This window comes from Arachis hypogaea, chromosome 14, assembly GCF_003086295.3.
Source record: "Arachis hypogaea cultivar Tifrunner chromosome 14, arahy.Tifrunner.gnm2.J5K5, whole genome shotgun sequence".
Taxonomy (NCBI): domain Eukaryota; kingdom Viridiplantae; phylum Streptophyta; class Magnoliopsida; order Fabales; family Fabaceae; genus Arachis; species Arachis hypogaea.
The window spans coordinates 1,619,695-1,691,783 of NC_092049.1; the positions used below are offsets into that span (position 1 = coordinate 1,619,695).

Sequence of the window (72,089 nt, forward strand, 5' to 3'; positions counted from 1 at the left end):
TTTATTTTATTATTTATGTGGTGAACCATTGTTCTTTCTAGAAGTATTGGACATCAATTAGGTAGTTAAAGATCACTTTATAATAGGAGATAAAGTACTTTTATTATTATTAGAATATTTACCCATTTTAGTTCTCAAAGAATTTTAGATCAAACACTTTAGTCTTCAACTAAAAGTAATTACTCGATTAGTCCCTAATAATTAATTCTGTCAGTCACTTAGGTTCTTAGTTCCATCAACTCTAACGGAAGATAAAATGGTCCCTGAGAACTCTAATAGGGAACAAAATAATCCCTGACAACTCCAACGGGGGACAAAATGATCCCTGACCTCTTTGTTCGAAAATGACACTGTTCTTCCCCAATTTTCGTCATATTTCACATAACTCTAACATTCATACTTGAAGGTTGTAGAAGGCTTAGAGAAGGGGGTTGAATTTATGCCTTTCTTTATGTTACTGAAATAACCTCTTTTTTATATTCTTGCAATCTGATTCTATTTGAACTCAGCAGCGGAAATTTATGAGACAATTTTGTTTTGTCTCATGAATATCAGAAAATATAACAGAGCCGAGAAGAGAAAAGCTAACACCACCATGTATCCTGGTTCGGTTGCCTTGTGCTATGCAACCTACGTCCAGTCTCCACCACAACAGTGGTGGAATTTCCACTATAGTTAAAGTATTACATACACAAATTCCACAAGATTGGCACAATCATTTCACACTCAAGTTCTAACCTAGCTTGACATTGGCTATGCCAATACCTAACTCTTCACTCTTAGTGCTCACCCAACTAAGAAAGGGGTACCTCACTGGTACAAGATACAAGACACAGACTTACCTAAAGAAATCTGAAAATAACTCTAGGCTTTTCTCTCAAGTGTATCTCTCAGCCTCTTTTCACTCTTTGGCTTTTACTTGAGCTCTCTCAATATGTCTTTTCACTCAAGAAATTACAGAAAGATAAATATTGAAAAGTAAATTACAATCTGTAAAACATGAAAGAGATTGACTTCATCAACAGCCTCTTTGCTATGTGATAAACCAGATTTGCATGTCTCTGATTCAGTTCTTCATTTTTGACGGAATGCTTCTTTGAAAGAAAGCATTGTCTAAGTAGAGGAACTTCTTCAGAGAGCTTCTTCACAGAACAAAACCTCAATACTCTGGGTTATCTCTCCTTGCTTCTGAATAAACAGAAAATCTTCTTTTATCTCCTTGCATGTTGCTGGGTTCTTCTTCCTAGGTCAACTTCTTGAGCACTGTGCTTCACCAACCCACAAACTCACTTTTTCTCATTGATCCTCATAGTAGAAACTTTATTTCTGACCTTCTCTTGTTGACCGAAAGCCATAAAATAACAACCACAAAAGTCTTCCAATAGTAAAAACGGATCTGAGCCATTGATAAACTACTTGGTCCCCAAGACTTACTCGTGACCGTAGTAGATACACAACAGATTTGGGCAGAAATCAACTTTCCCTTGTAACCCATTTTCGGAATGGCAGAGAGTTGAGAAGAAGAGAAGAACGCAGTATTCATGCAATAGGAAATGATTTACCTTTAACATTTGCCTAAGCTTGATTTGGTTTGAACTTGCTATTTGACTTCAACCTTTCTTGCCTACCCTTCTCTTTCTTTCTTCTTCTGTGAATAACTTAGGAATTAAGCACTTTCTCTTACTTCTGTGATTTGACTGAGACACAGAAAAATTGAACGTTGCTTTGAAAGCAAGATGGAGGGATTTACTGAAATCAAATCGGGCTTGGATCGGGTCTTGTTTTGCTTGGCCCGCCTGATCTCTTGCTTTGATTTTCTTTGGGCTTCTATTTATATTATAGCTTACCAGCCTTGTTTCTAGCTTTCATCCACTTGGGCTGCTTGCTCTTATATTGGGCTGTTGCAACAATTCCTTTTAGCCTGCAATACTTAATCTCAAATAATAAGCAAAATGTAATTAAATAATCAACATTTAATTATTTATTTTGCCCAATAAAATAATGTTTGTCATCATCAATTAATTTATTTAATTTCTTAACTCAACAATACTCTCCTTCTTCACCTTCACATTATTCTTTTCCATCTTTTTCTTGCTCCTCTTCAACTCCAAGATCAAGCCATGGTGTAATTGTCACGCGTGTCGCACCTACCTCAACATGTCATGGACCAAACACTTCCTAAATATCTATGACTGGTACACCCACCTCCTCCGTACTTCACCCACCAGAAGCATCCATCTCCACGTCCTTGGTAACAGCATCACCTCCAACCCCAACAACATCCACCACATCCTTAAGACCAAGTTCCACGACTACTCCAAGGACACACATTTCTCCACTTTCCGGCGAGCAATATAGATTGTTGGACATTAGGACATTATGAGAAGATTCTTCTTCGACATCATGAGAAGATTCTCTTTCGACATTATATGCAAATTCTCATTTGGAATGCGCCATGGGTGCTTCATTCCTTCTTTCCTGGAGTCCAAGTTGGCAGACAGCTTCGACCTCACATATAAGCTATCAGTACAACGAGCAATGTCGCCGTTGCCGCTCATATGAAAACTGAAACGATTACTGAATATTGGTTCAAAGAAGAAGTTTAAGAAAGCGATCGGAGTGGTGGATAATGTGGTCATGGAGATGATAGGGCAGAGGAGGAGGGAGATGGCGACGATGGCTAGGGGTGTTCATGGGTCGGGTGAAGATGGGTCTGGGTCTCCTGGTCCCTGCGAAAAGTAAAAAGAATTTAAAGTTTTTCCTTTCGGGAAGGAAATATTAGAAAAATCCTATTGCAATTTTCTCCAGACCCCCGGAAAAGCATGAAAAAAAAGGCTCGAATGGTACGATCTCACTGTCACCCCAGAATGAAAGGGGCAATCTCGTAGTTCTTGGTCTGTGAAGATACGTTGTTAGGTGCTCTGTTTTTCTTTTTCCATTGAGGCCGAACCTAAACCTGTGCTCGAGAGATAACTGTACATATACTGATAAGGGATGTATGAATTCTCGAGAAGAGAGGAGCCGTGGTGGTCTTTCCCGGACCGCCCAGATCCCATGAGTGAATAGAAAGTTAGATCTACATTGGATCTCACCTGAATCGTCCCATCTATCATCCTGAGGAGAAGTTTGGTTTCAAATCCCGGTTCGAACAGGAGAAGTACGCCATGCTAATGTGCCTTGGATGATCCACATCTCAGGGTCAGGCACCGATGAGCGTATTGGACTATCCATGTGGCTGAGAGCCCTCACAGTCCAAGCACAACGATGCAATTATCAGGGGCGCGCTCTACCACTGAGCTAATAGCCCGTCGTGTGGGCCTCTCGCTGAGGCCCGCTATGCCAAAGCGAGAAAAACCCCATCCCTCTCTTTCTTTCTTTCTTTTTTTTTTCGCCCCCGTATGGCGACATGGTGCGAAAAAAAAGAAAGAGCTCCTATCAACTTGTTCCGACCTAGGATAATAAGCTTATGAGCTTAGTCTTACTTCACCTCCGAGAAACGAAAGAAAACTTCTATCTCCAAATTTAACTCAGACGTAGCTCGCTTCTTTTGGGGTGTGAAGCCGTGTCAAACCAAACTATCCAACAAGCATTAGCTCTCCCTGAAAAGGAGGTGATCCAACCGCACCTTCTAGTACGGCTACCTTGTTACGACTTCACTCCAGTCACTAGCCCTGCCTTCGACATCCCCCTCCTTCCGATTAAGGTAACGACTTCGGGCATGGCCAGCTCCCATAGTGTGACGGGCGGTGTGTACAAGGCCTGGAAAAGAATTCATCGCCGTATGACTGACCGACGATTACTAGCAATTCCGGCTTCATGCAGGCGGGTTGCAGCCTACAATCCAAATTGAGGACGGATTTTTGGAGTTAGCTCACCCTCGCGGGATCACGATCCTTTGTCCGGCCATTGTAGCACGTGTGTCGCCCAGGGCATAAGGGGTATGATGACTTGACGTCATCCTCACCTTCCTCCGGCTTATCACCCTACCTCCACTCAAGATTGCTCCGTCAGACTTTTGCCCATTGCAGAAAATTTTCCACTGCTGTCTCTCGTAGGAGTCTGGGCCGTATCTCAGTCCCAGTGTGGCTGATCATCCTCTCGGACCAGCTACTGATAATCGCCTTGGTAAGCTATTACCTCACTAACTAGCTAATAAGACGCGAGCCCCTCCTCGGGCGGATTCCTCCTTTTGCTCCTCATCCTACGGGGTATTAGCAGCCGTTTCCAGCTGTTGTTTCCCTCCCAAGGGCAGGTTCTTACGCGTTACTCACCTGTCCGCCACTGAAAACACCACTTCCTGTCCGACTTGCATATGTAAGGCATGCGCCAGCGTTCATCCTGAGCCAGGATCGAACTCTCCATGAGATTCCTAGTTGCATTATTTATTAGCTTCTTTGCTCGTATACAAAGCTGATTCGGAATTCTCTTTCATTCCACGGCATAACTTGTATCCATGCGCTTCATATTTGCCTGGAGTTCGCTCCCAGAAATATAGTCCCCCTCCCTTTTTTGGGAGGCCTACGGATCAAGCGGAACATAGAAATAATTTGGGGAGTAAAATGATCAACCCTTTTTAATTTTTTTAAAAATATAATATTTATACAATATCTCAAATTATCAATTAGGGTGCATAACATTTTAAATTTATTTATTTCTTTCCATTTTATTGGCCCTACAATAAATTATCATACATTAGTGATAATTAATATTAAAAAATTATAATAATTTATATTAATATATATGAATTATCGATATTTACGAATTATTTAAGCTGGTTATACCAAGAAAAGCAAAAAACTCAATCTTGAGCACCATTGGTGATTTCTTTTTTCTTTTTCACAATACACATGTACATAATGTTATTTTTTACTAAATTAACACCATTAAACAATATAAACAACTATTATATCGAAAATATTTAATTATTAAAAAAAAACCAGTAAAACAATTATCTTATTTAATATTCAATAATCATTACTAAAATTAATAAATATTAAATAAAATCAATTTAGACTTTTTTTTCTCTTTAACATTATTTCATTTTAATGAATATATACTAATATCTTTCATTTTAATGAATATATACTAATAGATAATTCTAGAAAACCCTAAATAATTCTTAAAAATTTTAGAAAATCCTAAAAAATCATAAAAAATCCTAGATAATCCTAGAAAATCCTAGATAATCCTAAAAAATCTTAAGAAACCTTAAAAAATTTTAAAAAACTCTAAATAACTCTAGAAAACCCTAGATAACCCAAAAGCTATAAAATAAATTATTTTTTTGTGGAATAATTTATGTGTATTATAAATTACTAAAAATTTATAGTCTAATATAGTATAAATAGAATAAATAAATAGAATAGAATTGAATAGTATTCAATTTGAGAAGAGAATCTTTATAGAGGATTTCGAATCTTTAAAAGATATTTTTCCTATTTTTTTTTACTAAACTAAAAAGAATCTTTGTTTTCAATTTTTTCAATAACTTTTTGGTATTGTTTTTGTTATATTTTATTTTGTTCATTCAATCTATAACATAAATATTTACATTTACAACATTAATAGACTCTAATCAAGTAGATTAATAAAATCTATAAATATGAATATATTACTCCTATTGAATATTCAAATTCATTTTTTTATTACTATCTTTTTTATTTTGTGATTTTATTCTATAAATTTAATTATATTAAATTGATAAATTTTCAATTTAGTGAAAAGTTAAAAGAAAAAAAAAAAAAAGCGGGTTGAGCAACTCTAGGACAAATTTTTAACCTATTGAAAATTTGGATTCTGTAGGTACTCGCATAACATCTCCTATTCATCGATCCGCGCTTGCCTTTATATTAGGAGTTATTACTTCCTTGGTAACTCAACACATGTACTCTTTACCTACTTATACGTTTATAGCGCAAGATTTTACTACTCAAGCGGCGTATTAAAAAAGTAATAAGAATTCAAAATGAAAAAGGTCGTCTTATTCAAAATCCCAATTATAAAATTTCTTCTCGCTCACTTCACACTTCGGAACGCACCGCTCTTATAGAGAGAGAAGCGCTTTAACATCTTCTTAAGCCGAAATGAAATGGCTGGGGAGAGGGAAGGTTCTCTTTTTTTAGTTTTATGGTACGGAAAAGAGTAGAAGTAATGAAGGATTTGGAAATGGCGGGATTAGAGACAAGGGTAATTTGAAGTTTTTTTTTAAGTGATGTTTTTAGTATTTGAATAATTTTTTTATACGAAATTTATTTTTTATGAGTATAATCTTAATTTTTTTTATGGATAAATTTGTCAATATATAAAATTTGTGTGAATAAAATGATAATTTACTCTTTATTTATTAGTATATATTGTTATTATTTAAAATAGATCTATGCAAAATGTCATGATAATTTATAAGTTTTTTATTTTATCTTTTATTTAAAGCACAAAAAAAAAAAAAATCAAAATGTCCTGCTGGTACCTTTTAAAAGAAGTAGAATAATGTTACGAACTTATTTGATCCCTTCACAATATATGTTGCAGGATTTTCTTTTTTAAGAACTCATTTGATTTTTTCATAATGTAAAATAAGTTTATTTTATTGATCAATTAGAATTGTCTTCCAGAATTTATAATTGACTCAAAAAGTCCAATATATATACATTATTGGACCTTTTTAATATCAGTCACAAAAACCTTACTTCCAAAAATATTGTAAGCTAAACCCTTGCTGACAAATAACCAATCCGCAATGAATAGGGAGGGTATAGTAATGCTATGAATAATCCAGTATCGAATACTGGTAATAATATCAGCAAAAGAACGTTTTTCGGTGCTTCCAAACATGTTGAGCTCCATATATTATTGTACAGTCAAAGAGGGATCGATTCCATAAAAGATGAGAGCAGTAAGTAGAAATTTACTGAGAATCATCCTTTCTGCATGCAAAAAATAAAACCAATCAAGTGCAGAACCGTCTAAATAAGATGAAAAACAACGACATAAAACTTTATCTGATGCACCATTTACTATCATTATGGAGGTGAGCTTTTTGATGTATTTCTTCGAATCACCTAACCCATCATATGGGGTTAAGGTAGTTGGTAGAGTGAACCTCCTGGACAGCACGAAGTTCATCACCTCGACCGTGAATGGCTTGGGGGAGTTTTCGGGATCGTCATCTTCGTTCTCTGGCCGAACCTCTTCGTTGTGCTCAGGTTGTTCTTCTTCACGCCGAGCAGTTTCCAAGACATGCGTCGGTCCAGACTGATGCTCGGCTTCTTCCGTTTACTCTTGTCGATCATTGTTATTTTCAATATGAGTATTAGTTAACTCGACAATCTAGTTTACCATTCGCTGGTTCTCCTCGGCCATGCGCTGGTTAACTTGTTACAACTCAGTCACCATCCGAAGAAGTTCGGCTGGTGTAGGTGGGAGTTGATCAGCCATGGTCGACGGTGAAAGTGCTTGGGCCGATGAATAAAGAAAATATTATATTCTCGGCCCGACGGTGGGCGCCAATTGTTCCTGTATGGATACTTTGAGGGGAGCTCGGTTTCTACAAGTCGACGCCGAGTTGTTTCCTTCAACGTCGATCTATGAGTTTTGGGAAGTCCGAGCTTGCGCTTGTGAAGAGGGTGATCCAAAATGGGGGAGTGTACCTGCAAAGACACTCCGAAACTTAAATTAGTATTGAGAATTCAATGTGTCCTGTTTTAGATAGAATATCATACCTTTATAGGCGAAATAAGATAGATCGGTTACATTTCTGTTGGTCTCCTGAATTGAAGAGTAATGATTAGGTTTTGATGGGTGATGACGTTATATCGAACGTTTTGATTTTAGGATATAATCCGTTGAGCCTGTCTGTAATATAAGATATTGAGCCATAACGTAACTTGCCGAGTTATGATTGGTAATGCCGAGTTGTTATGTTGGATTTGCAATGGCCGGATCAATAACTATTCAATAATTAAATAGTATAGATTAACTTTTTTTTTTTTCTCTAAAATCACTAAACAGTTTTAAAAGAGCTGCATCCATTTCATATAGGTTTGATTTAGTAAAATTTTTGGAAGGAGTGCTTGTGCGTTCTTTATTTTATATTTGGTAAGTAAAAAAAATCTTGTAACTTAAAAAAGAAATACTTTTAAAAACACCTAAAGTAAAATTATTTAAAATTGAGTTTTACTTATCAAAATTAAAAAATGGAATAAAACTTTATTCAATAATTAATTTTAAATATTACTCTTACATTATAGTATTTAAATTTTAAAATTATTTTACTAAATATAATAATTATTATTTATATTTATTAAAAATTATTTTTAATTTAATTTATTAAACATAAATAATATAACTTATACAAAATATTTTTTAAAAACTAATTTTCATATCCTATTTTTAAAAAATAAAAACTTTGCAAAACCACTCCAAAATCTATCCAAATTGGAAAGCACCGTGCAGTGGTCACTGTTGAGTGATCTCTCGCTCTACAGTCTACACTCACTGCTTTTGATGGCGGAAACGGCGTCAAATGCAGCGGAAGCTCCAACGCCGCCGGTCAGGTTGTGGAGGACTGCGTTCTTGACGCTGAGGGATGAAACGCTAACGGCCCCTCCTTCTTCCTCTTCCACACCCGATTTGCTCCGTAACCTCATCTTCTCCCAATCGTACACTTTGCTATCCGCGCTCCCTGAACTTCCCTCTCACGAGGTCCTATTCTTCTCACTCCTTCACTCCTTCCTTCTCTTCTTATTCGCTCTACATCTGATCCTGATATTTTCTTTCGAATCTCTCTCTCTAGGTTTTGTCGGACATTTTGTTTCTGATGGAACTAGTTTCCGCCAGCTCCTTAAACCAAGAAGAATGTACTCATATTTATACCCAGACATCACGTTTGGTATCACTTTTTCTTCGTTATTCTTGATTGATTTAACTTTACAGGCGAATGTTTCTTGAAGCGAAAGTGATCTTGCTCGTATATTTTGATTTTACAGATCCATGATATATGTCGTGGTGTCTCCTTCGATGTGAATCCCTCATCTTTCACCGGTGTTGTTAATGCTTTCAGTAAGATGCTGGATCTCTTCCCTGGAAAAGTTGCCATAGACGATGAGTCAAACAGAATTCGCAGTAGCGCGGGAATAATCTCTGCTATTGAATGTTTGCAGGCTTTCAGGTTCTTTCATGCTGTCAAAAGAGAATTGACACATTGAGCTCATCTATGAAAATTTCTACCTCAATTTTTACTACTAATCAAGCATATTCTTAATGCGATATTGCCTAGAGAGTTTAAGGTAATGCTTTTATCTGCTCCTTGCCAGATGCATTATTACTTCGTCGCAAAGAAGATGGTTGCAGTCTGAAGATACATTACTGGTTAAATTTCTACTTGACACTATTGCTAGCTATCAAGCTGCATTTTGGTTGATACCTCATTCAATGAGCAAAGACAAGGTTGATATGAGATTATCCATAGAAAGCAGTTCCTGTGAATTGCAGACTGTTGCTTTTGGGATGCTCAGCAAAGCAATCTCACGAGCTGGTTCATCCTTCTCAGTTGATATGTGGAGATCTATGATTAAGGTATGCAATATTACTTTAGTCTTTCTTTCTATTTTTGTTTAAAGTTATTAATTCAAGCAAAATATTATGAATGATCTATTTTGACATAGGTGGTGAGGAAAACAATGGATTTCTTGGCACAAAAAAGTTCATTTGTGGAAGATAATGTGATGTCCAGGTAACCCATTTGCTGAGAAGACTTTTACGAAGTATGATATGTAGAAGCTTCATAGCTTTGTTTTTGTGTTTTTCTTGTGTTTTTCATTTTTTTTTTTACGTTGGTAGAGTTGCTTTCAGTTTTAAAAAAAAGTCAGCCTTTGCATGTGTGTGCATGTGGGTGTGATTGACAGAGGCAGTGATGAAACTGGCAGATAATAATGCTTAGGCAGCTTGTTATTTCTTACAAGTTGATGTATCTTATTTGCAGGTTTTATGAATCTTTTCTAAGCTGTCTTCATTTGATCCTCACTGATTCTAAATGCTCTGTTTCTGATCATGTAAGTCAAGACATTTTATTTTGATATAAACTATGAAGTACAAATTAATGTGTTATATGGATTCTTTTTCTAGGTGTCGGTTTTTGCTGCTGTTCTGCAAATGTTCTTAACATATGGACTTTGTGGTCTAACACCAAGTACACCGGTTCTTATTGGTCGCGGGGAGAAGGAATGTAATGCAGAGAGTCCACGGGCAAGCTGGGAACAAGTGAACAGGTCGAATCGTACTGCCTATAGGCCTCCACACTTGCGCAAGCGAGAGTGTTCAAAAATGAAGCTGAGTAGAGCTTGGGATTCTCAAAATATGTCAGATAGTGAATCTTCTGCTGTTAATTTTACATCTTCAGATTCAGATTTTAGTGATGGCGATGGATCAGCAAAAGAGAGCGGTGGAACACTGAACTCAAGGGTTAGAGTGGCTGCCCTCATTTGTATACAGGTACTTGAAATAAACGAATGGAGTGAGACAAGGATTGTGTTTTGGATGAATTCACTTAAGAGAATCATCTCTCAGTGTCAATATATATATACATAGGTACAGAAATAAAATCCCTTAATACTAGGAGATATGATAGAATCAGATCCCTTAATACTAGGAGATAGAATCAGATCCCTTAATACTAGGAGATCCAATCAGAATCAGATATCTAAAGATGGAAACTATATCAAAACAGATCTAATCTAATATTCAACACTCCCTCTCAAGCTGGAGCATATAAATCATATGCACCAAGCTTGTTACATATGTATTGTATCCGAGGACCCCGGAGAGCTTTGGTGAAAATATCTGCAAGTTGATCGTTGGAGTTGACAAAGGCTGTTACTATTTCCCCACTTTGCAACTTCTCCCTTATGAAATGGCAATCAATCTCTATGTGCTTGGTCCGTTCATGAAACACAGGGTTGGAAGCAATATGTAAGGCAGCTTGATTATCGCACACCAGTTCCATCTTACTCGGCTCACAAAACTTAAGTTCCTTAACTAATTGCTTCAACCATATAAGTTCACATGTGGCAAGTGCCATAGCTCTATATTCAGCTTCCGCACTAGATCTTGCTACAACATTTTGCTTCTTACTCTTCCAAGATATCAAGTTTCCACCAATAAAAACACAATAACCAGATGTAGAACGTCTATCAGATGGAGATCCTGCCCAATCTGCATCAGTATACCCAACAATCTGGTTATGTCCTTTATCTTCATACAACAAACCTTTTCCTGGAGCACCTTTGATATATCTAAGGACTCTAACAGCGGCGTCCAATGACTATCGCATGGGGAGTCAAGAAACTGACTTAGGATACTTGTGGCAAATGAAATATCTGGCCGAGTGACTGTCAGATAATTCAATCGGCCAATTAATCTGCGATATCTACCAGGATCTGCAAGAGGTTCTCCTTGATTTGGACTAAGTTTTGTGTTGGGATCCATTGGTGTATCTACAGGTCTAGAATCCAACATTCTAGTTTCTTCAAGAATATCCAGAGCATATTTTCTTTGTGAGATACAGATCCCAGCATTAGATTGTGCCACTTCAATTCCTAGGAAATATTTTAACTTCCCCATATCCTTAGTCTGAAAGTGATCAAACAAGTGCTGTTTTAACTGAGTGATTCCCTCATGATCATCTCCAGTAATGACAATATCATCCACATAAACAACCAGATATATGGAGGTCATGGAGGAAGAATGACGGAAGAAAACTGAATGATCTGCTTCACTCTGAAGCATGCCAAATTTAGAAATAACAGCACTAAAGCGACCAAACCAAGCTCGAGGGGATTGTTTCAAGCCATATAAAGATCGGCGTAAATGACATACTAAGCCGGAAGACTCCCCCTGAGCAACAAACCCGGGAGGTTGCTCCATGTATACTTCCTCCTCGAGATCACCATGTAAGAAAGCATTTTTAATATCAAGTTGATGAAGAGGCCAATGGCGAATGGCAGCCATAGAAAGAAAAAGACGAACAGATGCCATCTTCGCAACAGGAGAGAAGGTATCACCATAGTCCAAACCAAAGATTTGAGTGTAGCCCTTAGCCACAAGGCGGGCCTTTAATCGATCAATGGTTCCATCCGAGCCGACCTTAATAGTATAGATCCAACGACAACCCACAGTAGATTTGCCCGGTGGCAATGGAACAAGATCCCAAGTACCAGTAGAATGTAAGGCAGACATCTCCTCAATCATAGCCTGGCGCCACCCTGGATGTGAAAGAGCTTCTGCTGTTGTTTTGGGTACAGAAACAGAAGACAAGGAGGAGGTAAAAGCATAGTGCGAAGATGATAAACGATGGTAACTAAGAAAATTATAAATAGGATTAGGATTACGGGTGGAACGAGTACCTTGTCTGAGAGCAATAGGAGGACTACTGCTAACTCCGGAAGAAGGATCCAAGGACGGTTCAACCACGGGTTCAGGAGATGAGTTATCTTGGACTGCAGGCCGTGGGCGGCGATGATAAACTTGGAGAGGCTTTGTGGGAATAGGAGGCCCATCTAAGTAAGGAACAGGAAGCACCTCCGTAATGGAAGGTGAAGTGATGTCGGGTGCAGAGAAAAAAGGGGTATTCTCAAGAAAAGTGACATCGGCAGACACGAAGAAACGATTAAGAGCTGGAGAATAGCAACGATAACCCTTTTGAAATCGAGTGTACCCTAAGAAAACACATTTGATAGAGCGAGCAGTTAACTTGTCTTTGCCTGGGGTAAGATCATGGATGAAACAAGTACAACCAAAGACTCGTAGTGGAAGAGAAAAAATGTGCTCATGAGGAAATAAAATGGAATGAGGAACTTGATTTTGCAAAACAGAAGAAGGCATACGATTAATTAAATAACATGCAGTCAGAACAGCCTCACCCCAAAATTTAAGGGGAACATGAGTATGGAGAAGAAGAGTGCGAGCAGTTTCAATCAAGTGACGATGTTTACGCTCAGCCACACCATTCTGTTGAGGGGTATGAGGACAAGATGACTGATGTAGAATGCCTTGGGAGGACAAGTAAGACGAAAAGGGTGCTGAAAAATACTCACGAGCATTATCACTTCGTAAAATTTTAATTGAAGTTTTGAATTGGTTTTGAATTTCAGAACAGAAAGACTTGAAATGTACAAATAATTCAGATCTGTCCTTCATTAAATATAGCCAAGTGCAACGAGAAAAGTCATCAATGAAGGTGACAAAATAACGAAAACCAGAATGAGAAGTAACCCGACTAGGTCCCCATACATCAGAATGAATAATAGAAAAAGGAGACGCAGCCCGTGTATTGACACGACTTGAAAAAGAACTACGAACATGTTTACCTAAATGACAAGTTTGACACTCTAAGGTAGTAAGACGAGATAAACTCGGGACCATAGCTTGTAACTTCGAGAGGCTAGGATGTCCCAGGCGACAATGGACCACGTCCGGAGACTCAACAGTAGCAACAGAAGACACACTAGTAGTGGGTAAGGCAAGCCGATATAGTCCTTGAGACTCACATCCTGTACCAATCGTCTGTCCCGTCCCTCGATCCTGCACAATGACGGAGTCAGCAAAAAAGGTAACAGAACAATTGAGAGAACGAGTAAGTTGGCTAATAGAAATCAAATTGAAAGGACAATTGGGCATGTAAAGAACAGATTTCAAAGGTAATGTAGGAAGAGGAGTTGCTTGACCTATTCCCTTAGCACCAATTTTAGAACCATCAGCCAAAGTGATAGAAGGAAGAAATGCAGGGTGTTCAAGTTTAGAGAGGACAGAAGAAGTACCAGAAATGTGATCAGAAGCACCTGAGTCAAGGACCCATGGTCCAAGAGAAGAGGAATGAGAGATACAAGCAACAGAATTACCAGAGTGGGCCACCGAAGCAATGGGAGTAGATGCCTGCTTTGAAGCTTGGTACTTGAGAAACTCATGATAATCATTGCCAGAGACAAATATCCCTTGTGGTTGTGCGGCGGAAGACATGATGCAGACACTCAGAAACGGCCGGAAAACACCTGCAAAAGGGAAACGAGGGCCGGAAAAAGCCTGGGCAGCGGAGAAATTTTGGGGACAGGCCGAACTTGGCTTTCCGGTTCTGATTCTGGGGTTGCTTCGGAGTGGGTCTGATGTTTGACAAGGTTTTGGCCGAAAAAAAAACAGTTTCTGACGAAGAGACACAACTGATAGTGTCAGCTGGTGGGAAAAGGGAACACGGCTGAGAGATTGCAGCCGGAAAAGAAGAAAAACAAATAGAAACCAGAGCCGGGTCGGAACCTGCTCTGATACCAACTTGAAATAAACGAATGGAGTGAGACAAGGATTGTGTTTTGGATGAATTCACTTAAGAGAATCATCTCTCAGTGTCAATATATATATACATAGGTACAGAAATAAAATCCCTTAATACTAGGAGATATGATAGAATCAGATCCCTTAATACTAGGAGATAGAATCAGATCCCTTAATACTAGGAGATCCAATCAGAATCAGATATCTAAAGATGGAAACTATATCAAAACAGATCTAATCTAATATTCAACACAGGTAAATTTCAAAACTATTGTGATGCAACCTCCGCGACAATAAGAATAAAAAGTTATTATATGAAAACCTAAATCTTGAAGGATGATGCTTGTAAATTCCATCTTTTTTTCCTACTCAACTTTCTAAGGTAAATTTATTAGAACTTCAATAATTAAGAGTGAAGATCTGAAGTTTATTTTGCCCAATTTTCAAATTCAAAGCTTTGCTAGAAAAAGGGAGAAAAGTTGTGTAGGATAAAAGAGGAGTTCTATTGAGAAGATAGAAATTTGCAAGTAGGGGCACAAATGGACCACAAAAGGGAAGAAAAAGCTAGCTAGATAAGAAACTATGAATGAAATTCAACTTTCAAATCACTTGAAATATTTGGTAATTCTTCTAACGTTGCTTTACACTGAAAAATGACCATATGCCTATTCCTATCCGACAAATCGTAGAATTGGTAAAAGAGAATGCAAAGATTTCGTTGGCAATGGGCTAGCACCCTGCCATGACAAGGCCGCAAGGTTAGAGTTGAATTATAGCTTGGCACTTGGTAATAGCCAACTAATTTAAGTAGAAAAAGTTGTGCCCTAACTAATAGCTTTTTGGCTCCTATAAGTGGTATTAGAATCAACGCCATGAGTTTGGTTATCAGGTAATGCCCAAGTATCGCATGCAGGTATTAGGGGAGAGGGATGTAGGTTGGAGGCTAACATTCTACCTTTGGCAAGACCCGGATTAGGTTGGATTTAGATTGGGTTGGAGGCTTGATTCTTGGATAGCATGACTTTGACATGTTTCAGGGTGGAGGGATTGTTGGCAATAGGCTAGGATCCTACCTTGGCAAGGCCGATATATGGTTGATGTCAAATCAGACCATGACACTTGGTAATGGCCAAGTGAGTTTAAGTAAAATGAGTTGCACCCTAACTAAAAATATTTTTTTGGTCTAGTGGTAAGTACTTGATTTAACAGAATTCATAATACGATAGCTTTGTTGAACATAGAACCAATGTTTGACCTATTTTCGTACTATTGTAAGTATTTTGGGCCCATTATCCATAATGGCTAGGAAACAAAGGGGAGATATATCATTGAATTTTGGGATAATCTTTGTTGGAACTTTCATTATATTCGAAACTTGAGTGATAGATAAATAACCTATTATTATCCCGAAACAAACTAGTCCAAACTCACTATGAAGCCAATTCCTCAAATTTGGATTCTTTTGAATTTTTCTTTAAACTTGCTTTCTGCAGCATTAGTTTCAGAAAGCAATCTTTTTTAGTAGCATAAGATGTAGAAATTTTATATCCGAATTGCTTTGGGTGAAATTCTATTTATTTGTTGTCGTAAAAATGAAAAGTACTATATATTTCTTCTTTCCTTAATGAACTGATAAGTTTGTGTTGCTAGAGATTGCTATTTGAAGTAAAAAAAGTTTGAATGGTTGTCAAACCATGTTAATGTTATAATTATTTTATATTATGAACTCATCTTATTGAAGAGGTGGTAAAATCTTGCTTTTGTTTAAATGGAACCAAACTGCACGATGAGTGCAGGTGTGTGGAAAAGATAAAAGAAAAATATCATTAAAATGAAGAAAGAATAATACAAGATGGGGCATGAAAAGTAATTGCTTCTGTTTAATTTCATTAGAATTGATTGGGTTTAATTCAACCATAAAAAACTAGCCCAAGAGGTGAGGGTTGGGTCACACTTATAAAGACCAGAAGCCATATCTTTGTTCGACATTAGACTTGTAGTAAAACCCCTTACGCCTAGGATTGGATATTTGGAGTGTGAAGTTTGCAGGACTAGACATTTGCGGGTGACCCAACTACATTGGATTCATCAACTTTGATACTATATTAGAATTGAATGGTCTGAACTCAACCTCAAAATCTAGCTCAAGAGGAGAGAGTTGGCTTACACTTACAGAAACAAAAAAGGCTATATCTTTGATTGACATGGGGCTTGTAATAAACTCTCAGACCTAGGACCAGACTTCTAGAGTGTGAAGTTTGCAGGATTGGACATTTCGGGGTGACCCAACTAACATTGGTTTGGATAGACTTTGATATCATATTAGAATGAGTGTGTCTAACTCGACCCAAGAGTTAACTAAAGATGTGAGCATTTCTCCATAGAGAAGGATCATAGAGGCCGTATCTTTGATCAACTTAGGACTTGTAATACAATTAATGTTTTAATATGCACAAGAGAGAGAGAGGGAATAAGATTTGTCATATCAAACCTACATGTTTCTTTTTTTTATTCACTTTGCCCCTTTCTTGCCTCAAGAACACATAAGTGGGATAGATCTTGAACATATTTCCTCTAGAACCAATGACGGGCAATTATTGACTTTCTATTTCCCCCCCTTTTCAATTTATTTTTTGTAACGAGTCACATTTATTATTATTATTACTATTACTATTATTATTGGGTTCAATTATTCTATTAGTATCTATAGCTTTACTAAAATTTTAATTAGGTCCTTATAGTTTAAAAGTTTGTAATTAGGTTCCTATATTAGATAAAAATTTGTAATTTGATCTTTACTAGTTATTTTTTAGAAAAATGCAATAATCTTATAATATTTGCTTTTAGAATATTCCATAATTCATCCTACATCAAACGCAAAAACGACTATTCCAAAAATATTTTGTATTTTCTAACAAAAGATAATTTGAGAGGATCTAATTGAAAAATTTTATCTAACATAGGGACTTAATTACGAACTTTTAAACTATAAGGACCGAGAGAGTAATTAAGCCTTATTACTATTTTGGTGTGCTAAATTATGGATTACAATTTGGTATTGTTTGTAAGGACCTTTGTCAAGCGGATTCTAAATCTTTCTCTATGCAATGGTCCCTGCTTTTACCAACTAGTGATGTGCTACAACCAAGGTATGACCAAAGGATTCTCCTTCCTTTCTTAAATTGAACTTCCATTATATTTTTCTCTCTATTTGACTTTGCTTTTTTTTTTTTTTCAATATTCAAAATACTAAATTTTTAGTTTTTCATATTCATAGGAAGCGTGATGCAACTTTAATGACATGCTTGTTATTTGATCCATGTTTGAAGGTAATAGCTCTATTTTATATAATTATATCTGAGTGTAGCTGCATATACTTTTGATATGCATTCATCTCATCTGTTAGTTTTAGCCCAACACAATTTTCAATATCGAAGTTTTCTGGCATTTTTCTGCTATAATACGTTTAGGTTTTAGACTTCTTCTATGATATTATTGTTCTTGTTATAGTTATTACCAGCTTAGAGAAGGTTGTCAATGTTATGTAGGTGCGAATGGCATCTGCATCCACACTAGTGGCCATGCTGGATGGTCTTTCTTCCATCTTCTTGCAAGTAGCAGAATATAAGGATTCTAGCAAATTTGGATCTTTTACAGCTCTTTCAAGTTCCCTTGGGCAGATTTTACTGGAACTTCATAGAGGTACCGACATAAATTGAGAAATTTAACTGACTTAGGCGGTGTTTTAATTTTTTTTTTTTTTGTGTTGTGCTGATTTTTTTGCTCTTTACTTTTCCATGAATAACTTTTTCTTAGCTATTTATACTTGTGTCCTTATTTATATTTTGTAGGTATTCTGTTCTCAATACAGCAAGAGGCCCATGGTAAACTGCTGGCTTTGTTGTTCAAGATTCTTCGGCTTGTGATATTATCTACACCGTATGTTCCTCTGTTCCAATACAATTTATTTGGACTTTTCAGTTGAAGTTGCAATCTTAAGTTTCCCTTCTGTTTTTGGTTTTATTTGTAATGGGATAATCTTTCAATTTTGTTTCTTGCTTTTCGTGGTGTTTGATACTGTTATTTTGGAGTTAGTCATATTCTTTGGTCGCATTTAAAATGCATTGGGGTTGAAAAACTGAAATAGGATGATGAAAGTGGGAGGCCAAATAAGAATTTTGTCAAGTCAGTTGTTTTAATCTATATTTGCATAGTTACCTTGTTAAAATCAGAGGGGTACTGTAGAAATAGTTGGACATGAAAAAAGATTTTTTTTTTGCTTTTTTGTTGGGGGGGGGGGGGGGAGATGCGTGCAATGGTTTTATATAAAAGAAGAGATGAATAATATTTCAAAGGATACCATTATGCCTTATCATATATCATATTTACAATAAGACCGTTTATCCATAGATTTCTTTTGACCCTGTTGTGTATGGTCTTTTTAAATCTTCTACTTTTTGCTACTTGTCTATCTTTCATCTGAATCCACCCTTCTAATTGGATGTACTGCCTATCTTTTCTCCACATATCCAAACTATCTATGATGAAATTCTACGATCTTTTTAAGAATAGATGCTTTTCAACTTTCTCTTCTATATTTGTCCTTTATTCTGTCCATACATGTTTGGCCGCAAATCCATATAAGCTTTCTCATCTCTGAGCACTAAGCTTATGCTTATGCTAATGCTCATCCTTTCCCGTTTTGTTCTATATAACATAGCTGGTATAATGGTAGTGAGATAAAATTTACTTTGAAGTATAAAGGTAATGTTTTGTCACATAACTCCACTTGAATTCTATGGTTCACATAAATCTCTCTACTTATGATACGGTGCTTTTTCCAATTTTCACTTGTGTTTCCCCTCCTTGTGTCGAATTTACATTTCATATATTTCATTTTACTATGGCTTGTGGGCAAACCATTCACCTCTAAGGCTTCCCTCCAAAAATCTAGTTTCTGATTTAAATCTTATCTTGATTCTCCCATAGGGACGATGCTATTTGTGAAAAGCATGCACCATGGTACGCGTACTTCAATATGTTTAGTAAGCACTCCTAAAGCTAATGCGGAAAGATATGGACTTAGAGATATCTTCGACAACCCTAAAACCATGACCCCCCCCCCCCCCCCCCCCCAAACAATGGATTTCTTTGTATCCATTCACATCTTTTCCAACATGTTTATTTAAGTCTCTATCCAACAAAATCTCATCTCTCAACAGTATGTCTTGAATTCAACTTTCTAGGTCCTCCCAAAAACTTGTCTTATGGTGTTTCTTCCAAACCCACTTGTGGTGCATAGGTGCAAATCACATAAAAGGTCTCTCCTTCCACCACAAGTTTTATTGCAATGATTTGACCGCTCACTCTCTTAACATCTACCACACCCTTCCTGCACTGTTTATCCACGATAATACTTACTCCATTTCTATTGTTCATCTTTCCTGTATACCAAAGTTTAAACTAGGAAGTATCCACCTCCTCTGCCTTTGTCCCCACCGACTTTGTTTCTTGTAGGCACATTATGTTAATCATTCTCCTTGTCATAGATTTTCCTATAAGCGTGCATACATTCCATTTCTCAAACTGCAACATTCTGTTGCCTTTATCTTTACATTTACCTTTATCTTTACCTTTCCTTTACCTTTGTGAACTAGCTTGTTTATTCTCATCTGTTGACAAAAACATGGGAATCCTTGCACATTTTGCACTACACCGAGGCATTGATGCAGCGGCCATTATTCATTTGACATTATACTCGAACCATACAGCGCGTTGCTTCTAGGCAATGACTGGCCTTAGCGCACTATCGTGTTTGGTCCATGTCATGAAGCTTCGACAAACTTTTATGTTGATTGTCAAGGGTCTAACACAACCCTCTTCTTTATCTAGGCATGGGATTGACTACGTAACATAGGTGTAGTTAAGAGAAACAAGGAAAGAACAAGGATATTATTAAAGCATACCTTTTCAATCTCTCAGGTCTTAAAGGACGGTCTTCTAAAGAAGACCTTGGGCCTTACACCAAATAGAGGTTAAACTACAAATTGTATCCCATAAAACTTGCTTGTCTAAAAATCCATCATCGTAGGTGCATTAATTGCAGTCGAACCAAATATTTGAACAATGGTGTATAGTGCACATTGCCACAGAGATTGTCTTCCAGAAAAACTAATCTACGGTTGTAAGGAACACCCAACACTCACCAAAATACCAAACAAAATATTCTATAAAATATCAGCCCCAAGACATTGCAAAAGTAACACACATATTAGGGAACATAGCCTTGTGTAACCTGCATACTTGGAAAATGTCATGGGTGTTAATTATGCCATAGATATAGCATTTGATATTAGATGATATTCTTTGAAGAAATTTATTTTTTTTTGCCAATATTACATGTTTATACACGTAGATGAGATTCTGAACATCCATATGGTGTATGAAAAACATGTGGTGCCTACTCATGATACTGTGGATCTGGTCTGAAGGCTTCTTTTGCTGTTGAGCCAAGATTTTCTATTTCTTATCCATTGCTCTTCATGAAAAATTGGTATTGAACTAAGTTTGTTGCTTTTTCAGATATTCAAGAATGCCACCAAATTTGTTGGCTACTGTTGTGACATCTGTTAGAACAAGGATAAGAGAGGGATTTCAATTTAAAAGTGACCAGAGTAGTCTATTGGTTAGTTTTTCCTTTGAGTGATTGTTCATACTTCTCTTCTTCCCTCTGGTGCAGTAACATCTATATATAACTCTCAAATGTAATAGTAGGCTGCTGCTGTTGGTTGCTTGACTCTAGCTCTATGTTCCTCACCATCAACTGAAGTGCGGAAGATGCTTTATGAGGAGGTTTCTTCAGGTAGATCTAGATAGTTCTTTGATATCAAAAGTAATTTGCTTTAATGCTTAATGTTATATAAAATGAAAGGAGAAAGGCGCTTCACCTTGAATTCTAAGTTATGCACATTTGTTCTTCTGCATTTTACAAAGGTGCAAATCAACATTGTGCATTTTTGTTAATGTGCATGTTAATCAAATAAGTGTATGCTCTCTTGCACTCCAGGTCATTTCCAAATCAATTACCCTGAATGTTCCTAAATGCACAACTGGTTATTTTTTCTCGAATGTGTGCTATTTTCATTAACAAATTGTAGAAAAATTAAAAGAATGGTTAATTTGCATATTCTGGAAAGTGCAAGAAGTCAATTCGCATTCTCTTAAAATGTAGGGTTCACTCTTGATTCCATGAGGAGCTTCTTCAAGATCCCAAATGCCTTTGTAATTTATAGAAATAAGTTTGCGATTTCAGAATCTCTTAAAACCAGATGTAGAATTGTAGATCAATGGGTTCGGACAATATATCGATTGATGTTTGGAAAGAGTTAGGAGGGAAAGACATCTGTTGGTCAACCAAGCTTTTTAATGAGATTTTAAAGCCTAAGATGTTAATTGAATGAAGATATTGGAGGACATACAAAATTATGGAAATTACAAAGGAGTAAGGGCAACAAGAAGGAATTGTTTATGGTCTTCATTGAGTTGGAAAAAGGTATATGATAGGGAACCAAGAGAAGTCTTATTGAAAATTTTGGAGAAGGGAGTAAAAATGACATATATTTGTACAATTAAGGACATGTAAGATAAGGATACAACTTGTATGAGAACCCTAGGTGGTGTAGCAGAGGAATTTTCCATTGGTGTAGGATTACACAAAAGGTCATCTCTAAGTCCATACTTGGAGGTGCTTATTGAACATATCTAGGAATCTATACCATGGTCATGCTTTGATGACATTGTTCTTATGGGAGAATCGAGGGAATATTCAATGGGAAGTTAGAACTGTAGAGACAAGCTTTGGTAAATATATGGTTTATGCTCAAGTCCTATTAAGACGGAGTATATGGAATGTAAGTTCAGCCCGGTAAGAGGGAACTTTAAAATTGAAGAGGAAATTGGAGAAAATATCATATCACAGATCAAGAGATTTTAGTATCTTGGTTGTGTTATACAAGACAATGGAGAAATAGAAGATGATGTAAACTATAGGATTCAAGCGAGGTCAGATGTAGTGCTTCAAGATTTATATGTAACGAAAAAAATACCTTTAAAACTTAAGAGTAAGTTTTATTATACTATCATTAGACCAACTATACTGTATGGAACAGAATGTTGGGCTGCAAATGGTGAACATGAACATAAGGTTAGTGTGACTAAGATGAGAATGCTTAGATAGATGAATGATTAAACGTGAATGGACAAAATAAGGAATAAGGACATGAGAGACAAGGTTGAAGTGATGCCCATTGTTGAAAAGATGATAGAATTTCATCTTTAGGTAATTTGGACATATAGGGCAAAAATTAGCAGAACATTTGGTCAGGAAGGTTGATCATATGGATAAATGAATAGTGGTTAGGGGCAAAGGAAGACCTAAAAATACTCTTAATGTGGTGGCCGAAAGAGAGATTTAAACATAAGTGACCTTATTGCAAACATAATACATGATAGGCACAATGGCATTATTTGATCATGCAACCAACTGTTAAGTACCTAAGGAAAGTGGAGAATCACAATTTAAAAGCAAGCTATTAAGGGGGAAGAATTGCTCCTACAAAATCAAGCATTTCATACTTTTCGATGTGGGACTTTGTGCACCCCATAATACCAAAGTGCCTTACAGTACACCATAATTGGGGAGCCGACGTCCACGGTGGCTTCATTCTATCGATACTGACCTAGGGTAGCCACCTGGTTATTGGCTATTAGAATTTACCTTTATCCAGCCTATAGATAGTCCTTTCCATGCCTCCGACAACCTGACTCTAATACCATTGTTACTTAAGGAAACGAAAGAACCACTCTTAAATACAACATCAAGTATCCCATACTTCTTGAAATGAGACATTGAGCACCTCATAAAAACCATATCCCTAACAACGACCCTGCTTAATGGGATAAGGCTTTGTTGGTGCTTGTTGCCTTAATCCATCTCCTAGCTAAATGACTAGAAACAACTTTAAGTTTTTCAAATTTGGAATGCATCCGTCTCTTACTTTCTAAAGGGAAAAGGTAGCAATCATGATGGTTAACATGCCTCTTCCCTTTGACCCTTTTTATGATCACCTGACTGGTGGAGCCTCAACAGATTGTTTTCTAGCTGGAGGTATAGGTTTGACATTACGATCTTGATGGAGAACTGAAAGCCAAGTTAAAAAGATTCAAGGATAGAATAATAGAAATGAAAAAATTAAAGAGAAACAAACACAAAATGGAGAAGTAAAATAGAAATGATTAATGAAGAACTAAATTGAATGGTGAGTGAATTGGAACTGAATCTCCTCAGAGAGCAGAGCTGAAAACTATAAGTGAAGCGAACAGAAATAGAATTAGATAAGAAAGGTACAGAGCATTACTGAAATTTAAAAACAAAAATGGGAAATAAAGGGGAAACAGAGACAGTCAGAGACACAGAAGAAATGAACCATTTATTGGTCAATAGATAATTGGAGAATGGACAGAAAAAAGAAGAAATAGATGCAGACATACATTCTTTTGCTTGATGTGTGTGACAGACTGGATAGTGCAGATTCAACAACCCACTGGGGTGCTACCGGTGGGGTTGGTACATGTAAACTTCCTACTCAATGATTATATGTGGCATTATTTCAGAACATTATTTTTATAAATTCCCATTACATCAAACAAGCTTAATGCTTATTATCTTTGTGCTTCAGCTTGAGGAGAGTGTTAGAACTTAGAATTGTAGTCTTGATTTTTTTGCATACCTATGACAGAGTGTTAATCAACTACTATTGTGTCTACATTTCAAGTACATGCTCTCATGACAAGATATAAGCATGTTCCTTAAGTTTTCCTCATGTGATTTGTTTTTCTTCATGTTCACTAGTGACAATATCTGCAGTACCACTTCTTAGTGCTAGATACTAGTAGCATTCTAATTCGATAAACTTTATCTTTGGAGCACATGTTTAGCTACAAAATATTATTGGTTGTGTTGACTGATAATTGTTGTCAGGCTGTTGATATTTATTGGTTTGACTTAAAGTAAATAATTGTTGGCCATTGTTCAGGTTATATTAAAAATGAAAAGAAGTCAGGTGTTCTCGTTATGTTATTTGAGTATTCATTGCAATGGAGCTGCCCAACCATTTGCCTTGAGGCACTTCAGGTAATCTTGTTAGCTAATATACATTTTCGACATATACTGCTGATTTGGTTGTAAGGAGGTATGATGGTGCACGTAGTTGTCAAAGTTTGTCTGACCTGTGTGCCTATTCTCTTCCATTCTTGTACTCTTACATACTTTGGACAAATTTATGTTGTTTCAAAAATAATGTAACTGTTATCTTTAATGATGGTTTATTCTGGGAGTGGCTGCTGAAATTAGATGGTGCACACAGTGCTGCAAATTTGATGATTAAGCTTGTAAATGCGAACTGTAATATGCTTTATTCTTCAATCTAATTTGGTCACTTGCTATTTGTCATGATTAGTTACACAGTTACACTAAGAGCTGAGTGGAAAGTTCAAACCAATAGTTAATTAGTTGATGTGTTTCATTATTGATATTTCAAGAATAAGTTGACATATCATGGTAGCTGATTCAGTATGATCTTCTGCAGGCACTGAAGGCTGTTTGCCACAATTACCCCAACATAGTCACTGCATGTTGGGAACGAGTTTCTGCAATTGTCTGGTTTCCTTAGTTTTGGATACCCTGAAATATCTTCAAGGAAGTCAAGTGAACATGGTGGTTCTCCTACTGCATTCGTTAGTGAAAAAGTTCTTGCAGCTGCTATTAAGGTGGCAAATTTTCTGTTACTCATTTTGCCTTTATTCTTCTTAAATCCTTCAGTGACTCATCCTTTAGTTCCTTTCTGTTTGTCTTATAGTTCAGTAACCAAAAATATAAATTAAAATGTTTATGTGCTGTAGACAAGGAATTCTGTTGTTTATTTGTGTTCATGTTTACCAAATTATGTAGTTCTTTTGTTCATTATGGTATTGTTTTTAGGATACTATTGCATTGTCTGATCCAAGTAACCAGGTTCACCTAGTTGGGAAAAATTTAATTTCAAATAAGTTCTGTATGAATTGAGCATCTACTTTGTTTTCCATTTGAGAGAAGTGATTTCTTTAATAAAAGACTATTTCAATTCCACACAAATGTTTATGGTATGGTAGAAAGCTTGGAGTCACTAATCTATTGATATAATAATTATGAGATTTTAGGATAAATAAATAAAGTGCATGAATGCATGACTGCATGCTATGAGTCCGTTCATAACTTGGCAATTCACCAGGTATGGGTGGAACTCAGTCCAAGTAGAGATCCATTTACAATTTGCTGATGGCACCATCTTGTTCCTGGAAATTGATAGGGCGAGCGTTTTAAATGTTCTCTCTATTTTTCAATTTTGAGTGTGCTTGTGGTTTAAAGATCAATATGCTCAAAAATGTTATAGCTGGGATTAATAGAACTCCTCAGGACCTTCTGATTTAGCGTCTTTGGTTGGATGCCCCATTTTGGAGTGTCCTCTTGTTTATCTAGGTGTTTTGATGGGTGCAAATCGTAAATATATCTCTTTTTGGGGTCCTGTTATAGAGAAGGTTTCTAACGGTTGGCAATTCGGAAAGAGCCTACTTCTCTTTAGGTGGTCACATCACTCTCTATCAGTCTTACCTCTCAAGTATTGCTCTTTACTTATTGTTGTTCTGTATTCCAGTGGGAGTGGCGAACATGGCTGTAAAGATTGAGGGACGTACTTTGGTATGGCACTTTGGGTTCGAAGAGGGTCCACTTGGCGAATTGAGAAGTTTGTTGTTGTCCTAAAAATGGAGGCTTAGGTCTTGGCTTATTGTGTCTAAGAAGTAAGAACATTTTTTTTTTGGGTGGCATAATGGCTCTGGTATTTCCATTAGAATCTCAATGTCTTTGGCATCAAGTTATCATAAGTAAATATAGTATGGACAGGAATGGGTGGGATGCTAATGCCGTTACTTGCGCTACTCCTTCTAGCCCTTGGAAATTCATTTCTCAAGGTTACCTTACTTTCAAACCCTTGGATAGGAGATACCTCTTAAAAACTAGCCTTTCCATGTCATTGTCATCTATTCTTCCGAACATGATTCTCCTATTCAGTCCTTTTACGTTTCACATGGCTCCACTTTCTATTGGAACTTCCACTTTTCATAACCTTAATGATAGAGAACCTTTTGAGCTTTTGATTGTATTAGGTCCCTTTGATGGTTTTCCTTTAACTTCTAATCCTGACAAAAGGATATGATCTCGACTCCTTTGGTAATTTTAGTTGTAAATCCTTCTTCCAATTTCTTACTCATTCCTCCAACATAAGTTATTTCCATCTTGATAAACCCATTTGGAAGTCCAAAGCTCCCTCTAAAGTCAAATATTTTATATGGACAACTATGCTCAACATGATTAATACCAATGACTAGTTGTAGGAGGCCACACAAGGCTATCTTCCCTGATGTGTGTTATGAGTGGGGCAAATTGAGAGTGTATTTATTACTCTACAATAGTAATATTATGTGATATTCTAGTTTCTAAGAAGAAAATCTCCTTGTCCTAAACAAGGAGAGTGTATTAGATGAAGGGTAGTTCAATGGTAGAGGGTAACCTAGGAACACTATAGGTGAAACTGAAAAGATTTACATGTTATGATAATTTTTTATAGTAACAATAACATTGATTCATGCAGTGGGACCCTTCCTACTAGAACATGTCTTAGTTGTTGTTAAAAGCATCTCTTTGTTTGGTGTGGCATGAGTTCTTTACATGATATAAATGCTTTTAAAATTTCTTGATAGGATACTTCTATTACAGATATGTTTCTTACTGGCCATGGTATACTATAGCTGATTTTGCTTTAGTGCTATGATAACTACCATCAATATTGGGTATCCATAAATCTTTTATAACTTTTAAGGTTTTGGATGAGTGTCTTCGTGCGTTATCTGGATTTCAAGGAACAGAAGATCTTTCGGATGATAAGTTGGCGGATATTCCATTTGCGTCTGATTTCATAAGGGGGAAGAAAGTGTCATCTGCTCCATTGTATGAATCAGAAGGCAAAGATGATGTAGTAAATTCTGAGGCATCTGAATGTGGGATTCATGAATGGTGTGAGGCTATCGAGAAACATATGCCTTGTATCTTATGCCATTCTTCTTCACTGGTAATAATATTTATTTCAAAAATTATTTTTTCAGATGGATATACTGTTTAGGGTTTAGATTTGAAAGTTAGTACATAGGAGTATGATTCATTTAAGATTTTGGAATATAGGCTTGCTTAAATCAATAGGAATACTAAATGCTATGACTAGGATATCCAACTTTATACGCGACAAGAAACTGAATGTGTAGAGAGAAAAGGCAAAGGAAGTACCGAATTAGATACTTTGGGTTGTAAGCTTTTGGTTAACCAGCAAGGCAAAAATCTAAAAAATGGGCTAGGCATAATAGTATTACTAATTTGTAGGTAAGATTGATGTCATGTCATGCAAGGATGTGATAAAGTTTGGAAATAAGATTGGTACTTAATGTTCAGTAAATGCATCACATGATTTTTGACACTATCCCCAAGTTATGAGGCATTATAATTCATAACTAAAGCTAGGATTACAAAGCATACACCATGGGTAAGCTCAGTGTCGATCTCAGTAGCAAGAGCTTGTGCTATTGCTAGCATTCTCCATATTTATTGTCTTTTGTTTCTTCCACTTGAAAGGTGAGAGCTGCATCCATTACATGTTTTGCGGGGATGACTTCTTCGGTGTTCATCTCATTCACTATGGAGAAGCAAGGCTTCATTTTGTCTTCTTTAGTAAGTTATTACACTCAACGCCATATTTAATTTCTTTTTTTGTTATGAGTTGACGTCTCTCTTTTAAACATTTTGTAGATCAATGCTGCTATAAATGATGATGTTCCATCGGTGAGGTCTGCTGCCTGTCGAGCTATTGGTGTTGTTTCATGTTTTCCTCAAGTTTGTCAGAGGTTGTACTGAAACTCGTAGAAGTAGTACTAATCTTATGATATCTTAGTTCTTAATATTTCATATTCAATTCCTTAGATTAGCTAAAAAGTTTGTATGGTCTCTGTAGTGCAGAGGTACTTGACAGGTTTATCCATGCTGTTGAGATTAACACTTGTCATACCCTAATCTCAGTAAGATTGGCCTAACTACTTACATTGTTGTACCAAGTTTAATTATCTAAGTAGGAACTCAGTTTTTCCCCCCTTTTTTTTTATTTTCTATTTTTTTAAATTAGGTGAGGATTACAGCTTCGTGGGCTTTGGCAAATATTTGTGACGCTATTCGTCACACAGTTAGCTTGGAACATATGGGTGAGTTTAATTTTGCTTGTGTGATTGAATATTCAACCATTTGGTGTCTTCTTTTTGGTAATCTATTTACATTGCTCCTTGCTTTCTTTTATTTTAATCTTTGATGCAGGTTCAAATTCTAACCCCAAATTGATTGTATCATTAAGTGAATGTGCTTTGCATCTTACTGAGGATGGAGACAAGGTGGGTTGATTTATTTTCTGTATGTCGATTTCCATTCTTCTTCGGTGATGAATTTGTGATAAAGTGTGGTTTTTTTTACCATTTTGCACAATGGATTATATGATACGGCTGAGACTGGGGGTTTTATATAGGAGAGAAAGAGATGAGAGAGGCTACAAATACGTTGATATAATCAAATGCGATAGGGAGAAATGCACCAAAACCTATTTGATAATACTTGAATCTTGATCCCAGTTAAATAAAGACATGATGTGTGATATTCTAAGATATATTATATTGTTGAATACTTCAATTCTAACAGACGCAATTATATACAGTTGTCCAATGAAATGCGATAGGGTTTGATAGAAAAAGAAATATACCAAACCCTATTTAATAATACTAGAATCTTAATCTATGTTAAATTAGATATGATGTGAGATATTCTAAGATATAATATAGATATTGTTAAATACTTCTTTAATTCTATGTTCATAATGGACACCATTAGATGCAGTTGTCCAATCATTCTTTGTTTTTTTATCAATTCCTTCTTTTTCTCAATACTAGGTAAAATCTAACGCTGTTAGGGCTCTTGGATATATTTCAAGAATCTTTAAATGTTCAACATCAAGATTTCAAGACATGTCAATGGACCATCTAGGCCCAAGGACTGAAGGATATTCTTGCAGTCAGAATCTCATCAAGTGTCAAAGGTCTAATTCGAACCATTACCAATTGGATTATCATGAAAATTATTGCAGATTGGAAAGGATAGTTAAGGCACTCATTTCTTGTGTTATTACGGGGAATGTTAAGGTACAATAATTACATTGTCACAATTTGATAGTAAGTTTTATTTGTTGTCAGCAATGTGTGTTATCTTTTTCCTAACTTCGAGTATCTGTGTGACAGGTCCAGTGGAACGTTTGCCATGCTCTAGGCAATCTATTCCTGAACGAGACCTTAAGTTTGCAAGATATGGACTGGTAAAGACGCGGCATCATATTTGCCTCTTAAAATTTTGTTGATATGCATATGATATTACATGTAATGGTCAATTTGAATGCACACTTTAAAGTTTTGATAGATCAAAACAAAGACACAGGTGTATTCTCACCTTTCCATCACAATGTTTAACTTTCCTGATGTAATATACTCTGAAGGTTTAACCAAGATTTCCAAAGTCAATAACACCATTGCATGGATGATGAAGTCTTTACTACAAATAAATTACTACAATAATTTTTTTTATATGAATATATTTTATTAGTTACTATTTACTAAAGAATGTGGGTGTATGGATTGAGTAAATTTGACCTAGTTATTCTGCAAACCCTGGTTTCAGATATGTAACTATAACAGTTGATTTCATGTATGTAGCTATAGAATTATGCAACCTTGTGAAATACAACAAAAGTATTGTTTTCTGTATGCCCTCCTTGTGAATATATAATTCGTCTGTGATATATCTGTTACGGAAATATAGTGGAAAATTATAATTTTTTGTTTGTTTGTAGGGCTTCCGATGTCTATGGTGTTCTTCTGCAATTATTACGCGAGTCATCAAATTATAAGATCAGAATACAAGCTGCAGCTGCATTGGCTGTGCCTGCGTCAGTGCATGGTATAATGTTTTCTTATCATCGATTTCCATTAATTGTCTACACTAATGTTTTTGACCGAAAGTAAGAAAGGTTACATCATAGACTGTTAGACACTTCTTAAATATTAAGTAATAAAATGTAATTATTATCTTACGCTAATTTTCCTAAGATAATGTATTCATTGTTAAATCAAAATTGTTCCATTAAAATTCTAAAATGGATGACCCTGAATTATATATTTAATGTGCTATGTATGAAATTCTAAAATTTTGATGAAAGAAAAAATACATACAATATCTGCAATTTATTTTGTTTTTAAGTCTTGTCAATTTTGACGGTGAATATACATACACAAAGCCTAATTTCAACCTGTTTTTAATCAGGCCCTTTATTCAGACAATTTTCAACTTGAAGTCATGAGTTGAAAATAACTCATTCTTTCATGTTTACCAGATTATGGCCCATCCTTCTCGGATATTGTGCAATGTGTGGAGGATGTAATGGAGAACATAGGTCAGGACCAAATTTCAGGGCCATCAAATTTCAAATATAGGGTTTCATTACAAAAACAGGTCCTACTTCATATCCATCAGCTCCATGTGGATTTAAATATTTTTAATGGTTTAATTTACACTATGGTGGTTGTGCATCAAATGTCTAGGTGTAGCTGTTTCTTCACTAGTTTGTTTTTCACATTTACAGGGCTTCTGCTATAACTCTGGAATGAGATAATTTGAGTTACAATCTTTGTTTTTGACATTTTTCGTGGCATTTACTTTTGGGAGGAAAATGGAATTAATTTTGGCATATATCTTGAATTTAAAATAGAAAAGTACTATTTAATGGTTAAAATTTAAATAAAAATTCATGGTATTAGTAGAGTTCTGAATATGCAGAATTATGATTATGAGATAGCAACCACAGAGTTGTGCTTTATATACAAATTTAAACTCATGGTATTAATAGAATTCTAAATTATGATTGAGATAGCAGAATAGCCATTCTATATTTGGTTATCACAGTTGTCGCCGCTGTCCTATCCCATCTAGCAAGGCAGTTAGAACCAATGTTTTGAAAACCATACTGAACCGGCAGGTCAAACCAGTTTTTGAGGGGAACCTGTGACCAGTCTGGTTTGGACAGTAATCAAAACTGTCCAAATCATACACCAGAACTAGAGCTAAAAAAAAAAAAAGGGCCAAAAACTGGGAACCGCTTACCCAGAAACTATCTGGTTTGGCAGTTTGCGTCCAAAAACAATGTTCAAGGGAAGGATGTTGAATCATAGAGAATCCTGGCATAGCAGAGGAAGTAGAATAAAGCAAGTAACCAAGTAGAGAAGTGGCGGATGATGCTCCAAGGTTATGTTGCTAAAAAGAGTTAGGGTTTTCTAATGTCTTGTGGTTCATGTCCTCTTGGACATATGCCCTTTTATCAATATTACTTTCCTTTCTCTTTTAAAACAACTATAAAAAATCAACTCAAGAAAAGAAAAAACAATCATGAACACCGACCAAAACCAATCAAAAGCTATATTTTTGTTTGTTTTATTTTTGATGGATCAAAAACTATTTACTCAAATATACATGAGACCTCTACCAAAATATATATTAGATGTACTTAAAAATATATCAACAGTGCTATTTGAGTTCTAACAAATTGTCAAATCAATAGTTTGAATTACATTTAAAAGGTTTTCATTATTTTAGTAACTTATTATCTTAAATTTGTATCGTTATTTATAACCTAATATATATAATTGAATATACAAATATATTGTTTTATTATAGTCCGGATAATACGGTTGTACCCTGGTTAAATTGGTCAAACCTCTAAACCTCTAAACCAATAACTTGAATGGTTCAATATTCAGTTCGATTTACAGAACCTTGCTTAAAACTGCCGACTAGGTATTCTTATCCTTTTTTTTCAGTGGTTTATTAATGGAATGACAACATTGTTCTGTTATGTTTTTTCCATGTTGTTGGAGTAAGTGAATTCCTCAATTTGCTCTTGCAGCTTACCTTGACAATGTTACATGTTCTAAGCTTTACATCAAGCACGGATGATGATCAGTTGAAAGATTTTTTAGTTCAGGTAAGTATTTTATTGTGATTAATGTTTCTATTAGTTGATATCATTTACAAAAACTATATATTGATAATATGTTAATTGTTACAGTGTACTTTCTTTTTTCTTTTTGATTTTTTTAAAATGCAATGTAGAGACAAAATTGTATGAAAGTGAAAATTAGTTGCATATACACTAAATTGAAATTAAGAATAACGCTTGAAAACTAAAATTACTACAAGAATATGGTACTTGATACATGATACATCAAGCACATTAACTACAATAGACTTGAAAACACAAATAAAATTTTGTTTGCTGTCTTTTTGCAAGAGGTTTAGTTTGCAATTATTTGAAGCTGGACATGATTTATTATAGGAGGCAGACCTCTTCTGATTCATGTAGCTTAGTTCAGTGAGACAGCTTTGTTGGAAAATTTTATTTATAGGACACAATGATGTCTTCTAATTCTAGTGAGACAGCTTTTTGCTGTGTGTTGTGGTTCTATATTGTAGGTGTTTAATTTGTGTTTTCCTGCTGAAATTTTTCCTAGGAACGTGTTTTAATGTTGAAACAGCAAAGTTATTTGCTATTTTTGACACATGGTTCTCCATCAACTAACATGAAAAAAAAGTTGTTACACCTGTGATTGCTATTCTAGGAAACTAATGTCTTGTTGAAAGAGTAAAAAGAGAAGCATATGTCTGAAACCATGTTCTTAAGAAAAAGATAAAAACCCTAATTACTATGTTGACACTTGAACATGTTGGAATGAACCTAGGTAGTAACTGATATTTCCTGGGTCTTACTTGCCCCACAAGTGATATATAATGTCATGCATTACAAGGACGGTTTCTCAGATTTATTGAAAAGGAGAAAGCATCATTAAGGCTTCTGCTGGTTGGCTATTTATCTGTATTGATGAAAATAATGATGGGGCCTGCAGATGGGATTTACCTTCTCACCTGTTCTTCTGTTGGAAAACTTGATTTGATGCAATGGGATGCAACATCACATCCCATTCTAAGTCCTACACAAAAGTGAACTTCGAAGTAGGAGCTATGAGGAAGCATGTATTAATTTCAAGGAGAGACCTTATAAGCTCAGCATGGTTGTTGTGGAGTGTTGTGTTTGTCACAATGGCAGCAACTCATCTTTTGCAATTTCTGTTGCAGTGCAGATGAGTCATGAGGATTGATGTGGATACCAGTTACATTCATAGCCAATCCAATCCAATCTCACTTAACTATAGGTAGGTCACACCGCATCAGTCATCATGTCCAGTTCAATATCACTGCCCAGGTACTTTGGTTGTGAATGAAAGAAATCCCAAAAGGAGGGGCAGAGCAACAATCAAATTACACAAAATAATAATAAAAACCAAGATAGAACTAAAACTGGCCGGAATCAGAGGCACAGAAACCAATCAAAGAAGAGAAACCATCCAAAAGTATTGTCAGTGTTGAAACACATCTTGTCTGACATTTTACTGATCAGTTCGCAAACCACCATTGCGTCTGATTTATGACAGGAGAAAGAGAACACCCAGCCAAACACAAACACACACTGGGGTACAATCATTGTGTAGGTGATCCCAACAATGTTTAAACAGGGAAGGGATAATATATCTATTTAGTCTGAAATTGCTGTTCTTGCAGGACAACTGCAGTTTGGCAGAAGCCTATAACCCCCCATCTCAAGGGATTGCTTTAGATTCGTTTAAAGAAAGAGAGCATAAACCCCCATTTCTTTGCTGAACAAAACTATGGGAGACGTAGTCATGAAAGTGGTAATAATCATTGAAGCGGACTGTAAAAAATAGTTAATCTTTTCTACTATAGTTTTTAACTCAAATGACAAATTGCCACGTTTAGGAAGTTTTACGTCAGTTATTGGTAATCTACATGTGTAACAATCTTGACGGATTAAGTTATATGGTCCAACTTGAGGTATAGATGTATGATTTCTATCACTCATCTGGTTGTCTGAAATAGATGCAGATAATAGTATTATTACGCTTTCAAATAATCATTGATGTCTGATGAAAATTTACCATGAGTTAATTTTATATTATTTTAGAAAGCATTGATCCTTGAAGATTGGTTCAAGGGACTGTGCTCATCGGTTGAGGGTGAGCTTGATGTTCAAGATAAAATCATTACAGACAGAAAGAAAGTGATGATATGCAATGCAATACAATCATTGACACAAGTCTACAAAGGGAAACAGAAGGATGCAATCGCCCAAAGGTTTGAGGAATTGGAGGGCAGCTTGTGATGTTTTCTTGAATGACAGTTTTGGGAATACCATCTATTTTGGGGTGTGAAAATGTAGTGCCTCAGAGCAAAGCAAGATATTGGCGAATGATCTTCCCCAAGATTGCTTATGAACGGCGAGTGGGTGTACCAATACTGAGCAATTGCTACATTGCAAACACGAGGGTCGTGTTTTCGTCTTTTCATTATTTGTGATAAGTTGTATCCATATACCTAACTTATGTAAATATTTACATGTTCTGACCTTAATAACGTGAGGCTTTCTTTAGTTTTTTGTCTCTCCCATTTATGAAAACTTGATTCTTTGATGATATAAAAGGAGATCCATTACAAAGTTGGACCATAACCAGCAAACTTGCCCTACCTGTCGTGAATAACATGTATCTATTATAAAATCTTTTTACATTTAAAAATGTAAAATAGTTTATTGTAGATTTTAGTGTTATATCCATTATTACATAGGTTTTGGATGTCTGCCTCTTAATGAGATCTTGGGATTCTTTTAAAAATAAATATTTTATTTACGGGTATAGGTAATTTGGATACAATTTACCATTTTGTATCTTATACTTATTTTGTTCACAGTGTAAATAATTTAATTATGAACATATCTTATTTACTGTAAATCACAATTTAAACACATAAAACGAGTGTAAATGGAATATGTAAGGAGTTACATGATAAACATATCTTATTTATACTGTAAACGAGATATATGTAAAAGAAAGTCGGGTATAATGTAAATAATATATGCATATAATTAAATCGTTTACATTGTAAAGGAGATATAGTATGACAAATTTCAATAAGTTATATAAGTAGTTGCAAGTATTAGCCCTCTTCACAAACATATCAATCCTTCTTTTTCATTTTTTTAATAAGTTTAGTAAAAATATCTAGTGTTAGAATATATCTTTGAGTGTATATTCTAATTGTCATGTAAGAAACAGTGATGATTGGATTGTATTTGTGTGTGATAGTCTCATCCTTTTGCACACTCGTAATTTGGGTTCTTTGCTTGAGTTAAAGAGCCTAATCTTGACGAGTATGGTGCTAATGGGACAAAGGAGGTTAGAAGAGTTGGGAATAAGTTGTTAGCACCAATGAAAAATAGAGTATTTCGTTTTTGTGTTTTTTGGCACGATAGTGATGAGCATGTGCACCTAGTGTTTGATGTCCATGGAAGAACCATGCCTAATGCTCCAAGAATGCAGAACACAAAGTTTCTGAAGTGCATTATGTCAAAAAATAAATTAATCAATGACATTTATATTAACAAGACTATAATATTTTAATTTTTTTTATATAAAGTCTTTTTAACTGATTTAGTTAAAAAAAATAATATAGTAAATTTACATTATAATAACAATTACAATAACATCTATATTAAAAGGACATTTACAATAACATTTACATTATATCTTTAAAAAAGTTCTAAAGTTCATTAACAGTAAATTTAATTCTTAAAAGTAGGTAAAAAAGAATTTCAAAATTAAACTACGAAATAAGATAAATTATGTTCCCCTAACATATACATTAAAATAAAATTTATTAGAGATTTATTTTAAATATTTTACATATTGTCGTGGATTTTTTTTTTCTAAATAAAACTTTTAAAATACTTCTTTAAAGAGAACCCTAATGTTCAATAAAACAAGTTTCTAAAAATAGATATCAACAACTACAAAAACTAAACTAAGACCTAACCTAAATTATGTTCCTAACACAATAGCTATTCTAGTCATACATATTATAATAAAACCAATCAAACTATCCTAACTATATTCTTCTTTATTAAAAGAAGAAAATAACAATACTAACATCGAAGTCGATCGCTTTAGCAATATGCCATATCACGTTTAGCCTGATGATATTCGTCCGACCATACATTTGCGCACCATAGTATCCAACAAACTCAAATATGTCAAGAAAAAGCTCGGAGAGGGAGAAGAGAATCCAAAATGGAAGGAAAATGACAAATGAGGGGTGCTGTGAATGATTTAACAATTAACATATCTCATTTATACTGTAAACGAAATATGCTCTATAATTTAATACGTGTGCACCCGTGTTAAGTTCATAGGTGTATGTATCTTATCTCGTTTACACTGTAAACGAAATAAGTAATATGACACAAAAGGTAAATTGTATCCAAATTACTTATACCAGTAATAAGACACAATAAGGTTCTTAGATCAGTGTGATTGATCTGAGTCAAACTTTGAAGGCTTGAGGCAAAAATATTTAATAATTCTTAGGTTAGTGATGATTTGAATCATCTTAATATGAATGTTAGAAACAAGAGAGCAATTTAAAGAAAGTATTTTGTATATTATTCAGTCTGAGGAAAAGTACAATGTACAAGGGGTACATATAGCTGCTAGAAGAATCAAAGTAATAAAAGCATACAATCCTACAATTAATATACAGATACGCTATATAAATACAAATTATACTAATTGATCTAATTTGATTCTAATTATTCTCTTAACATCCCCCCTCAAACTCAAGTAGGAGCTAAGGATACCATCTTGAGTTTGGATAACAGAGTCCGGAAATGAGTCGGATGATGAGCCTTCGTGAAGATATCAGCAGTCTGATCCAGTGTTCTAACAGTGATGAGATGAACAACATCAATAAGGATACGTTGCCAAACAAAGTGACAATCAATCTCAATATGTTTGGTGCGTTCATGAAACACATCATTATAGGCAATCTGAATAGCACTGCGGTTGTCACAAAAAACATCAGTTGGGGATGACTGAGGAACACCCAAGTCTTCGAGAAGCTAACGAATCGAGATAACTTCCTCAGTGGTGTCAGTGAGAGCACGGTATTCAGCTTCTGTGCTTGATCGAGCAGTGAATGTTTGCTTCTTAGCTCGCCAGGAAATGAGAGAGTCGCCAAGAAACAAACAATAACGAGTAGTGGAACGACGATCAGTGGGATCACCAGCCCAATCAACATCTGAGTACGCCTGAAGGGATAAAGATGAATAGACAGAAAAATAAAGGCCATGGAATAGGGTGCCTTTGATGTAGCGAAGAATGCGAAGAACTGCCGCATAGTGAGTAGTACGAGGAGCTGACAAGAACTGGCTAAGGACATGAACCGAATAGGCGATGTCTGGTCGGGTAACAGTTAAGTAGACGAGTCCTCCAACTAGCTGTCGATAAAGAGTAGGATTATCCAAAACAGTGCCATTGATAGGAGTAAATCGAACATTATGCTCAAGAGGAGTAGACTCAGTGCGATTTTCTGTAATTCCGGCTCGAGCAAGAAGATCTGAAGCATATTTAGCTTGAGAGAGATAGATGCCATCATTGGTGGATATGCTTCTAGACCAAGAAAATAGCTAAGAGAACCAATATCTTTCATCTCAAAAGTACGTTGAAGGGACGCCTTGAGATCAGAGATACCATCAACATCATCTCCAGTAATGATCATGTCATCAACATACAAAAGTAGAAGAACAACTCCACGTTCGCTTGTACGAATGAAGAGAGAATTCTCATGAGGGCTGCAAGTGAAACCAAGATTGCATATGATAGTGTTGAACTTGTCAAACCATTCACGAGGAGCTTGCTTAAGTCCATAGAGTGCCTTGCGAAGGAGACAAACTTTGCTAAAAGGACAACGATAACCTGGAGGGGGTTTCATATAGACCTTCTGTTTCAAATCTCTATTAAGAAATGCATTCTTCACGTCCATCTAATTAAGAGACCTTTTTTGACCGCAGTAATGGCCAGAAGAGCTCAAACAAATGTGAGATGAGCAACATGAGCAAAAGCCTCTTCATAGTCAATACCATACTCTTGCATACAACACTGAGCAACCAATCGTGCCTTATAATAGTCAATAGAACCATCAGAGCGAGTCTTGATCTTGTATACCTAGCTGCTTCCCACAACTTCCTGATTAGAAGGAGGATCAACCAAATCCTAAGTGTGTATTTTTTCAAGTGGTTGTATTTCTTCCTGCATTGCTTGTTGCAAATTTGGATTTGTGGAGGCTTCTCTGAATGACTTAGGTTCATGTTGATGAAGAATAGTAGAAAAACAATGATAATCGAGAAGATGAGGAGGTAAATTTCTTACTTTAGAAGAACGAGTGGAAGGAGGAGGCATGACGGTAGGAGCAGGATCGTCGCCCGGTCTAGAATCATCGAGAGATGGAGAAGGCGGAAGAATATGAGGCTGTAGAGGGTGACTCGAGATAGAATCTGTAGAATCATCACTAGGAAAAAGTCCAACATTGGGGTTAGAAGCATTGCACGAATAGAGTCAAGAATATGACGGTGTTTACGTTCAGCTCGGCCATTTTGTTGAGAGGTACCACGACAAGAAAACACAGACAAAGTACCCTGTTCTGCAAGAAAGGTTAAAATTTTGGAATCACGGTATTCCATAGTATTATCTCATCGAAAAACCTTAGTGATCTTGGAAAACTGAGTTTTAATCATAGTGGCAAAGTTAATATAAATTTGAAGTAACTCATGACGATTAGTCATCAAATAAATCCAAGTAAAACATAAATAATCATCAATGAAAATAACAAAGTATCGAGCTCCGCCCATAGAAACAGTGGGAGCGGGGCCCCAAACATTAGAGTGAATGAGATCAAAAGGAGAGCAAGCAAGAGAGGAATTATTGTGAAAAGATAAAGCAGGTTGTTTGGCAGTTTGACAAGAAATACAATCAAAAGATTCATTAGGAACCTCACCCAAAACACCTTGAGATACAAGAGGACGCAATTTTTCTAAGGAGCTGTGGGCAAGACATTGATGCCATAAGTGAAGGGTAGATGGAGAAGAAGCAGCACAGAGATTTGGTACAGGAGGAATATGAAGATTCTCGAGTTCAAACAACCTTCCGACCTTACATCCAGTCCCGATGATTTATCCCGTCCAACGATCTTGTACACGACAACCAGAAATGGAAAAAGTGACATCAAAACCTATATAAACAAGTTGACCAACAGAAATAAGATTAAAGTTTAATTTGGAAATATAATAAGTATCAGGAAGATTAAGAGTCGACTGGGAGATAAAACCCTTGTGTGTTGCGTGCAAGAGAGAACCATTAGTAGTATTGACAGAAGGTGCATTTGTAGTGGCAGACAGAGACGAGAAGAGATGACACAATGGAGACATGTGATTAAAGCAACCTAAGTCAAAATACCATTTAAAATTACCTAGAGGAGTCAAAAAAGCAGCATGGGTATTACCAAAAAGGGAGAGAAGATGCTTAAGAAGAGACGCAATATCAGATAGAGAGACAGGAGACGGGTTGAGAGGAGTAGAGGTGGTAGATTCAATAGTAGCAGCAATAGCAGAAGCAGGCACAATCTTTGAGAAGGTGGGACGAGAATGATACTTGAGTTGATCAGGACGTGGTGGGCGAGTAGGACAGGTAATAATCAAATGTCCCGATAGCTTGCAATAATGGCAGAACAACTGTGAACAATTGTAGCTAATATGACCTTTCTGGTGGCATATGCGACATTTAACAGAGGGACAGTCGGAGAAGAGGTACCCGGAACGATTACAGTTTCGACATAAGTTACCCTTTCTGTCTGTAGCAACAAAAACATCTAACTTTCCCATAATAGTAGTCACAGAGATCAAAGAGATGAGAGAAAACTACAATTTTGGAGCAGAAAATAAAAAATTTGAGTGCAGAATCGGAAAGAGCTCACCAAAAAACCTTAGAGAGGGTCCCACTTGTCTGCCACGTCAGGTGACACGTCAGCAGGAAAGGACACGTGGCGCTTCGTGATTGGAGGCGGAAGAACACGTCAGCACTGACAAGGCGTGTGGTGCCACGCAGGTTGCGAAGCGGATCGGGTTGGGCGCGTGGGTCGAGCACGGGTCCATGGAGCTTCTGGCTAACACGTGGCGCGACGCGGAGCATTGATCTGGAGCGCTAATCCAACGGTGTTGGAGGTGTCTGGAAGGAGAACTTCTTCACGCGGACAGGCAACTTCGAGTGGCGCATCCGGCGGAGTTCGGCGATGATTCCGAAGGCGTTGAAAACCTTGCGACAAGGACAAGGAGATGGTGGCGGCGGCGACGAACCAAGGCATCGGGAAGAATTCGAAAAGTGAAGACAAAGTACTGCCGAAGGAGACAAAATAAAAGAGTTAGAAACCAATTGTTACTTGAAAAAAATAACCTAAACTCTTGATACCATGTTAAAAATAAGAGAGCAATCTAAAGAAAGTGTTTTATGTATTATTCAGTCTGAGGAAAAGTACAATGTACAAGGGGTATATATAGCTGCTAGAAGAATCAAAGTAATAAAAACATAGAATCCTACAATTAATATACAGATACGCTATATAAATACAAATGATGCTAATTGATCTAATTTGATTCTAATTATTCTCTTAACAATCTTGAGGAAAGAATATTTTGTAACACTTATTCAAATGATAGAACTTTCAGTTTGGTTAAGGACTATGGCCTACTGAGAATATACCTTGATATTCATCTTTTTAACTCTATCTCTATTTATTTACATCGTTTAATTTATCTATACATCTCAGAAGTTTCTTTGACACTTTTTTTAGGAGATTATGTGCCTCAAAAGCTTCTTCCTGACACTCTGATAGCATGTAATGGCATTGAGTAAAGCTAGAATTGGTATTGCATAATGGAAACATGAGCCAGAGAGGAAAAAAGAGAAGAAGACAAGTGGCAAATGGACATTACATTGAAGGAGCTGAGCTTATTGATTCGGTTCTTGATGTTGTCAGGAAGGAGGTCGAGAATTGCAATTGCTTGCAAAGTAAACTGCCTTTTATTTTCCTTGATTCCATTTGTTCTGGGTTTTGAATTTTAGTGATGGAATTGAAATTGAATATGAAATTAGAGTTGTTTATTTTTTTTGTAATAAGGGAATTTTGATTTGATTTCTTGAATTTTATTTGTAATGAGAGAATTCACGGATCCAAGTTTTGCAATTTTAATTTGGTTAGGTTTAGGGTGGTAGAGGTGATTTTAAGGAGAGGAGAAGATTGGTAAGGGGGGAAATGATATTTTCTTTTGTGATCTCAACTGATTCTGTTAATGGAAAGTGTTTTTCTTTATGGTTGGACATTTTTGTAGTATTTTTAAAACGTTAGGGAGCATTTTTTATTTTAACAAAAGTTAGGATTATTTTTGTCAGTGTATTAATAATTTAGGGGCAAATTTGGTGATCTACTCTTAATGTTGAGTCTACATCAAGGTCTTTCGAGCTTTTGCAACAATACCCCTTGAGTATAATGAAATATTTATGAATTTCTATCCAGCAATAAAAGAAATTCCAATCTCTCTTTGAACTTATAAGAATGATTAAATAAACTTGTAATATTTGAGAAAATCCAAACTCACAAGAGCAAAAAGAGGGTGGCTTGTTATGGGAAAGAGAATATTTACTTCAACTTGTGCAGTGTAACTCTAAAGGAAAGAACATTTATTTGTACGGTTCCGCTACGTTACTAACAGCATATCTACCAATTTCTGCCAACTCTTATTTATAATTGTGTTTCATGGAAGTGTGTTCGTAGATGTGTCTAATAAAAATATCTTTTTTATAGCTGTATTTAATAGAAGTGTCTTTATAGATATATTTTCTGGATGTGTCTCTTTATATATATATTTAAAATATATTAATTATTAGACACATCCACGAACACACTTCCATGAAACACAATTATAAATAAGAGTTGGCAGAAGTTAGCAGATAATATGTTGATACCCTATACTTTTTCTTATTTGTAACATCATAATTTTTAGTATGTCATGACAAATACTAATTGTAAGGAGTTACCAAATTCTACCTTCCTGTGATCAGCCATGACTCCCACAAGACATACACAATAAAAAAAAAAGAATGAGGGACGAAAGATACAATGAAAATAATAAAAAAGATAAGGATTTTTTTACTAGATTTATAAGAAATTTGTTTTTAGCAATTTAGGTTATCGAAAGAGTTTTTCTTACTAAACCTTTAAAAAATCTGTCTTTGACAATGTAGATTAAAGAGATGAAATTAAAAGAACTAACATTAAAAATTATCTTAAACTAGAGTCTTCAATTTCCGAATTTCTTCATATATCTAGCAAAGTAAATTACTCACCTCACTTAAATTCACAAAAAAACGAGCATAAAAATACTATAAAATTTATTTCATAAAAAACTTTATAAAATGTCTTACAAATTTGCTTAAATAGACCCTAACTGATCAACCAAAAAATGAGCCAAATCTTCCTAGAATAAAACTATGAAATCTAAAATTAAATAAAATATATAATTCCAAAACTAACTTTAACTAATTTAAATCATGTTTGTTCATATTAGATTAGATCAAATTTGATTTAAATTTAAACTTCTAAAAATATAATCACCAAAAAAATCTTCTAAAAATATGATAACTAATTTAAATTAAATTTGATCTTATTAGATAAGATTAGACTTAATTTAAATTTTAAATTTTTAAAAATACTACTAAATAAGTCAAAATCAAATTAAATCTTTTGACAAATTCTAACAACAAATTAAATTTAAATATAGCTAAATAACTTCCAATTTTAATGATTTTTGGGTTTCTTGTTCTCCTTACTTAGCCCATTGGGCGTTATTTTCTTTTCTTTGGCTAACAATTGATGCATTTGTTAATGTATGAGTACTGCTAAGTCAAGACTATTGCTCTTAAAATGAATTCTTAGCCTCTTTGATCTCCAATGTTAGCACAACGCAATTTTTCTACTAATCAAATCCTTAAATATGACAGAATTATTATTGTACTCTTTAGTTATAAAATGACAAAAATACTCTTTTAAACTCGTATTACACAATTTGAAAGAGTGACTCAATTTCGATGTAAAAACGGTCAAAAAAAGACTTTTTTAAAAGCTCTAAAAAATCCCACTAAAAAATCCTAATAGCACTCTGAATCAAATATAATTAAATACTATTAAAAATGCTACAAAATGAAAAATATTGAAAAACCAATTTGATTGTCGAGTAAAAATTAGAGAATTAATTTTATTATTTCGACATAGAGCATAGATTACACAAACATGGATGCCTATATGCAGATATGGTATGCTATCACATACCCTCGCCTGGATAATAAGGGAAAATATGAGAAACTAATAGAATATTTGTACAATGTGTACAATGGAGGTTTACGGAGTATTAGAGAGATAATAATTAGTATTACCTTTTTTCATTAGTTGAAATTTTTGGGATGAATGGTATCATGACATGGTATTAAAACTCTAGATCCGAAAGGTCAAAAGTTCGATATTTGGTGAACCCTTTGTAACTCATATAACTCATTATACACATTATACAAATAAGTCATTGTCTCCTTAGCAGGACTCGGATAATATTAATTACCTACTCCGACCTCCTTCATAGATTTATGAATTATTTAATTTAACACCTCAACAAGCACAAACATAAACCGTGACAAAGAATCACTTCTCTCCACTGTTTTATGTATGCAAAAAGGTTGACAAATTAACTATTGATGAATGTTATAGAAATATAGTGCCTAAAAAGTAATGGTTACTTACTTAAAAAAATTAAAAATTAATATTTAATTAAAAAAATATAAAAATAAATAATTTTTAAAAAATCAAACTTACTAAAAAAAATAAATTAGACAAAATTTAAACAACAATTCATAAACACCGTAAACTATTTACCAATATTGACATCAAAGTTATAGACATACATATATTCGTATGAAAGAAAAGTCCTTTTCATTAGTATATTATTGCACTTATTTATTATTCTGGATCAAACAAAATCGATTTTTGACAAATTGTTTAACGACAAATTAAAGCAGAGCCGACGATCAAATAATCACATCAAATGTCTTATTAATAATATCTTTCGTGTTTTGATGTCGGCTGAGACATTCTGTTCAAGTGCCATTATGCATGAACGGGCTTCCGAATGTAATATCCAAACATTTAATGATAATATTGAAAAGAAAAAAGAATGCCGATAAAGACACAGCCTCTTATTATCATCAAGTGGAACCGAATGTTTTTAAAATTGGTGAAAATTAAGGTAGAGTGATTTCACGTGAAGTTGATAATTGAGAGCGGTTAGATGATTTGACTAAATTTTTATTTAAGAATTTTTAATTATTAATTTCACGTAAAGTCGATTGTACGTGAATTTTCATTTTTTAAAAATACGGTAAAAATTCAGGTGCAGTGACTCACGTGAAATTGATAATTGAGAGCGGTTAGATGATTTGACTAAATTTTTATTTAAGAATTTTCAATTATTAATTTCACGTAAAGTTGACTGTACGTGAATTTTCATTTTTTAAAAATACGGTAAAAATTTAGGTGCAGTGACTTCACGTGAAATTGATAATTGAGAGCGGTTAGATGATTTGACTAAATTTTTATTTAAGAATTTTTAACTATTAACTTCATGTAAAGTCGACTGCACGTGAGTTTTCATTTTTTAAAAGTACTAACATCATATAAATCGCTAAAAATCTTATTAAAGTAAAACGTTCATTATTTGTTTAAGCTTTTGCAAAAATTTAATTATTTTTTTTTTTTGTATCATTTGTTCGTATTTTTAAAAATAAAAGTAGAAAATAATTTTTTTTTTTTACATTTTTGGAGAAGACCAAAAGTAGAAACAAGTGAAGAGAAAATGTAAACATGTTTTATCATTAATATTTATAGCCAATGTTTTTCTAATTATATCCTTACAATTTAAGAAAAAATAAATACAATTTTTTTTATTAAACACACTATAAAAGATTATCTTAAATTAAGTAATTGTATCTTATTAAAAATACTTTAATATCACTTTAAACTATTATTAATTATTAACAATTTTTAACTAAAATACTTAGAAGGTAAAGTTCATCTTAAGTTTTGTTTAATTTATTATTAGTGGAATCAATCTATTATTAATTAGTAGATGCATTAGGATATATTGCAACATCATATATATCATTTGTGTTTGACCCGTTCTAAATCATTGCATTAAGTGGATGTTTTGTTGACGACTACCTTTTTATCCGTAATTTAGTTCCATACTAATTTTGATAAGTTATCGTTTACAATGTATTAACTTAAGATAGATATAAGTAAAATGATTAATTTTTTATAACTATTATACAATTCATTAAAAAAAAATAATATGTTATAAATTTTATATGCAAATATTTTTGAATGTTTTATAGGTTAACGTTTACGGTAAAAAAAAGGAGTTATTCAAATAAAGATGCTTAAAATATATTTTTTAATAACTAAAATTTAATATATATAATTGATTAAACTGTGTATTTTTGTCATTAAAATTAGACCAAACAAATTAATTTGACCGGGAAACTGAGAAATTAAACTTTGAACTGATCTAAATTCATATTCTTTTTTATAGAAAATGATTACAATACTCTTATTATAAAAAATGACTAAAATACTCTTATTATATATATTAATTTTAAAAATTCTAAATTCTAATCCTGCAACGACATAGAAATTAAAGAAAAAAATATTAAAATTTAAAGTTCTCAATAAATATATATATATATATATATATATATATATATATATATAATAGAAATATTTTAGTCATTTTTTATAATAAAAATATTATAATTATTTTTATATAAAAAAATATTAATTTAAAATTTAATTTACTAATTTTTTAGTCAAATTAATTAATTTTATATTAATTTTAAAAAATTATAATATAATTTAATTAATTATATATATTAAATTTTAATTTAAAAAAAATATTTTAAGTATCTTTTACCTTGGCTCCGTTAAGATATAAGTAAAGTCTGAGTGTCTAGCATCATATTTAGTGAGACTTTGCCGGTAGAAGTAGATAATTTTCTATGATAATTTCATTTGCACGACAATAAATAAATCAGATAACAAAACTATTAGATATTCGATTTTATTTGTTGAAGATTATTATTATAATTTTAAATGCGAAAATCATGGTGGTAGAGTGCAAGTAGGAGTATCACATGTGCGACTTCACGGGCTAAATAGCCTTCTTGCCGTTACACGTTAAAAATGTCCTGTGACACAACTCAACTTTTTCTAGATTTTCTTCTTCTTCATTATAAAATTGAAATCTTGGAATTTATATGTTACCCCACTTGTCTGATTTATTTGCCTGATTTTTTCATATTCAATTTTGTCCGCAAATCCAAACAAGATACTCCCCCTCTGTTCCCACTTATATATATATATATATATATATATATATATATATATATATATATATATATAAGAGTAAAGTATTGTTTTTGTCCCCAATTTTTGTGTCCCTAACGTTTAAATCGTAATATTTGTATCCTTAACATTTATAGTTTTTGTCCCCAACTTTTGTGTCCCTAACGTTTAAATCGTCCTATTTGTATTCTTAACGTTTATAAAAGTGATTCAATGTTATCCTACTATCAATTATACTAACAAATCAGATTATATTTTTTAATTATTCTCACTTAGATGTATTCATTCTCAATTAGGTCTCACTTGGATGTGTTCGATTTTAATATTATACCCACTATTTGTGTTTAGATTCAATTATGTCCCTACAAAAGTGAATTATGTAAATATTGTAGGAATTAGTTTCAACATTTGATGAGCTATTTTTTGGAGTAGATCATCGATTCTATCCCAGATATTTGTATTCTAATTTCAAAAAGAGATTTTTAAAACTCAAACTAAAGCGCTCATTATGTGTAATTGACGGCAGGATAACATTATTGAATCACTTTTACAAACGTTAGGGATACAAATAGGACGATTTAAACGTTAGCAACACAAATAAAATTTATTCCAAACATTGGGGACAAAAACGATACTTTATTCTATATATAATCTATTTTTTTATCCATCAGGTCAATGAATTATAACATGAATTGAGTAATTTCATTCCAGCTGGGAATAGTGGATTTAATTACGTTGATTGAGATATATCATTGTCCGTGAGTGACTCAGAAAAAAGTGTTATTTTTTTTGTATATAATATATAACATTTAGTGCTCCAAATACCACAAATGAACATCTCAATTGGCATTATTGAAAAGAAATCAACAAATTTAAATTGGTCTGTATCATGTTATTATAGTAAACTCATGTTGATGTAATGTTAATTGGCATCCGTAGCACACAAGACGAAAAATAAGATATGATAAATTGTTTTATTCACTAGTATTGGTTTCCCATGATAAATATTTACTAAAAGGATAAAGAAAAAATAACAAAAGAAACATTAACTTAGTGGCTCATTCTTTTTAATATGGAAAAGTAGCATGTGTTTTTTGTCAAAATAGGTTAATCAGGTATAATAGGTGTTCAGAGATGGCAAACATGCATAGGGGTGACACGGATCGAATTGGATTGGATATGTCCAAAATTTCAATTCGATCTATACTAAAATAATTGGATCGGATTGGATCTAATATCCACATTTTTTTAATGTGGATCCGACCCGATCCACACATTTGCAGATCGGATATTGGATATTGAATACATCCGCGAAACACAAAAATATTTTTAAAATTTTATTTTTATTAAAAATATCAATAAAATTCATTTTTTCTATTCTTTTAAATATGTTTACTTTTAAAATAATATTAAATATATATTTCTTAAATAATAAATTAAAATAATACAACATATATGATAATTATTAGTTGAAATAAAATATAAAAAAATATTTACTTATTTATTTTTTTATTTTTGTAGATACACCGTACGCGGATCTGTAGATACCTAAATAAAATCCGCAATCCGATCCTATTAGTGTGTGGATCGGATTCGATCCAATAGCCTTGCTGATCGGATCCATATCCGCAATTTTCAAATTGGATTCGGATAAACACTGCGGATATGCGGATCGGATCCGATCTATGAACACCCCTAAACATGCAAACCTAATACACTGGTGACGTATTGACACAGCACGCAGGAAGCAGGCTTCAACATGCATTGCCATGTGTCGCATGGAGAACGTATGCTAATGCAATACGTGAGTTGCATATTAAATGCTCTTTTTTTATCCAAAAATTCTGCCTATAAAATACCAAGCTCGTTATCATTTTATTTCATTGTGAGGAGAGTTATTTTAGTGAATTAAAGAGTAGGAAAAATATGCTGATATATTACAATGGTGAGATTACACGAAATACACATGAGAATGTGAGTTTTGCGTGTGAGAATCCATTTTCCGTTGATATTCCAGCACAATGATGTTTATAAAGCTACAGTACAGTTTTTGTCAAAGCATAAAAAATGATATCTTAATGAGGGTGAGTAATATTCTACATAGAAATCTTGTTATCGTATTAATACAGTTTGATATTATGCCTATCGTTTATGAAGCAAGCATGCAGTAGATATTTCATATTCATCAGCAAACTCACAGTTAGTCGTGTTGTAACTACCTAACTCTTAGCACGTCATCACCAATGCTAATTATCAGGCGTTACCATTCAGTTGACTTATGGAGCTCCAGACTCAGAATAATTATATAATATTGATCCTTTCATATTCATTCTAAGTGATTTTGTATATCGTTATAGGTGAATGTGAATTAGTAAACAAATAAATATACAATAATCATATACATGGAAATAAACAAATTATAACACCTAATGCTGCTAAGACTTCAGTAGCATCAGTCATACAATCCATAAACATGTTAATCCAGACATAGACTCGACTAGAACTTATATGTATGTATGTATGTATGTATGTATGTATGTATGTATGTATATTTCTGGCTTATTTAAGAAGTCTCTAGTATGAAATTTGGTGTTAATAGAAGACAGTAAAATTCTACTCCTTAAAGATACTAGCAATTAGAGGGAAAATACCCTAATCTTCATAGGTACTCAAAATATCTTCCAGAATGCTTTATGTACCTCGTAGTCTGGATAATAGCAAAAGGCAGCCTCTGCGTCTGATGAACATTTACACCATCTCTATCTATAAGAAAAGTTAAGGGAAGGGGTGAGAACCTATGGTTCCCAGCAAGGTACTAACGAAGTGACAAATCGTTTATCAATCCAAGAGCACAACTCTAGCATTAAGATCGTCATGCGTTTTGTCGTGTTAACCCTAAGGCTTTTAGTTTTCATTAATCTATTCTAGTCCCAGTCTTTCCTTAAACCATCACAGTAATCAAGTAGCAAAATAGTAAACAAACACATATTAAGCACAAAATACAAAAAGTAGAGATAAATCATAGAACATAATTATAGAGAATATGCATAGAGTACAAACACAAGGAATATGCACAATGCACAAACAATATGATGTGTGTCTATCCTAAGCAAGCCATGAGCTCACACATCGGTTGACTACCGACAACCCAAATACGGTTTTCTCAACTGCGTACGTTCTGCATACATGTCTAATGGACAAGGCCATGTGCATTCTGACAACTCGCAATAGTCGCAGAGTTTGACGCCATAGTATGCTAATAGTTGAGAAAATAGTTTCCAAACATAAGGTGGGCATTCTCACGTCATCGCACTAAGCAAGTGGGACTGAACTTCTACCCTTGTTATGCATACTCTGAAAGAGCGTACATTCTGAAGTTTAAGGTTTCTAACCCTTTATGTTTTCAATACATGATTTCATTCTCCGTGTGAGACTCTTTTTCTTTCTATCTTTTAATAAATTCCAATTTTACCCTTCTTATGTCTTATATTACAATCTCATTCTAGACCTTTTTTTAATCTTTTAATAATTTATCATTATGTTCTTCGATCCTTTTTTTATAATTATTATTCTACCCTTAGTATTTTAAAATATGATCATCTTACCCTTTATCTTTAATCTTACCATCTTAATCATATATTTTTTTATAAATGTCAATTTTATCCATTTAACCATATATTTTTACCAAAATACTCATTTTATTCCTGAGTTACCTAACTACTCATTTTAACCATTATCTTTTATCAAAATGACTATTTTACTCTTAATATTTTTACATTTATTATTTTAACCTCATTTTATCAAAAAGACCCCTCATGTTACGTAATTATTCATTTTACCCTTCTCTTTTATCCAAAATAACTATTTTATCCATAGATTACCTAATTAATTATTTTTAGCCCTATCTTATTACAAGGACCCCTTACTGGAGCGATATTGGAATATGGTAAGAAATCTTATCTCGACTTTCGATAATTTCAAAATTATTCATGTCCCAAGAGGAAATAACCAAAGAGCAGACATACTATCTAAGTTGGCAACAAGCAGAAAGGGCACTTTGCCCAAACTGTCACAATTAACGCTAGAAAAACCTAGCGTGAACCTAACATATATTTTAAGCATGTCACATGAACCAGATTGGAGAGCACCCATTACAGATTACATCCTCCACGGAACAATACCTACCAATGAGACAAACCCAAAACTATTCCGAAGACAAGCAAGCTTTTATGTGTTGGTCGGCGCCGAGCTATATAGGAGAGGATTTTCACAACCACTCGTCAAATGCCTAAGCAAAAAGGAATCAGCAGAAGCCATGGACGAAGTCCATGAAGGAGTCTGCGGAAATCACATAGGGGGAGAAGCCTAGCAGCAAAGCTACTCAAAGCAGGTTACTACTGGCCGACCATACGAAGAGATTGCATAGACAAAGTAAAAAGGTGTGACCACTGTTAAAAACATGCAACGATAATGCACAGCCCTACCGAGGTGTTGCACAGCACGGAGGTAAGTTGGCCATTTTTTAGATGGGGAATGGACATCTTAGGACCATTTCCAACAGCACCAGGTCAGGTAAAATTTCTCTTAGTATGTATAGATTACTTTTCTAAATGGATTGAAGCACAACCACTGGCACGAATCACTGCAGAAAAGGTACAATCTTTTCTTTGGAAAAACATCATTTGTAGATATGGAATTCCAGGTGAGCTCATTACTGACAATGGAAGGCAATTCACTTATTCAAAACTTGCTTCTTTTCTACAGAATTTTCATGTTAAACACCATTTTAGCTCCGTAGAACACCCTCAAACAAACGGACAAGCAGAAGTAGCTAACCGAATTGTTTTAATGGCATTAAAGAAAAAGCTCGGAGAGGCAAAGGGCCAGTGGGCAGACCTAGTGCCCGAGATGCTATGGAGTTACAACACCACTATCCATTCGGCCACGGGAGAAACCCCTTTCAAACTAGTATACGGGGCAGAAGCAATGATTCCAGTAGAGATAGCCACTCCCACAATCAGAGCCGAACACCACACACAGACCTCAAACGATCAAGCTCGAGCAACCGAACTTGATACAATAGAAGAAGTAAGAAACAGTGCGTCGCTGAAGCAAAGAGCTCTACAACAATTGACTCAAAGACAATATAATAGAAAGGTAATCCCCCAAGCTTTCCAAGCAGGAGATCTAGTCTTGCGGAAAACAGAAGAAGCACGACAAACTCAAGGACATGGGAAGCTCGTGGCTGCTTGGGACAGACCATATCGAGTCGACAAAGTACTCGGCATGGGGGCTTATACACTACAAACACTAAGGGGAAGCACAATCCCTGGAACCTGGAATGTTTCATCTTTAAAATTGTACATATCATAATCACATAGGCGCATGATGGTACTCTTTTTCCTACTCATGAGTTTTTTTCCCACATTGAGTTTTTGCTCAGAGAAGGTTTTAACGAGGCCGGACGCCAACATCAGACTTTGTACGTCTTTTACAATAAAGAAATAAAGTCATAAGGAAAACATAATTCAAATCCTACCATTCTACAATATGCAGTCAAATAAAACCGAGCTTCTTACTCGGTACACAATCATTAAACCAAAATAACCGATGATAGTAAATCTCGGAATCAAACATTCACAAGTACAAAAACAAAATACAAAACAAAAAATAACATATTCAATCATCTTTCTCTCCGATACTGGAATCCTCTATTAACTCTTCAGCTGGAGTCTCATCATCAACTAACTTTCCACCAACAACAATCTTGGTAGCATCCAGTTTCTCTACATCAACTTCAGGAAACAATACTTTAACCTGGGCCACCGATCTTTCAAAACCTTGAGCAAACGACTCATACACCTCCGTCTCCAATTCTCTCACACGAGCAGCCAACTGGTCATTACGAGTCTTCAGATCCTTTATTTCCTCTTCAAGGGGTTCTTGCCGGTTTCGAAGATTCTCAACCTCAGACCCTTTTAATTTCAAAGAAGAGGAAAGTTCCTCCACCAACTTTTCCTTTTCCTCTATAGTTCTTGTTAGTTCATTAACAACGGCGACAGTCTTCTTTTCTGTTTCTAAAGCAACCCCCTGTGTCCGCCCAATAGACACAAGCCGAGCCCCAATTACCTGCAAGCGAAACATGCACAAAAACATATGACAAGATGACAGAAAGAAAATAAACAAAAAGGTAAAATAATACAATTTACCTGTAAAAAGCAACTAACACCAACCGGACCAATCCTGTTGATCATCTCAACATCAACAGGAAATTGACCAAATTGCTCAGAGAGTACAAATGGAAACAGTTTGCTCCACAAAGACTTGGCGTGATCATCAACACAGTACCCATGAAGCTCTTCCTGAGACTTATACGAAGATTCTATCAACTCAAAATTTACCCTGTCATCACTCTTTAAGGTACCCAGGTTAGTCCCTTTGGTTGGCCCTACTCTTTTCCTTTTCACTCCAGGTTGAAGTTCTGATTGAATAACTCCACCTCCGACCTCTTTATCAACATTAGTAGTCAAACTTTCTTTTTCAGCCTTTTTTCTTTGATTAAAAAATGTCTTCAAACTAGCCGAGGTAATAGTAGGAACCTTCTCACCTAATAAAACACAAAAACAGAACATGTTATTAAAAACATAATAGAACAAGAAGCCATTTTCCATTTTTTGAAAAAGCTTTACCTAGGTAATCCAATACTGATTGCTCATCAGAATCCCATTTCAAAAGTTCAGCAACAGATAATAATTCTTTAGATTCCATTTCACTAACTAAAAACTCCAAAATGTCATTATCACTAGGACACCGATCTTCTACATCTAAAACCTGTACCGTTTCCGAACACCACGAAATAGGAAACCTTTCCTCCAATGTCTCATTAATAAAAAAGGGAAATTGCTCAGGAATACTCCTAATCTTAACGAACATTTTCTTAAAATCTTTGAAAGAATATTTGTACAACGCGAAAAGGGACCTACCAGGATGGCTACTTAGGTTAACCCACAAACCCCTACGAACACCCTTAGCTTGAAATAAAGAAAAAAACACTCTCAGAGAAGGAGCCTGCCCCAGAACATCCATTAACACCTCGAATGCTCTAACAAAACCCCAGGAATTAGGGTGTAACTGTGATGGAGCACAGTTCAACCAACGCAACACACCACATTGAAAATCGGTAAAAGGAAACCTAACTCCAAGCTCTGTAAGAACACAACTATAAACATAGAAATAGGACCAGTCACAAATTTTTTCACAAACATGATCATCAACCCCACACGGAAGCACCTCAATTCTAACTTCACTCCCTTCCCTAACCCACACATTAGAACCAAGAACTCCTACTGACTCCACATCATTAAAGTAAGAAGCATGACACCTAACATTTTCATGCACCCAACTACAGGGATCACTCTTGCTAACAGTGACTTGAGTTTTCTCCATTTACAGTAACACATGCAAAGAATAGATACAGCAAAAAGAAACTAGACATTAGTCAAATAGACTAACCTTTTCTGCTCATTTTCTTCTTAACACAAAAGAACTTCAGTTTTTGGCAAGGAGTCCACTAAACCACCACAAAAATTTAATATGACAAAAACGGTTCATTGACAAGAAATAGCCTTGAAAAATAATAACCATTCAACATTTAACTTCAAATCAAAGGAGCAAGATCAAGCGGTCAGGGATGCATAGAGGAAAGTGCCACGGTCATGTCCATTAAATGCTACAGGTGCGAAAAACTAGGAAACATGTTAATAATAATAATAAACAAATAAATAAACAATGAAACATATATATAAAATAAAATAACATATCAAACAAAAACAAACACTAAAAGGAAATAGGCCCAGCTTGGGGGCTGAGGAACCACCCAATATAGTCCAACAAAGTTTTAGGGCCGAGGTAGTTCCGAAGCTCGACCCGTTTCCTTCCTCCTCCTCTTTTTTTTAACAGGTCAAGCTTAGGGGCTGTGATGTGGACCATAAACCTCGGCCCAAACAAACACAGCGGCTACCACAATAGCTAGGAATCAAGTAACAGATCATCCAATAACAGAAAAAAGATTCTAAAAACTAACCACGGCGAGATCTGCGGAAGAGTACAAGATATCAGATGTTGAGCACAACGGCCTCTCTATCTATATAAACAACACCGAAGCAACAGAGTAAAAACACATAAGCACAACACAGTATCACTACTTCTTCTTTCTTTTACTTTATTTGCGATTTACTTGAATACCTCTTCTGACTTGAGCGTCGGAGATTCTTTTGCAGGTGTTCCACCCACGGAATTTTAAAAGAAAGCCGACCTATACCTCACCCCGACGAATAGCAGCACCACTAATCTGAAATTACTAAAAGCTCGGATCGCCAGGAGGTCGGCTTGGGTATCTTGGACGAAACAGAAACAAAGTGGGATTTTTATTTGTTTTCATTTGTTTTTTCCACTTTTTTCTTCTCAAATTTGCTCAAAATGGTATTCATGATAGTGAAGATGAATATTTTAACGACAATGATGATGCTGATTAAATCATTTGATTGAGTGTAAGCATTGACAAAAGTGAAGACTAAAAGAGAGATTATAAATTTTATTAGTTGAATCAAAATGACTTTACAACATAGGATATATTTGTCGCTGTTGGTATAGCCAAGAGATTTGACAGTAGTGCATAGTAGCATTAACATTATTCAGCTGTTGTAGTGCATAAGAGCTTATCTTCTGGTATTTAGTGTTTTAGTACATATTTTGGGGTTGTGGAACTTGGAGATGGATTGGTGCACTTTATTTAGTATTACTCACTTTTATATGGTATGGAGGTTTAAGCAGTAGCATTGAGATGAGAATGTGATTTGAAATTGTTGCATTTGGCTACAGAACGATTCCAAAAATCTTGCCGAAGATCTCTTCCTACTTGACCTTTTGTCAAATATGATATTTTCTTTAGCCTTCTAGGAGGGTTCATCTCTTGGGTTGAATTGATTGAATTTCCTTGTATGATAAGCAAAGGGACTAGTGTGCTTTCTATCATAGTACATCTTTAGTAATCCTCCTGTATTTTGTTCATTTTTGTTGTTAATTCTTCATTGTTTTCCAAGAGGGAAAACTCTATCTAAGAGACCTTACGTATAGTAGCAATGATATGAAGATTTGATTATATAAGGTTTTTCCTTGTTATTAGGTCCAACATCATTTGCGCCGGTAATTGATGCAGCAATTGATGTTGTGGAGAAAAGCAATGGTCAATATCATGTTCTTGTTATTATTGCTGATGGACAGGTTCTATCTACTTATTTTTCTCTCAATAATTTCTTTTCATGGCATGAGTAGCTGTGTGTTTCTACTTATCTTCCTTTTATTGATAGTATTTCTTCTTTCTCTTTAAGTTTCCAGAAATCCAGATACAGGAGGACGCAAAATGCTTGGTCCACAAGAACAAGCAACTATTAATTATTCTATAGTTGCTGCAAAGTAAATCGATATCGTTTGTAGTCTTTTGCTGATTTCTACAGTAGATGTCTCTTACGTAAACCTATTTTGGTTGGTGTTGGAGATGAACCGTGGGATGAGATGCAGCAGTTTGACGACAACATCACAGAGCGCTTATTTGACAGCTTTCAGGTACTTGATGGTACTTAAAATATTCAAGTACTATGTATGCTTCTATAGTAATGAGTTTCAAGAACCTCGAAGTTTAGCATATTAATGAGCTAAGGGGATAATGTAATACATCAGATAATTCCAAAATTAAGCACAGTTTATAATTAGTTGGACATAGTGTTTTATGATGCTATTCTCTTTGTAGAGAGAGATATAATATGGAATTCTATTATCTCAACATTAGTAAGTGTAAGATGACTCTTAAGTAGGTTTACCCAACTCCTAACATGGATTAGGGTAGTTCTTTAGTTAAATTTGAAGATAAACCTTCTATAACAAATCTACCAGTTTCAAACTCCATCAGGACTCTATAATTGTTCAAGTATTGAATGTTGAAGAGCACTCTGACCATACATTTGATTTTATGAGAAGGAATTTTGTCATCATGACCCACTGAGCCAATCAACTTATTCTTATTTTGTTGAACACTTTTTTGAAAAATAATCCAAATTCTAATGTGTCATAAAACTAGCAAGCTATGTCCATTTTAGCTGTTTATGTCCATTTTTAACGTGCCCATTAACCATACTCAATTATATTTTGATGCTTTAAATTGTTTTGTATAATAAGAAAAAGAAAATAAACAAGTGTTGAGAGATGTTGAGAAACTATGTCTTTTTCTAAGATGGAAATGTTTCCTCTGTTTGTTGTTGTCTTTGGAAATCTTTTGGGCTGAGACTCATGTCATGTCTTCGTGTATATTGATTCTCAAGATGGTAATGTGCTACAAGATTCTCTATCTTATGTGTTTTTGGGAGTTCCTTATTTCACTTATTCGTTCAACAAATTCTTTTTTATTTCTTTTCAGGTTTGGCGGTGGTTCCAGAAATTATGTGAAGAGATGAGTCATGACCCATGATGACCTTATTGGTCATTATATCAAGTAACTATTTTTATAAGTTGCTGAGTTACATATGATAAATTATTAAATTACTGAGTTTCATAGGAATTTGTTATCTCCTGTTTTTGCTTTGTTACTCCTTTTATATGATTATTTGATTTAACTGAGTAATTATTTATTTTTCTATTTAGAGATCTTGTGGAGATCACTTGGGTGATTTTAGGCTAATTTTGTTATTGATTCTTCAGGAGTTTTCATAAAAGTAGAGAATGTTTCATCATATTTGAAGGTTAATATTTTCACTTACTTTTGTATTTCACTTTGCTAGCTTGAAATATTTATAGTTTGGCTTTATTGTATTATTCTGTAGACTATAATATCAGCTCTATTTTTAATGATACACCAATGTTTGTATGTCAGAAATAAATGAGAATATTGAGAAGATATACAATCCAAATGCGGATATAGTTTTTAATGCAAGTTGTATTACAAGTTTTGTATGGATTTTTATAGTAAATAAAATGGAACAAACCACTGGTGGTTGTATTTTTTTTTTTAAATTCACCCATAAAATTGCAACAGTTTTCTAACTGCCGCAAATTTATATTAAAAACTTTTTTTTCAAATAGCGGTAGTTTTAAAACCGACGCCAATAACTTATTCTATTTAGCGGCGCTTATGCCGGCGGTTGCTGAAAACAGCCGCAAAATGCAATCCCCCCGCCTTTATCGAAGGCGGTCCTTAATCCGCTGGCGTTCTATTTCGCAGCGGTATGAAACCGCTGCAAACTGGCAAAAAAATCGCCGCAAAGCTCTGTTTCTCTTGTAGTGATACCTCTCCGCAAATCCTCATTGCGCCATCGGTCCCTCCCTCACTAGCCAGCCTCAACGCCGCTGAGCTTTTTCTCCATCGAGTCGTCGGTTTAGAATGAAAATAACCATCTATATACCTAGTAAAATGAACATCCATCTAATTTCATTATACATAATTAAATCCAATCTAAATTAAATAAACATTCACTTTAGAATGAAAATAATCATCTGTATACCTAATAAGATGAATAACAATTCAAAGAATGAAGAGGATGTGAACAACAATCATCTATCACCATCAGCATCACCCACCATTCTCGTTTCTCTATAAGAAAGAAAGAAAGAGTTTATTTCCTCTGCCAATGCCAAATGCATATGCTCATGACAATAGTTTGCCACCTGAATGAGAAAGACAAGCTCTGCCAATGCCAAATGCATATGCTCATGACAATAGTTTGCCACCTGAATGAGAAAGACAAGCTCTCAATGTGGAGTTCTCCAGAGAATCCTAAATTTTTGGACATAAGAAAAAAATATAAATTTACCTGAGAATCACCATGGCCATCATAGAATCTAAAAAAATGAATTGTTTGCTAACTCAAATTTTTATTCAGTCCATCAATTATCCTATCACCAATTAGCATTTCAATAGAAATCTTCCATCTCAGGACAAATGGCGGCGTCGGCGAGAGACAAATGGCGGCGTCGGCGTGAGGCTGTCGCAGTGTCAGCACGGGCTGCTATGGGACAGCAGGGCAACGTGAGGTTGCAGCGACGTCGGCACGGGCTGCGGGCTTCTATTGCATCTGAACGAGGTGATGAGGAATGAGTGAATGACGGCGTTCTGCTATGTCTGAGCAACTATCTCTAGCGACGACGACAAGTTGTGGTGGGGTACTGGAGAGAAACTATGTGGGCTATGCCGCGGACGTCGGAAATAAAGTAATAGTAGAATTGGAAGTAACCATACGTAGTGTGAATGTATTTAGGTGCTAATCCTAATTTTTCAAATTTTAAAATCCGTTAATACTTATTTAATTAATTAAGAATCTGAATTTTAAATTTAAATTTACCTTTTTTTTAAATCATTATTCACATTGTTCAGAACAAACATTGTTTACTTATACTTTCTCTTATTAACTAACATGACAACCTCTCGTGTAAGAGTAAAGTTTATTAAGTGAGGATTCGTCGAGTAATTTCTTTTAAATTTAAAAGAAGAATCAATCTTTAGATTATTGGAAGGCTACCACCATCAATGAGAAACACCAAAATGGTTTTTGACTGCCCAAAGGGCTTAATGGACAAGTATGGAGAAGTGATTATCTTAATTGAGGACGAAGTTTAGCTTAGACCAAGAGCAAAAGAGGATATATGAGGTTCAATAAGCTATTATCAAGTCTAAAGGTCAGAAACTAAAAACAATAGTAAAAGAACCTGAGTAGAAAACTCTAAGAACAAAAATTAGCACTCGAAGTAAAATTCTCTAATATCTAATTATTATGTTGTCATTGTAGCACACTTCGAATACCAATTTCTATAATTAAATTTAGAAAAAAGGTAAAAAAGTTTTAAACTTTCTAAATAGTTAAAGTGAGACTTTAGGTTCGAGTCGTATTTTAAAAAAGGAGCATTAGATTATTCATGAAAGAATAAAAAAAAAATTGAAAACAAGAAAGTTAATTAAAAAAAAAAAACCTTGGCAATGGAATCGAAAATGCAATTTGAAGCGATTAAAAGCAAATAAAACTAATTGAAATTAAACTAAACCTTGCACATATCCCCCTGCAATAGATACAGCGGTGAATCTATGATAAAATTTTATAATTGTATATTGTAATTATATTTATTCGATTAATTAATAACGTGGGGCGTTAAATGCGAGGTGACAAGAAAATGTATCTAACACAATCATTATTTTTTAAAAGTGCCTGGCTATCATTTTATTTACATATAATTTTTTTAAAGAGCATGTGGGGATTACGGTGAATTCGGAATAAAATGTGATGTGTATAAAAAATTAATTACTAAATTAATTATAATATATTTATTTATAAATATATATTATTTTTTAATTTATTTTAATACATATAATATAATTATTCACAATAAAGTATTATTATTTGAAGAAAAAAAATTATTACTTTATGCTAATATTTGGCCAATAAATATAATTTTATATGTAATATTTAAAAATACGTATTAATTAAATTTTTAAATATTAAATTTTAACTTTTAATTCTCAAATTTTAAATTTAGTAGTATAAAATCAAAATATTAGTTACTATTAATAAAAAATAAATATTATATGTACATTATAAATCAGTTATTGAATTAATTATTATATATTTATATAAGAGTTAAGTACGATTTTAATTCTTAAGGTATAGGTTGAATATTTTTTGTTTCTAATCTTTTTTTGCATACAAAATTATCTCTAAGGTTTAAAATCAAGTTTTAAAATCGTCCCTTTTATTTAAATATTAAAATTTTAGACCAAATTACTATAACAAAAAATTATAAAATAATAAAAAAAAGAGTAAGAGTGTTTCTATTTTTGCAAAGGGAAGAAGAAGAAGGAGAAAAGAAAGAGTCTACGATTCACTTCTGCCTCCACTTTTATAAACCTCCGTATAATTTTAATCCTTAAGGTAAGGACGATTTTAAAACCGAGTTAAACTTTAAGAATAATTTTGTATGCAAAAAAAAAAATTCAGGACGAAAAAAATTTGACCTATAAATTAAAAACTAAAATCATACTTAACCCTTTATATGAATATACAATCATACTAAGTGTATATCAAAACTAACTATTAATATAAAATAATATTAAAATATAAAATATACATTAAAAATAAATTTAACAATACATATATTTACATAAATATATGATGTCTAATTTTAATATATAAATAATATTTTTAATAAATATATATAATTTTTAATGTATATTTTTTATTTTAATATATATTTTACCCAAATAAATATTTTAATGACTTAGTTTTTATATGGACTTGGTGACATAAAAAAATACTAGGCTGACATGGTGACATATCTCTTCACGATATAAGGTCTTGATTCTCACACTGGCTTTTTCAGTGAGAAGTGAGAAAATTACACTCACACAGGACACACCTCCTCCTTTCATCGGCTTCGAAATGGGGAACTATGTTGTAACTAGCATACTCATTCTTCTCTTCAATTTGAGCACTCTAATCAACGTTGTCATCGCTTGTCCGTACTGTCCATACCCAACTCCAAAGCCTCCAAAGCACCACGAGCATCCAAAACTCCCACCGAAACAGCCTCCAAGAGTGAAGCCCCCAATTCACAAACCACCAAAGCACAATAAGCCTACTCCTACCACTCCATGTCCACCACCAAAGTCACCAAAACCAAGACCTCCCTATGTCCCCAAGCCTCCAGTAATAGTGCACCCACCCTACGTCCCAAAGCCACCATATGTACCAAAACCACCATATGTACCTAAGCCACCGGTTGTTAGACCACCATATGTACCAAAGCCACCGGTTGTAACTCCACCATATGTACCTAAGCCACCGGTTGTTACACCACCATATGTACCGAAACCACCGGTTGTAACTCCACCATATGTACCAAAGCCACCGGTTGTGACACCACCATATGTACCAAAGCCACCGGTTGTGACACCACCATATGTACCAAAGCCACCGGTGGTTACACCACCATATGTACCGAAACCGCCGGTTGTGACACCGCCATATGTACCAAAGCCACCAGTGGTTACACCACCTTATGTTCCTACACCATCACCACCATATGTACCAAAACCATCTCCACCAGTTGTGACACCACCTTACACACCAAGGCCGCCCATTATTGTTCATCCTCCGTACGTCCCGTTGCCACCAGTTGTACCCACACCGCCCATCATCTCACCTCCTCCATATGTACCGACGCCACCGGTGGTTACTCCACCAACGCCACCAAGTGAAACACCGTGTCCGCCACCGCCACCGCCGGCGCAACCAACATGCCCCATAGACTCGTTGAAGCTTGGTGCCTGTGTGGACGTTCTTGGCGGACTCATACACATCGGAATCGGAGGAAGTGCTAAACAAACATGCTGTCCGGTGCTTGAAGGGCTTCTGGACCTTGATGCTGCTGTGTGTCTCTGCACTACAATTAGGGCGAAGCTTCTCAACATCAACATTATCATCCCCATCGCCCTTCAGCTCCTCATTGATTGTGGAAAGACTCCGCCAGATGGATTCAAGTGCTCACCAAATTAATCAATTATTATATTCAAAGGTACTGCATGTGTCTCTCAATTTAATTGTGGAACCAAATATATTTTCTACGTCTTTTTATCGTATCTTTCTGTTTCTAACAAAAACGACAAACCAAACACACATGGTATAAAAAAATATTTTAAAAATTTATTTTTATACTATATAAAAAATATATAAAAAAATATTTATTTTTGCTTTTTATTAATTGTTTGTATAAATCTCCTAGTGGATTTTTATATTCAATATATAAATATATTTTTTGAAGGAAAATTCTCATTCTACATAGTGTTCTACTTGTTTATACAAAAAGAAATATTTTTAATATGTATAAAATATTTTACATTGTTATTATATTAAATTTAAACTCTAAAATAAAAAGAGTAAAAATTAAATTGGTTTAAAGAAAATTGGATTACGTATTTTGATCACCTAACAGTTTTTAGTACTTTTAAAGTTTTTAAGATAATCTAGTCTCTGTATATAGATTAATTTATTTTATAATAATATTTTTATGAAATTTAATTATTTTATATTACAATTTTTAAAAAATCATTTGTTTAATAGACCTATAAAAAATTTTAATTAAACCGATTGAAATAATTTGTAAAGATTCACAGAGTGTTGAATCTAAAATTCTTTAAAATTTATTGAATACCAATGCAATAATAGTGTTTATTTAAAATAAAAGAGAAAAGAACAAATAGGCCTTTCACCTTTTGGCTCGCGAACATTTAACTCTTTGAAGATTTGAAAATACATTTAACTCTTTAACTTTTTCAAAATTTGGACATATTGATTTTAGGTCTAATTTGCTCTATTTTAAAATTTTTCTAAGTGTGCATCTGTATATCGGTCGGTCAGATCAGTACAACGAAAAAAATTGAACAAAAAAAATTGATGTATCCAGGAGAAAGTCAAAAAATTAAATATATTTTTAAATTTTCAGAGACTTAAAATATCAGTGAATCAAAAGGTGAATGGCTTGTTTATCATTTTCTCAAAATAAAATCATCATATGCTATTTACGAAAAATGGATATTCCATGTGATTATATGATTATGCTCATTATTATGTGACTAGTTTGGACAAGTAATTATATGCCATTGAGCTTTGAGAGGAAATGTTTACATATTCACATGAAAGGTAGCTGTGTTTTGAGAGTTCATTATCAGGAAAAAAAAATTGAAAGATAAATAAGCATGCCTTCTTTACTGAAATAATTTACCAATATCAAACAACCTTCCCTTGAATTTTCCAAATTAATCTACTTTTATATAAGTAATTATTTACATCTCATTATAATCATTTTTATGAGAAGAAAATAGTTGAAACCAGATTTGTCAAATATACCAAATTCTATATATCTAATAATTAAAAATTATTATATTCACATAAAAATTAATCTAATTATTATTTTCATATGAATAATCTTGAAATTAATTCTAAAATCACCACCAAAATATCAAATTTATGTAAAAGCGTGTGAATTACTTGCCAAATATATATAATATTCCGCATGAACTATAACTCAAATGAAATAATCTCTCAATGAGTAATAGCTTAAATGGTATAATCTCCCCATACTCAATTAAGAGGTTGCGGGTTTGAGTCTCTTATTTTTGGTAAAAAAAAAATGACATAATCTCTCTATACTTACTTAGAGATCGCAAATTTGAGTCTCACTCCTAACTTTAGAAATATATATATATATATATATATATATAATATTCCCTCCCAAGTCATTATCTCATGGTGTGACTTCAATATGAATTTAATTATGGCTATTTTTGCAGGAGTGGCGTCACTTTGGCATTGAATAAGGTATTAACAACAAGAATGAGAGGTTATTGCTCATAATTTTACGAAGTCTTTTTTTTTTTAATGGTTGTTCTTCAAGTCGTGTGTTAACCTAAGTAGTGCTTGCGATGGGCTGGCATGCAAAAAGGTTTTCGTTTAGTTTTGTCTGCTTGTTTGTATTATTGCGTATGTGGTTCTGGGTTACGTACGCAGACCCGTGACTGCGTTGGGAATTGTTAAAGTTAGTTCAATTTTAGACTTTTGTAATCAGAGTGGGAATTGGAATTTCATTCACGGACCGATCTTAATTTGTACTTTTGTATGATAGTAAGAAAGTTATGTTGACTGCCGTGCCCCAATTACGTGTGGGGCACCATGCCTCCCAATTTTAGATGCGGTGTATCTATATCTATGTCTATCATCTGCCCTCCATGCATATAACAGGTACAAAAGGGCAATTACCAATTAGTGTAAGTTTTATTTGTTTTAACGAATCTCATGGATCAGCCAGCGGACCATGATTCGGTCGCATTTTCCTCTATACCTCTGTTTTCTTTTTTTTTTTGTCAAGTAAATTGGACAACCTCCAATTTTAGGTATCACAACATACCCACACTACACACTCGTTCACACAACGCTTAAGGGTTTATATTTAACACTTGGTGCAGCTGAGGCCTAGCTCAGTTAAATCATATGTCTCTTAATATGCTGCATCTGACTGTTTATATTGCAAGTTATTGTGCATACCTGGGTCCAGATACATATAGTCCAGCCCAAAATCTATTTGACAAAGGAGCTTAGTAGCACCATGACAACTCCGACTATTACTACGGAGGAGATGACCTGTTCTAGAAGGCCATCATGCGGGCCTTGTATTTAAACAATACGTAAAAAATAGAATTGAAATTAGTGTATTTAAGATATTAAAAATTTTAAATTTTTTAAAAAAATGAGAAAAAACTGGTGAAAGGATTAGTCTGATGCACAACATTCAATTTTAGGGACTAAAATGACTCACTTAATGCAAATTAAGGGACTAATTTGGTACATCTATAATGATGGCATAATGAATAACATGTGGACGAATACGGTTGTGATACGTGGCACAACTATCCACATCAGTATGCCACATGTCACTGGTCAACACATCATCACCATACCATTACACGTGGCCAAATCATGGAGTGACACGTGTCACTAACGGGCTACGTTATCAAGCCATGTCATCACGTCGTTAATAGAAAATAGGTCAAGGATTAATATGGTGCATTTTTGTCAATCTCAAGGACATAATTGGTACAATTGAAATCTCAGGAACAATTTTAGTATACGACACCAATCTCTGGAATCATTTTAGGGTTTAACTCCGCTCACAAGTATATGACACATCTTTTTCTCTTTTGTAATTTTAATGGAATTATCATTGATTGGTAAATAGTATCTTATTTTTCATGTTCTTGTTATAGCAAAAATTAAGTAATTAAAAACATTTTAAAAAATAAAAAAATTAATAAAAAATATATAAAATATCATAATATAGTAACTTGTTCATTATATTTTTTATCTGTAAAAATTATGATTTTAATTTTATATAAATAAAAAATATATTTTATTTATCAATATATATAATTCTACAAAAAATAATATTTTTACACTTTATTATTATATATTTTAATTACACTAACAATAAAATAAATATACACGTATAATAAGGAATTAATTACTCATGTCTACAAACGAGATACATGGAGTAAACTAAATACTTGTTGCTAGTGTAAAGGAGATATGATGTTTGCAATAAGTTTGGATCAAACAAAAAAATAAAATACATATAAATTAATTTAAATCATATGGGTTTAATTTTATTTTTCATGTTATGTGTATTATATTAATTTAAAATTATATTTTGATCTAATTCAATTGAAACAATTGTAATTTATATTGCTTCATCTTCAAAGGTCGCGTCTTCGTCTGAGTAAAATAATGGATGCAGCCATAAAGAACCATGCGTGAAAGAAGCCCTAATTCACTTTTTCTTTTTATTTCATTTTTTTTCTTTTATTTAATTCTGTCTTTTTTTTTTTAATTTCACAATTACTTCTTTTGTCTGTAGTTCTTTACAGCCGTTTTTCAGCCAAAGATTTGACGGTACCAAAATGTTTGGACCATTAAATGATCCCATAATAAAACATTTTTTTAAGTTTTTTAATAAGTGATAAATAGTCTTTATCTAATTTTAATTATAAATTAATTCTTTATATATTATTTAATTATAAAATCTATTTTTTATTTTATAAATTATTATTTTATCACTTATCTATCATGTACATTAATAATAAAAAACAAAAATAATAACGAATTAGATCTTTCATTAATCGTTTTTTTAGTGATCCTAATCGATTAAAATTTTATCTTTGATCCGTTATATCCGTATAGGGTTGTGAAATCGTATTTCTTAGAAAATCAATCGATTGAATTCACAAAACAATCGATTGAATTTTAGATTTTTCATAATTCAATCGATTGGAATTGATATACAATGGATTAAATTTTGCAAGACATGTGGGCTTTTTCTTATTCAATCGATTGTTCGTGTTATCCAATCGATTGAAATCTTCAAAGCAATATGAGGTCTCACAACTCAATCGATTGAAATTTTTACGTGATTAATGGTATCTTCGAATTCAATCCATTGATTTGATAATATAATTGATTGAAATGTACCGTGAATAAGATTTTTTTTTACATTCAATCGATTGGTATTCCTCTTTTTTTTTAATATAACAACTCAATTTCTGCATAACCTCTCTTCTCTTTCTAAATCTAGAAAGCTTCTCTCTTCATCTTCTCCAATCTCATCAACACCCATTCCAAATTATATACATATTATTAATCCTCATTCAAATCCCTACAAAACCCACCGAACCAATATCTCCAAAATGGCCAGAACTAAAAACGCAAAGAGAGCTAGGGTTGAGGATGAAAGTTCTGCATCTACCTGACTAAAATTTTAAAGATAAGATAGATGAATAATAAAATAATAATTTATAAACACGAGCAGAAAAATTAAGAACGGCATAACATATAACGTAATGTACAATTCAATTGATTGGATAACACAACCGATCGATTGAATTGTGAAAATTCATATTACTTTGAAGACTTAAACAACCAATCGATTGAATTGAGACCTCATATTGTTTTGAAGCCTTCAATCGATTGGTAATATAAACAATCAATTGAATTAGAAAAAACCCACATTCTAAGCATCGTTCAATCGATTGTGTAAAAGTTACAATCGATTGATATTTGAAAAAACCATACTATCGTCCAACATTCAATCGATTGTTTTGTGGAAACCTGAATTCCAATAGATTGAATTATGAAAAACTTGAAATTCAATCGATTGTTTTGTGAATACAATCGATTGATTTTTTAAGAAACACGATTTCATAATCCATACGAATCAAAGATAAAATTTTAATCAATTAGGATAGTCAAAAAGATTATTATGATTAATGGAAGATCTAATTCGTTATTGTTTTTATTTTTATTATTAATAAATATGATAGATGTATGATAAAATAATAATTTATAAAATAAAAAATAGATTTTATAATTAAATAATATATAAAAAATTAATTTGTAATTAAAATTAAATAAGAACTATTTAGCCGTTATTAAAAAACTTAAAAAATATATTTTGTAATGGGACAATTTAATAATTCAAATGTTTTGGGACCATCGAATCCGGTGCCCCAAAAATCTATCTTTGATCCAAAAATAATTATAATTTATATTGGATCGATTTGTAATTCTAAAAAAATTAATGATTTAAATTTTACATTACCAAATTAATAATTTAAAATTTAAAAAATAATCTGTTACAAAGAGGAGGAGATTTTGGGGAGTTGGAATCCTCCTACCTTCAACCAGTTATTTTTAAAATTTGAAATTATTAATTTTATAATTTAAACATTTTAAATCGTCAACTTTCTTTTCAAAATCGACTAAACCAATTCAATATAAATCACGATAATTTGGATTAAATTAGATAAAAAAAAATCTCAAATCGATATAATACACATAAAAATAGTTTAAATCATAATAAATTATATTTCTTTTACTTTTAAATTGATAAAAATTATATTACAAACATCATATTTCGTTTACACATCAATAAAATATGTGTATACCTATTTACCTTGCATGATAAACAAGATATGTAATAAAGTGTAAGAATATTATTTCTTTTAAAATTATATTTATTGATAAATAAAATATTAATTTTATTTGTTTAAAAAATTACCATCATAATTTCAATAATAATCATTAACCATTGGTAATGAAAATTATAAGAATTATGTAAATTTTCATAGCCTCATGAGTCATGACTCATGTCCACATACTAGGCATTCTAACTTGGCCCAAGACTTAAAAGAAGGGTCCAACAAATCTTCATCTAGTTCCATTAATTGTGACCCAAGCATTCTTCTACATATAAGTCTGAGTCATTCCTTAGCCTATTAAAACTCTACCCTTTCAACAACAAAAGAAAAAGCTCTACGTACACCAAAAAAAAAAAAAAGAAAAAAAAAAGCTCTACCTACAACGGAAACCGAAAAGCAATTACTGTAATTACAATGTCACCAAAAAAAAAAAAAATTACTGTAATTACAAGAAGGAGACAAAGCCTGATGCTAGGCTTCTCCTAATTCATCACGTGTTTAGTGTGAGGTATCTAAATTAACTAAGAAATTCCTTACTTAGCATATTGACAAATTCATAGTTTTTTTTAAACCAATTTGGATTGGGTGAGTAGTTAGCTCATTCGTCCACTTAAGTAAGTATAAGGGGTTTGGATCCTGTCTCGTACATACAGTAATTCATTGGCCAACGGCAAACTCTCATATCTATGATAAATTAGTTTTTGACTTGGCAGATTGGAGGATACAGTAGAAAAAAAATTTCTTAGTTTTTTTTTTTTGTGTCTTGAAATTCATGACTTGTTATGCACATATGAAGGGTCAATGCTTGTTAGCAATGGGCTACACTAGACTATGTCAAAAATGATTAAGCAATTAGTGATGGACTAGGAAGAAATTTGTTAATTACTAGAGAAAAGCAATTGTGGATGGAAGAAAAAAGTTCAACCTAAAGACCAAGCCCATTTCATATTAGGGAAAGTGTAAGCGAAAAACATGTGGAGATGTGTGTATGTCCAAAAAAAAAAAAAACAAAAAGCTAAAAACATGTTCAACTTTTGGGTATGCATGACTTCATTCATAACCGCCTTTTGGGGATCTCTAGAAAATAAGCTGATTTAATTTGTGAGACTAGTTGGCACATCAATCAATATAATTATAATTGATGTCTATTAAAATTTAGGTAACAGTGCCGGAAACAATAACTATTTTAAATAAATAATTTATTTTTTTATTTATTAATATATATAATTTGCAGGTAAATTATTAATTTATGTATTATTATTTATTTGAGAAAAGAACAAATAGGTCTCTTATTTTTTGTTCCGTAGATATTTTTGTCTCTAACCATTAGAAAATATTTTTAAATTTCTAAAAATTAGATAAATTTATCCTTCCGTACAAATACCTCCGTCAGACCCAACGAAAAAATCTGACGTGGTTCTGTTCTGCTTACCTGACATTACGGCTGCCTATGTGGCACATTAGTGGAAGGCCAATTTTAAAAAAAGGACACTTCTTCCACAAGGTGTTCAAGGCGTACACGCGGCTCTAGAAGTGCCAGCAAGAGAACCGGTCGAAGATAGTTCAGTGCAGTCTCAAGCGCTGGGAAATTGGCGACATCGCGAGCCGAATTGGCTAGCTCTACTTCGGCCAGTACATGAGGACCAGCGACATCAGGTTCCTCGTCGAGGCCTACGTATTCTACGAGGCCATACTCAGCAGAAGGTACTTCGAAGGATCTGAAGGCTCGCCGAGAGATCTGGGAGTCCGGTCCAAGGAGTTGAGGTTTTACGCGCGGTTCTTGCTTGTTTCGATCATTCTGAACCGCTCCGAGATGGTCAACCACCTCATGGACTGCTTCATGGCTCTCGTTGACGATTGCAGAAGTAACTTCCGGGTAAATACACTTCTCCTCTTCTCAAAATTCCGGCTAAAAAAGTGCTTCGCCTTATGGATAGTTGTGTTTTCTAGCTTGATTTTGGAAGTTGAATGGTTAATTGTTGAAGGGAAGTGAACTAGCGTTCATCCACTAACTCACTTTCTCTCGTTTTTGTTACTGACGTATTTTATACTAAAACGATAGCTTATAAATTCTATACATGCTGTTTCCTTTACTGTGATACTCTTTTTAAGTATGAAGGCGCTCTGTTTAGATCAATTACCTATCTGGTTATTGCATCGTACCTGATTTAGAGTGACTAGAATAGTATGTCGTGTATTTAAAGTGTTCTATAATTGTTGTATTCAGTATAATACATAGCTACATGCTTGTATGTTCTATCATCTATAATGTTGTTAGTGTAGGACATGTCGCTAAATCTTTATTGAAGCTATTTGTAGCAGTGGAAAATATATTGAGGGATAGAGTAGATAAGATTAAGGCTCTAAAACAAGAGGAGTGAAAAGTTTGCTTAGTTAATATATGCTACTTTGAGACAGAGGGACTTTTTTGTCCATTTTCCAAAACTGACCTTCCATTAATGTGCTACGTGAGCAGCCGTAATGCCAGGTAAGCAGAACGGGAGCCACGTCAGACTTTTTCGTTGGGTCTAACGGAGGCATTTGCACAGAGGGACTAATCCGTCCAACTTTTAAGAAGGTTAGGGACCTAAAAGTATTTTCCAATGCTCAAGGACGAAAATGTCTGTGGGGCAAAAGATCAGGGACCTATTTGTCTTTTTCTCTATTTATTTTATTTATCGTGTAAACGAGTTGATAATACACGTATTTCGTATCTCGTTTATATTATAAACAAGATAAAGCATGTTTGGTAAACAAAGAAGAAATCGGGTGAATACAAAACACGTGGTGAAATAAGGTGTCAACATATTTCGTTTACAGTGTATATTATCAACTCGTTTATACTGTAAACGAGATAAAATCATACTAAAGTCGTTTACCCTATAAACGGGATATAGAACGACAGCTTTAACTCAACTATAAAAGGATTTGCAAGTAGTAGTTTTGGTCACAAGCAAATCACTTCTTACCCATTTTTTTCTCTGTTCTCTCAATAGGTTTAATAAGAATGTTTGAATATATTTTCATGAGTGTATATCCTAATTGTTACATAAGAATGGATTATGATGCGGTTGTCTTCAAGTATGAAAGTCTTATCTTATCGCGCACTCATCGACTAGGTTCTTTTTCTGAGTTGAAGAGCCTAATATTCATGAGCCTAATATTGACGAGCTTGGGTGCTAATGAGACAAAGGAGGTCGAAGAGTTGGGTATAAGTTGTTAGCACCTATGGAAAATAGAGTTTTTTTATTTCGTGTTTTTTGGTTTGATGACGATGAGTATGTGTGACTGATATTTGATGTCTATGGAAGAATCATGACCTAATAAGTGATGGAGTTTTCTGCGGAAATTAGCGACGTAGGTACTAGTGATTTTGAACACTCGAATTTTGTTCAAGCTTACCCAAATGAATGAAAGTGACATCCA

General features: G+C 34.1%; 2 protein-coding genes and 1 pseudogene across 2 annotated transcripts; 2 read left to right on the forward strand and 1 right to left on the reverse strand.

Moving 5' to 3' along the window:
* The first annotated feature begins 8,411 nt into the window (after positions 1-8,411).
* Positions 8,412-35,174, forward strand: LOC112740883 (uncharacterized). The gene is made up of 29 exons (XM_072215317.1): positions 8,412-8,700; positions 8,792-8,887; positions 8,985-9,166; positions 9,312-9,573; positions 9,663-9,730; positions 9,980-10,049; positions 10,123-10,488; positions 17,386-17,465; positions 17,594-17,645; positions 17,865-18,018; positions 18,168-18,255; positions 20,899-21,001; positions 21,091-21,178; positions 24,411-24,508; positions 24,712-24,765; positions 24,939-25,036; positions 25,074-25,143; positions 27,291-27,539; positions 28,094-28,189; positions 28,268-28,362; positions 28,470-28,533; positions 28,638-28,713; positions 28,823-28,896; positions 29,446-29,694; positions 29,791-29,864; positions 30,396-30,502; positions 30,936-31,054; positions 32,502-32,579; positions 34,632-35,174. Exons 1-29 carry the CDS (start codon positions 8,503-8,505, stop codon positions 34,827-34,829), a joined length of 3,606 nt encoding a protein of 1,201 aa, XP_072071418.1. The 5' UTR covers positions 8,412-8,502; the 3' UTR covers positions 34,830-35,174.
* A 2,032-nt stretch (positions 35,175-37,206) lies between these two features.
* LOC140178796 (uncharacterized mitochondrial protein AtMg00810-like) lies at positions 37,207-38,669 on the reverse strand (annotated as a pseudogene).
* A 22,465-nt stretch (positions 38,670-61,134) lies between these two features.
* On the forward strand, positions 61,135-64,825 carry LOC112740884 (uncharacterized). Its single transcript, XM_025789576.3, has 2 exons — positions 61,135-62,656; positions 64,431-64,825. The coding sequence occupies exon 1, from the start codon at positions 61,522-61,524 to the stop codon at positions 62,635-62,637; it is 1,116 nt and encodes a 371-aa protein (XP_025645361.1). The 5' UTR covers positions 61,135-61,521; the 3' UTR covers positions 62,638-62,656; positions 64,431-64,825.
* The last annotated feature ends 7,264 nt before the right edge of the window (positions 64,826-72,089 follow it).

Bases quoted from the DNA above. Each gene is read 5' to 3' on its own strand.
- LOC112740883 (XM_072215317.1), top strand. From the start codon at position 8,503: ATGGCGGAAACGGCGTCAAATGCAGCGGAAGCTCCAACGCCGCCGGTC. The intron at 18,256-20,898 runs GTATGTTCCTCT...TTGCTTTTTCAG, and splicing joins CTTGTGATATTATCTACACC to ATATTCAAGAATGCCACCAA. The intron at 28,190-28,267 runs GTAAGTTATTAC...AACATTTTGTAG, and splicing joins GCTTCATTTTGTCTTCTTTA to ATCAATGCTGCTATAAATGA.
- LOC112740884 (XM_025789576.3), top strand. From the start codon at position 61,522: ATGGGGAACTATGTTGTAACTAGCATACTCATTCTTCTCTTCAATTTG.